This window comes from Ischnura elegans, chromosome 4, assembly GCF_921293095.1.
Source record: "Ischnura elegans chromosome 4, ioIscEleg1.1, whole genome shotgun sequence".
NCBI lineage: Eukaryota > Metazoa > Arthropoda > Insecta > Odonata > Coenagrionidae > Ischnura > Ischnura elegans.
Genome location: NC_060249.1, coordinates 58,144,995 through 58,217,083, shown reverse-complemented (window position 1 = coordinate 58,217,083; position 72,089 = coordinate 58,144,995). Strand labels below are relative to the sequence as shown.

The 72,089-nt window shown below is 37.1% G+C and overlaps 3 protein-coding genes across 8 annotated transcripts in view; all 3 read right to left on the bottom strand.

Moving 5' to 3' along the window:
• LOC124157555 (vacuolar protein sorting-associated protein 41 homolog) overlaps positions 1-10,362 on the bottom strand; it is a 22,800-nt gene extending 12,438 nt beyond the window's left edge. The window contains exons 1-11 of the mRNA XM_046532384.1: positions 10,204-10,362; positions 9,968-10,111; positions 9,729-9,887; positions 9,484-9,607; positions 8,934-9,177; positions 6,105-6,301; positions 4,205-4,468; positions 3,593-3,698; positions 3,252-3,406; positions 1,860-2,038; positions 344-594 (exon numbers count right to left, since the gene is read on the bottom strand). Coding sequence (XP_046388340.1) covers positions 344-594; positions 1,860-2,038; positions 3,252-3,406; positions 3,593-3,698; positions 4,205-4,468; positions 6,105-6,301; positions 8,934-9,177; positions 9,484-9,607; positions 9,729-9,887; positions 9,968-10,111; positions 10,204-10,257 — 1,877 coding nt within the window. The 5' untranslated portion in view covers positions 10,258-10,362. The remainder of the gene's footprint in view (positions 1-343; positions 595-1,859; positions 2,039-3,251; positions 3,407-3,592; positions 3,699-4,204; positions 4,469-6,104; positions 6,302-8,933; positions 9,178-9,483; positions 9,608-9,728; positions 9,888-9,967; positions 10,112-10,203) is intronic.
• Positions 10,363-10,649: 287 nt separating this feature from the next.
• LOC124157554 lies at positions 10,650-21,698 on the bottom strand. Of its 2 annotated transcripts, XM_046532383.1 has the most exons (7): positions 21,411-21,698; positions 20,887-21,106; positions 18,819-18,960; positions 16,672-16,791; positions 14,036-14,188; positions 12,190-13,428; positions 10,650-11,038 (listed from the first exon to the last, which is right to left on the bottom strand). In XM_046532383.1, the coding sequence occupies exons 1-7, from the start codon at positions 21,577-21,579 to the stop codon at positions 10,892-10,894; spliced, it is 2,190 nt and encodes a 729-aa protein (XP_046388339.1). In that variant the 5' UTR covers positions 21,580-21,698; the 3' UTR covers positions 10,650-10,891. The 2 variants fall into 2 exon arrangements, 1 of the variants encoding a protein (XP_046388339.1); XR_006864618.1 differs by lacking the exons at positions 10,650-11,038; positions 12,190-13,428; positions 14,036-14,188; ... (1 more) ...; positions 18,819-18,960; positions 20,887-21,106 and adding an exon at positions 19,445-19,898 and having other exon boundaries at positions 21,411-21,499.
• A 6,692-nt stretch (positions 21,699-28,390) lies between these two features.
• LOC124157553 (transmembrane ascorbate-dependent reductase CYB561) lies at positions 28,391-66,812 on the bottom strand. 5 transcript variants are annotated; one of them, XM_046532377.1, is made up of 6 exons: positions 66,649-66,812; positions 45,292-45,525; positions 38,027-38,235; positions 37,130-37,284; positions 32,844-32,995; positions 28,391-28,636 (listed from the first exon to the last, which is right to left on the bottom strand). In XM_046532377.1, exons 1-6 carry the CDS (start codon positions 66,707-66,709, stop codon positions 28,596-28,598), a joined length of 852 nt encoding a protein of 283 aa, XP_046388333.1. In that variant the 5' UTR covers positions 66,710-66,812; the 3' UTR covers positions 28,391-28,595. The 5 variants fall into 5 exon arrangements, with proteins under 5 accessions (XP_046388333.1, XP_046388336.1, XP_046388334.1 ...); XM_046532380.1 differs by lacking the exon at positions 66,649-66,812 and adding an exon at positions 52,859-53,023; XM_046532378.1 differs by lacking the exon at positions 66,649-66,812 and adding an exon at positions 47,393-47,484.
• Between the last annotated feature and the right edge of the window lie 5,277 nt (positions 66,813-72,089).

Genomic DNA, 72,089 nt, shown 5'->3' with positions numbered 1-72,089 from the left:
AAAACATATCTGTATCAAGTGATGAAACTTGTGAAAATGCAACAATGTCATGTTGAAAATATCAACAGACGTCCAATACATAATTATTTTTTCTACAATTTGGGGTAACCTTTAATTAAGAATGTATTTTAAGTTTATAAACACACATACAACTGAATTATTGGGAATCCGGGCATAAATGATTTCTATGTTTTGACTTTCTGGTGTACATTTTAAGGAAATCATTGTGAACTGAAGATGAGGACAGCCTTCATGGTAAAAATATTAAGTCCCTCAAAAGGATACAAATTTAAGCACCATAACCATGCAAGCATAGAGTGTCAGTGCATTTTGCAGTACTCACTTGAGGTACATTGCCAAGGCACGATCATACTTCTTTTCATGGGAATACAATATGGCAAGAGCTTCTAGCAGTAGCATTTTAATAGCTCCTTGACCAGTTCCATCAGTAGACAATGTTCCATTCTTCTCATTGACAATCCCACTGATTCCTCCAACACCATCAATAACAATCACATGTTCCATAACAGCATTCACAACAGCAGGCACATTGTAAAGCTTTGGAGACCATTCTTTCACCAGTGTCAGGAAACCCTATTTTTTGTTTAAGGAGAAAGGATATACAGCAATTACCTCAGCCTTATGTATGTAATAAAAAAGAAACACATAATTGAATGGTAATAACACAAATCAATATAAATGAATTCTTCTTGGGTTCTCAGCCTGTTATTTCTGTCGTATAAGCCGACATTTCGAGAGATGATTTGTCTTCCATCTTCAAGGCTGTGTTACTCTTAGAAAGTCAAATTTCACACTGAACCGATACAACCGTTTACCGAGGACAACAACAATAATAATAATAATATTTTATTGGTCACAGAAAAGATATGAATATACATACATAGGACCCGACAGGAAAACATAAAAAGCAAATCAAAAGTACAAAGAAACTCAAAATATATTATAATACATATATATATTACATTAATTGCGAGGCATCCTCAAAGAATTCATCAATTGAATAGTAGCAATGATCAAAAAGATATTTTTTAAATTTTGCTTTAAAAAGGCCAGGTCTGATTTCGTCTTTGATTGATTTAGGTAATTTATTATAAATTTTAATACTCATATTGATAGGCCCTCTACTGAAGAGAGAAAGATTTTGTTGTCTCACTGCGAGTTCATTTCTACTTCTTGTATGATAATCATGAATATCGTTATTCATGGTAAGGCATAACTTTTGTTTAAATTCTCTAATTAACATCACAGCATAATAAATATATATACAAGGATGGGGAAGGATCTGTAACCTTTTGAAAATATTACGGCAGCTAGTTTGTTTTTCGATTTTGTAATCGGACAACACAGCTCAAGTGTTGTCTGATTAGCTCTAGGTCTTTTGAAATTATGTATTCATGTTCATCCCTTAATTTTTTTATACAGCTGAATAGCATCCCTTGAAACGTTGGCTTATACGACAGAATTAACCTGGCTGAGAACCCGAGAAGAATTCATCAGTATTATTCACCAGGAGAAATTAAAATCGTTTACATACATCAATAGTTTATTTGATTTTATAAAGCCTCTCCTGTTTGTTCATATTTAAACAAAAAATTATTTTCCATTAATCAGATTGATAGTCAACCATTTCATGCTGTGAGAATTCATTTCAATGAAAAGAGAAAACTTTATGATCAAATAAAAAGTGAAGAAAATCGAAGTGATCACCTACAGAGGTGATATCAAGAATCCAGTGTCTGTATTTAGCCCACTGACACTGATGAAGAGTAGGAAAAGGGAAGCGAAAACATAGGCATAGAAATGGATTTTGACACGCAAGTCAAGACATTTACACTCACCTTAGGCTCCAACTTTAGAAACTCATAGAGAACCATTTCATAAATATGTGGGTCTAACTGACAATCCTTGTGACCACCCACACTCTCTTCTCCTCGAGGCAAATATGGACTCACTGCCCGCAAACGACATATTCGAGCAAATTTATAAACCTCTTCCTCCCAAAGAGCCTTGTCTTGTCCTGGATCAAAGAAAAAAATGATTTATTCCAATGGCCAATGAACTCCCTCCATCACCTCTAAATACCACAGGATTATGACAGATAAACTGTAAACTATCTCCCAAATTGAAAAAGATGAAAGTAAACTGACATTGACACCCTGACAAACTATTGTTCTTTACTGGATATGAAACACTAAAAACCTGAAAATTGATGTTGAATAAAAGAAATCTTCGAGGCCATACTCTCAAGTTGGCAATGAAAGTGAACAGAAAAGAATTAAAAATATGAAGAACAAAAGGTTATGAAATAGGAAAGCAAAAAGTTGACAGAACAAATCATAAACATATAAATAAAACATATAAAATTGCTGCTTCAGCAAAATCAGCAAGGTGAGAGAGTGAGTGCTTGTGTATTCTTTTGTCAACTTTCTTTTTCTTCCCTTTCTTCATAATTTTTACTTCTGGTATTTTCTTTGACTATTCCTTCCCAATCCTTTTCCATATCCATTCCTTGTCCATTAAGGAAAACACCCTAGAGTAATCATTCCATAGAGCATTCATTAATTGAATCCTGAATTAATTAACTGATAGCTGAAATCTTAAATTAGCTACTAGGATATGAAGAGTAAAATGCACTTATGAGAGGTGACAGATGACATGAGATATATAACACATTCTCAGGCTTCAATCGAGAGACATTGCAATATTTGGTATTAACTTCACATTGTAATGCCACACAAAAATCTTTTATTAATCCACCTAGGTTTCTGCTCTTTATAAGTCATTATCATGATGATACCTATTAACTTGTTTAATTATTCATTGAAGAGTTGAAACCTTAGTTGATAATTAACATATATCAAAGTAACATTGCAGTGAAGTTATTTATTTCCAAATAGTGGTTAGATATGGCATATATTTCCAATCAGCTCATATGCTGTTACTGAGGAAATTTAATGAAAGCCAAACCATCGAAAATATTTCAGCATAATGCTCAAGAGCATGTAACAAATTATGAAAATAAATGCGTCATTGAATTGGAAATAGAAATGCAATGCTCTAATTTTATGTGAATGATGATGAAATTACAGAAAATTCCCTCAATTTACCAATTCACGCGGAGAATGATTTTCATTGGCATGATAATTCAAATAAACTTGAACTAGATTGTTCATTGTGTAAACTGGCTTTCAATAAAAAAAAAAGAATTTTCACTTGAATGATGTTCCTACCAAGGATTTTGCGACAGAGCTCTCCTGCCTTCTCAAACTCGTTCTCTGAAAGCAAATGGTCCAGGTATGCACGGCCAACTTTTAAGGGAGTGTAGCGCTTCGGCATATCTTTCCCATTCTTTCCTTGGACTGCCTCCATAGCCATCTCATAACGACTGAAACCACAAAAAAGTACTGTGTATTAGCTTCAAGGTAAGTGATTCACAGATCTGGAATTTTCAGAGAAAAATTTATGTTTTCAAAAAATTAGATACATGAAACCAGCAAATTAAATTTGATAAGCTTTCATGTCAAAATTATTCAAGTACAGTAAAAAATTCTCACTATCATTTAGCACACACCTGTGCTCGATAAGCCACTGAACACGATCATCTGCATCACAAGGATTAGCGACCACTAAATCTTTAGGGTTCAGAATGAAAAATCTACTTTCTTCAATTAAACATTCTGCAATAAAAAGTTAAAATATTAATAAACAAAAAGATAATAACGACAAGAGTTATTTGAGGTAATGCTGGTCACAGTTATATTATCTTGAAAAATATATGCAGTGCACCAAACATGCCATTGTTAAAATGTTTTCAATAAATTTATTACATATAGCCATAAACCCTTGTATAATAGCAAAAGATGCTGAAAGTTTTCATTTTTTTTGTTATGAAACTGCAACTCATGATTGCTGCTCAATATTATAATAGCTATTATTTTTTTCAATCATGATCAGGCAGCATCATTTTTGCATATTTTTTTCTTCAGCCAGGATTGGTAAATTATAGCTAGTTTGAACTCAACTGAATCAAATTTGCAGTAAAGAAGATTTTTTAATAATAATCACTGCCCTATATTAAAACTCAGTAGTCCCAATATGTACAAACAATTTTAAGACTCGGACATGCATATGAAAGAAATGTATAATCCGTGGATTAAGCGTTAGACAGCATACCCAGACTTACCCAGGTGGTAGTCATTGCATTTGCATTCTGAATACTGTTGCATTGAAAGACTATCAGAGGAAACTTTCACATGTCCTTCACCTCCAGGATTTGGACCATCTTGGCAGGTTGGCCACACTGCACTCTTGGGTTCCACAACATGCACTTGTGGGCGCTGAGATTTCCCATCTTCGCCGGGCTCTTTTGGAAAACCAAGTAAGACCAGCTGATTCTCCCCTAAAGGTCCTATTCCACAGATGAAGAAGTCGGTGCGAAAGGTCCAAACTGCAAAACAGAAGCAACCCATTTATCACAAGTCATAGAAAATATAATTCTTGAAAAAATATTTCCCCAAAAATTATCAGTAGATGAAGATATACACGGTGAATAGGTATATGATGACTCTGAAGATATATACGAGGTGAATTTTTATCCCAAGAAATTTTGAAAATTTCTACCTAGGAAACGAATTCTTTTCCTAGCCCTCAGGTTTATTATGTTGTGCAAGATTTATTGTCCTATAACACTTCAATTTTTTTATCTGCAAGTTTTCCATTGCTATCTGCTCACATTTTTCGAATCTTGCTATGAACTGAGTTTACATTCACAATCAAAATGAGTATAAAGGTTACATTGGCATTGCTGCATATACTGTTGACATTGACACATTTCTGCTATAAATATGACTCATTGCCACATTGCCTGCAAGAAATATGACCAAGAACAGAAAATCTGTTTTTTAATTAACAGAGTGAGATTTCATCCCAATTAAATGGATAATCAACTTTCTAATGTATCTTTCGCCAATAAAAAAGCAATATAATGTTTAAAGTCATAATTTTAAGACACTATCCATTCATATACAACTGATTAATGGATATGTCACAAAATGAGATATGCAGGTACATATGTATGAAATATGTGTTATTTTATTTGTTATAAATATAAAAACTTAAAAGAGTCTGTTCAATAAACTTGTACTTCCCATTGTTATGATTACCTACTGATAAAACTATTCTGAATTGAATGCATGACCTAATCAGTATGAATTCCCAAGCATAATCAGCTTGCATTTGAAAATGCAAGTGATATGCTGTATGATCAAGTGTTTGAATAGTGAAGTGAAGGGAATGAAGAGGAATGAATAAGTACTCGACATAAAGGGCAAGGAAAGGAATCTCCTAGAAGAGTGTTTTAAAAAAGAGATGGAGGGTCTGAATGAATATTGAGTGGGGAAGGCAACAACACCTAAGGGCCACCAAAAATAGACAGTTTTGGTTATATGCCATCGCCGATCACACATGGGAAAGACCAAATCACAATGTGGACTTTGAAAATGCAAAAATTATCGCTAGAGAGAAGCATTACTTTCCCTGACTCATACGAGAGGCTATCGAAATAGCAAAAACATCCTCATTCAACAGGGAGGACAGCTATTCGCTCTCAAATGCCTGGAAGAGACTCCTACCCAAATGGACCAATCAGAATGCACCGAGCCAAAACCAAGGCCGATATAACATGGGCAAAAACCTGCATGAAACACTTCAAACCTGAAGACGCCAGCTGCAATGCTGGCGAAACTGTCGTCATGAAGATGAATCGACGCAGAGGTCAACCCGAAAACCTTGTTACACATGCTGCACCATTCCACTAAAGTCTCCATCAACATTCGGGGAGGGTAGGTTAACACTCATGTTGGAGGGAAGAAGTGGGAAAGCAAGAGAAAGAATTTTGGATATGATAAAATTGAATAGGCCTCATACTGAACAGAAGAGGTACGATAAAGTTCAGGATGTGGGAATATCAGAGTGATTCAAAAAATGCTTCATGTGAACTACCTAAACCAGTAAAATGTATTTACTGAAATGGATGGTTAGAACAATAAAAATTACAATTTCTGCAAGCTTATCAAGCATATTACCTGGCTCTACAGCTAATTCTGGAAGTACTTCTGCATATGAAGTCATGGCTGCTGGAGACAATGGTGAGATGGATGCACGTAACTCATCTTCTTTTCGTTTCCGAACCACACAAACACAAACAGTGTCCACCCAACCCACAAGAAGTGTATGATCATCACGCCAGCAGAGATTGCATCGGTAGTCCTCTGGAAGAGCACTGTGGCAAGAGAGAACACAAAAAAAGGTAGCATTAAAACATTTCTCTCCGGTAAAATAAACATTTTGTAAACATCCCCCTCAGAGTTAAAAAAAAACAAGAAATACAGCAAATAAGCAAGCTATTTCATCAATTTTGTAGTGATTTCAATTAGTCAGCATTCTGGGCAGGCATAACTATTAACTATAGTTGGCCAGTAAATTAGTGAAAAAATCAAAGTGGCATTAGGTGAGAAGTGCATACCCTGGGAAGCCAAGGTAAGTGAAGATGATGACAAACAAGAATGGGTAATTAGAACAGGAAATGTAGTATGGATGAAAAATAATGAAAGGATCATGAAACATACAAACAAAAAATACGGAGGGATAGCTTTTATGGTGGCTAAAATCTAGGGTGACCAACCATAGTAGTAGTTCACACATGACTTCCAATAGGGTGGTTTTCTATTATTTTTTTATAGCCTAAATCGAACGATTATTACTCCTGGAGTACGTATTTCACACTTTTAGGTTTTTGAACGTCGATATCTATTTTTCGCGATTAAATGAAAAGTGAAAATTTTCAAGCGCACGAAAATGCGACGGCTAAGTATGAATGCTGGGAAAACCCCATGTGACATCATTCTGGTTTCCACTGCCGCCAAGTGAGGTGACCTTGGGGCGGGGCTTTGAGCGCTTAATACGACGCAGGATGCTAGCAGGTAGCAGAGTACCCTGCTAGCAGGTAGCGCTTGGCTTAAATAAGGATTATTAATACCTTAGCAAACGAAGGAAACTTTCCAACCGTAGGCAGTTTTAATAGGTGATTATTAAGGCATGTTTCCCTGAGCTCTGTGCCTCATGCATGCATTAGCAATCTCAGACGATGTAAAACTCCTATCTACTCGTATAGAAACTAGGTCCCTGTGACATCACATGGAATGGCATCGCATGGGTGCCAATCTGGCCTTTATCAGATGAGGTTAAAATTGACAATTAACATTTGTCTAAACTGGGATTTCTAAAACCAAATAATTTGTATATTACAAATACACTAATGGCAATCAATGCCTTTCATTTTCTTTGATGAAGGAAACTACCCTATACAGTATTGAAGAATCAATAATGATCCAATATTAGTTATTATCTTTATTATTTATTTTAGTAGCTGGGTATGCATTGTTGCTTGTTAGCCTAGTAAATACCCATGTATTGAAGTTTGTATTGAATGTGCAACGTTGTTTTAATATTTAAAGGTAAAGGAAAAGTATTTGAAGTATAAGAAGATATTTATTAAAGAACCATACCAAATAACCAATATACAGGACTTGATTTCTCCTCTAAACGTTACACAGTGGAGTGGCATCACATGGGTGCCAATCTGGCCTTTTTCAAATGAGGTTAAAATTGACCACTGCCATTCATCTAAACTGGGATTTCTAGAACCAAACAATTTGTATATTATGAATACACTGATGGTGGGTAACGAATTCCAATCAATGCCTTTTCGTTTTCTTTGATGAAGGAAACTACCCTATTTCTTTATCATGAATGCCCGTGAAACATGATGAACATGCTGTATTCACTTCTATTTATTTTGATTTGAAATATTACAAGCTGAAGGAATATTAAAACTACCCTTGTTTCATTAATCGATGCTCAAAAAATTGTCCACTTTTAAAGATTCCACTCAAATGACACAATAAGGTACAGCAAATTGTTTTGGCAATGAGGCCAGAAAATAGCCAGATAAAGTCAAAGTACACATATCATCTAGTTATTTCTTCACTGTGCCCTTAAAAATAGAAGGATGGTATCAAAATATTGAAGATTTATTTCCATAACGATGCAAAATTACCAAGGTTTACTTTCTGAGCCAAAAATAGTCATTGAAAATAAAGAGGAAACTTAAAACTATAAATTAACTTAGGAGTTGCAAAGAATAATCATAGATAGTTTAATCTGCGTACTAATATCTATGCCAAATCCTAGAGGACCCCAGTTTTGCAGAATTTCTGCACTATTGGCATCAAGTAGAATATTTAGCTTTCAATTCAAAGTAAAAGCACAATAATTAGTTTTAAGTGATAGTGATAAAATCTTGGGCATATCTTCTATGGTGAAAAATTCTTTACTCTGAGTATTGAGATTACAAGGTTTGGCAGAAAATTAGAGGATGCAATCAACATATCAAGTAACCTAAACTATCATGGTAAAGAAGAATGAGGGGAGAGAAACCTAGTCTCAATGTTAGCTTGCTCATAATAAATAGAGCCAAGGCACTAAGCTTTCTTCAGGAAGAAAAGGTACTGTCACGGCCGTATCAAGCAGGGGTATCAGGGGTTCAAACCCCTCCAGAAATACTCAAGACATAAGTATTCCCCTCACATGAACCTCCCTAAAATGTACCCCTTTCCCTTAAAAATACTCTTTCAAAAATCTTTTTCTGGCTATGACCTTCAGTGCTGTACTTAAATTACCCTAAACATGGCACCCTAAGGTTAATTAAGATTCCTTGGGAATACAACCAAATCTGCTGGATTAGGAACACAAGCCCTCAAAGAGCAAGGTCAACTTACCAGTTACTACAACAACTTGATCCTATTAATGACAAATTTCATACAAAGCACACTAAATTATTAAATTATACTGACCCAGGTACACGACTCCACTTAATCAGGCCTAGAGAGCACCTAGCTGCTAGGTCATACACACGAATGCCCGCATACGATGACCAAGCAACAAAACGTCCTCTCCATCTTAGGTTCCCTACAAGGCCCCCATTAAAGCTGCCAGGTGTTATTGGTAAACCCCCAATTCCTCCAGCTTCACCTAAGACAGTGGGCCTCAGGCGAGCCAAAAATCCTGTCTTTTCATACAAAGTCAGTTTCTCATCACCTGTGAAATAAAAACTTTCTAAGTTGCAGGGTCTTAGCTGACCAAATAATACAAAGGAAATGCCGACACTTAATGCAGAAAATTAAAAAGGTCTCATTAAGAAAATAAGCCTGCAGTGACAAATTGTTCCACCAGATAATTATAATACAAATAATAGTCAATATGACCAAATATAATGTGTGAAAGACTACGTTTTTAAAAATTGTTTTCGCTAAATTCCACTTGAATTTTTGTTTTTATTTTAGGCTCCTCTTACAGTACTAGGTCCGCCAGCAACATAAAAGTCAACAACATGAAAGTACGTACCAGTTATAAAACGCCTTCCAGAACCGGATTTATAATAATTTGGGTCAATTCCGATAGACTTTATTAGCCTTCCAGTTGAAAAATTGTGGGTATTTTCAGTGGTGTACAGCCCAATTATCAACACCTGAAAATTAAAAAAAGAAGTATTTTGATTCAAAATGGTATCGACAGCAAAAACCAATGAACTTAGATCTAATAAAAGTTTCTCCCTAGAAAATTACCACTAAGAAATATCAATCACTAACCTTCCCATCATCTGAGCAGCTGGCTATAAAATCACCATTATGATCAATGCTGATCTGATTGACCATGACAGAATGAGAACCCAATTGTTTATCCACAACTTCATTTCCTTGATGATCTAAAATATGTATCCGACCAAACCGTGTCCCAAGGCACAAAAACTGTAAAAAGAGCCATAAGTTACAGGGGTGAAAGGGAAATCTTTGAATACTATGCGTAAGAATCGACGGTGGGCGTTCACCTTGGGATGAACAGCAATGCAATTAGCTTCATCCTTTGCAAGTATTTTCACCACGTCATTCCCAAGTCGAGTATATTTCAACTTCGGTTCAGTATCTTCCGAGGACTCACTAGCAGTATCTTCTCCATCACTACTGTAGGCATCCTTTAAGTGAACGAAAGTAGAAGGTAGGAAGGCTCAAATGACATTTGGTAAAAATTGAACTAACTAGGTACCCTCATTATCAATTAACCTACCTCTGTATCGTTGTTTGCTTCATCTTCATTTGGTTTAGCAGACGATTCTTTCATCTTTTGTTATTTAGCGTTACCTCCAGCACACAAAAACAACATTTTTGAAGGAATTGCCTTCCGTCATCGTCCCTCGGACTTGAATTTACGCTTTTATAATCCTTACTCATTTGTTTACACACAGAGTTTGAATAGCTCCTATTGGATGACGCTGGACTAAGGCTAAAAGCGCTCGGTTTAAAATGGTTCAAAGTCTACCAACGTAGAAATTTCTAAAGTTACAGGGCTCTAAAATGTATTATTAGAATTTTTATGTTTATTGCGTCATACTTGTTATTTAAATATTTCTATAATATTAAAACTGACATCTCGTGAAATACTCCAAAAGGTACCTCCCTGATAAGTAAATTGACTCCGTTTTTCTCCGAATAGAATTGACAAAATGTGTTGTATGCTCTTATATCTTCGATTTATTGAAAATTATTTTTGACGGTACAAGCTTTAACTTGGAGCAACTTAAGTCTTGAATACTTGAATGTCTCCAAAGCTTAGCCACTGAATGACAATCAAACATAAAACACATCACTGAAAACCTGTGACTTGGTCAGCTCGTTCGTTGAAGCGACCATTTTTCTTCATGCGCCTTTTATGAGACTTCATTTAGATCCTATGATTATTCTGCTGTGGGCAGAGTTCATTTGAAAGCCGCAAAATATTCTTTCGCGTATTTCACCACGTCCTCGGGCGTATCGATGAGCACATGCATGAGGAAATCTGATAAAAAATCCAATAATTCTTTTTGATCATCAGAGTAGGATCTGATATCCATTCTTCGTCTGATCTGAAAAAATAAGAAAATTAGTGTAAGAAATCGTAGCCATTTTTGATCTCTGATTCTACTACGAAATAATATACCCATAGTATTACTCGATATTTCCCAATAATTTTCGACTTGACCGTAATTATTTCTTTATTCTAAAAAAATGAAAATCTTGGAACAGAATCATTGCGCATTTCAGCAAATGGAAATCTGATATTGTCCGATATTTTAATTATTTCCCCCCGCTCTCCTTTGGCAATAATTATACGAAAACAATAATTAGGGACATCCTTATTATCTGAAATTCGCATTTACTCTGGGATTTTCTCTCTTTGGTAAAATAAACCATAGCAAAAATATATTCCTAGGTATTTCCCTCATAAAGTTTAATCTGTTTATTGAGAAAATGATGAGAACTCTCATTATTTTTCGAAAAATCGGAAAATTCTTCGTATCATAATAAAATAAAAATAAAAACCATTTCCTTTTAAGGATTTCTGACAGTACAGAACCCCTCAGTTTTTTATTATTTATTTAGTGTTATCAAATTATCGCGATGCGACTTGGCCAAGGGAAAGGCACTGACTATGCTACCTTGAATTTATAAAAATTCGCACACCTGTGGCTTAGTGAGGGGTGACCTTTACTCTCAGCCTTCTGATTGATGCAATGAGTGATGCCATTTTTAATCAGCGAAAGAGGCACATAGCCGACTTAGGGGGCCTTAGCCTTCCCGAAATATTTTCCCAATATTTTCCCAACATTTCATTGTTTTCCAATGACCAACGATGCGCACAACTTTCAGCATTATTAAAACGAATCCATATAGCTGATTCCATGAAATGTATAGTTTTCCGACGCATTTGAATTGATAACAATACATCAGAAGAGGCTGCCTGCATACCACCCAGTGGCGGATCACGAGAGGGGCCTATGGGTTACAGCCCCCTATTGGGTATTCAATTTACACTAGATAAAATGGTAATTTGTTCTAACCCCCTCTGATGCTTGGAGGTTAATATTCTGGTCCCCTACCTAGCCCCCCCCCCCTTATCCCTATTCTGGACCCACCACTGATACTACTCAAGCTTCCCCTGAAGCAAATTTCTGACTACGAGCCTTTAAGCAAAGCATATTTTTCGCGTCCTAGATCTGATATGAGTTCAGCTCACCTTGCAGGATTTGTAGGCCGCGAGGAGCTGCGGGTCTTCCCTCCATCTGTACTTCAAGGGTATCGGTCCCTGGTCAACTCTCCCGCCTGGCAAGATCCGGGCATAACGGGATATCCTCATCCGACGCTCACCCTCGAGCAGACGCCACGTCAGCGGCCCCGCCGCCTCCAGCATTGACCCCCGTAGCTTCCGTCTCCACTTCTCCTCCTCTCTCCTCTCCTGCCTGATGTCTTTCTTCAAGTGCCTACACTCCCTCTTCACTCCCTTGATGTCCCTCAAGATCTCTTCCAGCTTAATCCCATCCTCGCTCACTTCGGGGGTCAGAACGAGAGGGAAGTAGCCCTCCTGCTCGAAGGAGAAGACCCTATGGACTTTCTCCTTGGCGGCGGAGGCGGTCTCCGACCCTTCGCCGTCCTCTTCGGATGACCCTCCCTCGCCTCCCTCTCCTTCTACCTCTGAGCCCTCACCTTCTTCTTCGGCCTCGTCTTCATCGGAGGACCCTTCGCCTTTACCCTCTTCCGGTTCTTCCTCTTCCTCCTCGTCTGCTTCGCCTTCTTCCTCCTCCACTTCTATATCTTCTTCTTGTGGCTCCGCTAAGGTGTTATCTTTCTCCGTCGATTCCTCATCCTGCCCGCTCACCTCGTCGCTTTCTTCATGTACCTCATGTACCGTGCTTAAATATTCGGTGCCGAGGGCCAGCGATGCCAAATCTTCTTCAGCCTTCACTCGATCCATCTCTTCCAACTCCTCTCTGATTTCTTCCGTTCCTTTACCCTCTTCCACTACCTCCTCTTCCCCGTAAGCTTCTATCTTCTCCCCTACATCCGGTGGGAACTTCTCCGTGGTATCCTCGCCAATTTCTTCCTCGTCCCCTTGTTCCAATAGATCTTCTGTCTTGTTTTCTTCACCCTCCGCCGTGTAAGGTTTATCGCCCTCTTCACCGGCCGACACTATCCGCTCCTCCGGTTTTTCCTCGGCGTCTTCCGGCCCTCTCCCCACGGCCTCTTTCGGCTCTTCTGCTTCATCGTCCAAGAGGAAGGCTTCCAGTTCGACGCCTTCACCGGTCTCTTCCAACTCCGTGGCGCTCTCCTCTACCATTTTGTCTGATGAAATAGTCGCCTGATCGGTGGGAACTTCCGATTCTTCTGGGGTCGTGGAAACGCTTTCCTCTTCGGTGTCGCTAATGGTGACACCGATACCGCATTCAACTGGGGGATGGACGAGAGATCCTGGAGGGAACTGGCAAAAATAAGGAATAGATCGACGGGAAAATTATTAACTATCTGACTGGTTCCGTAGCACACAAAATGAGAAATGAAACTTCTACCAGTATACCAGCACAACAAATACCGTAGTCCTCACACTTAAATTTGTACACTTGACTTTTTCTATACCTATATATTTGTCCTTAGAATTAAATAAAATTTTATCAAGAGTCAGAGAGTTATAAAATGGGATATTGCAATTATTTTTACGAACAATATTCTAGTTTATAAGAAATATTTTTTATAAACGGTAATTTGATCCAATACGTTCGTAATTGGTTCGCTGGTTTCCAGAAGGTCACTACCAAAAAATCTATCGAACAAATATGAAATCCGCCAGTGCAATAAATAACAATTCCTCTCCGATCTTTACCGATCAAATCACACAGAGAAATTTATTCTAGTATATTTGGTAAAATTACTGAGATGACTGAATTGGATGACAAATATGGTGAAAGTGTGGTAGATAAACTATGCAAATATAATAGATATACGAGTATAACTGTTTTCAATATCCGATACAGCGATCGTAAAAAATATTTCAAATGATCAACATTTTCTTTCGTGGGGAATGTACTCACTTTTCTTTTATGTTTCAAGATATAGCCTCCTCCCAAGCTCAAAATCCATTTATAAACCTGAATACCTTTGGGACCATTCACTGTTTTCTTGGCTGCAACAGTTATTAATTCCTTTCTATTCCTTCCAAATCGTCCCATGCTGCGGCGGAAGTCCTGTTCATGAGTAAATGAGGCATATATTTTGTGTCTAGAAAAAAATTACTTCGGCATAGAAATAAACGATGGGTATATACTCAGAGCATATGTGACTTTTAAAAACAAAATACCTACATGTTATAATTTTTACGAAAGCTCGTAATTCACTGCCTGAAGGCTTTAGAAAAATTTCACGCGTTCATTTACGTCTACGAGGTACCGTGCAAGGCACCACCAGGGTGTGTGGCACGGGGTGATTCCACACCAGGCTTGCAACACATAATACTAGCCCTAATCAGAAATGCGCTCGCTTGCCGGTCACAAAGGACAACGACACGCGGTCAGACCAGAAACTAGAAGAGTGCTAGGGACGCGAACATGCTGCCATGCAAATAAAACTGTTATTTAGAAATGGAAAACGTAAAGTTAGCGCAGTAACTGATTCATGTATGAGTTATAACATGCCAAAAAATGTAATCGGACAGTATTGTCTGATTGACAGTGGGATATTAGCTATGAATACAGAGCCTATTCTGAGTCAACCTATCTTAAAGCTAAACTACCGCAGGTATTATGGCCCCTTATTGGTCGCGGATAAAACGATGTATTAAATCTAGCGGTTCTATGTCTATTTCCCTTGTCTTATCCTTGTAATAGTTTCCACCATAATAATTAGGCTCTCTTCTAAATTGATCTTTAACGTGAGGAAAAAATTATTCTACTAGAAATTTATGCAAAATATTTGATCTAAAAAGTTTTCCTTCGATCGGTTACACTTTGCCATTCCAAATTCCAAATTATTCGGGTACACTGCTATGTTAATCGTAGCAATTTTTAACACAACGTTTTAGCGTTCTCACGATATATTTTGATATTATGAAAAGGTACGACTTAAAAATTTTATTGGTGTATCAATATATTCTTCGAACGTATCATGTACTATCAAAGTGATATAAAATTTGGAAATGCCAACATCTGGGAAATATGGCGGTCGGCATTGAACGTTGAAACCATGAGTGACGGAATGGGAAAATCATTGAATCAATATTTGGTTGTATTTTGGGTCGCTTGGGTTGGGTATCTAGTATAGGGAACACGAATATCAAAGCTCACGGCTTTCAAAATACATCCAGACATATTTCCGATGAAAATTGAAAATATAATTTAACGATGAGTGAAGCACTGAAAATAATAGTTCTCACAGGTTTTCAATCATACATTTAGATAGCCACACTTGAAAAGTGTGTTTTGCTACGTGTTTTATTTATTAGCAAATAAAATATCGTGGAAAATGAACACACGACTATAACATAAACAGTGGTGTAAATAGGAACATACTTTGGGGGGGATGGGATGGCCAGGAGTGGCTACGGGGGTCCGGGAAAATTTTTGAAAAATGACATGCCTGGAAATATATTTTACATCATTTTGGCGCTAAAAATTCAACTTTAAGCAGATGTAGTTATTTTATGTCCAAAATAGACAATGGCTTTCAATATTTTTTAAATTTCTCTTGAGGCTTTATCTATCCCCTCATCTCCACCCCCATATAGTTACGCCACTGTTACTAAAGTTCTTACACTGAAAAACACTTTGGATATGAGAATCGTAGGTTTGGGTGTCACACCTAAAGCTGAGGCGAAGGAAAGGACTTGTCCATACATTTGGTTGTGTCACCCAAAGGGAATGGGTGATGAGGAGTTGGATGTACCAACTACTCCTTTGGTTGCTACATCCAAAGAAGATGGACGAGTACTTTGGGTGTGAGAACCAAAGTGTTGGGTGGCTCATCAGAACAACCATTGGATACTGAATGAAAACTTTAGACGAGCAGCCCAAATGAATGTGCCCCCACCCCTTTTACAACCCTACTAACCCATAATATTGTTCTTTTTCAACCCCTTTTGAAATGGGGAATAAGGACAGTGCAATTGGAAAAATGAGATGTAAACTTTCGCGGCGTTCATTTTCGCAGTAGGGCAGATTTCCGCGTTCCGTCCGCGTTGCCATTTTGAGGGCGACATTTGACCTAGTGTGCTGTAGGCATCCTCAGGCCTTCGCCCTGCCCTGAGGACGCCTACAGCACAATATGTGTAACGTCGTCATCAAAATGACAACGCAGATAGAACCTGGAAATCTGCGAAATTGAAGTTCTTTATTTCCGGTTACCACCTCGTTGCTGTCAGTTGCTGAGGCAAAGACAGCAGCTTCGTTGGCACAACTGCCAGCATCTCCAGGTCGAATAACTGTTGAAAGAAACTTGTCATCGCCACAGCAACCGACGCGGTAGTAACAGGAAATGAAAAACGCCGAACACCGCGGAAATATCCGCTATCGCAGAACCATAAAAAAGTTGTACATATAAAGGCTACTATTTGAAGCACCTTCCTTTACAGTCACCTCAAATGAGGAATTCCAAAGTAGGAAATGTAAAATGAAGAATTTTTAACGACCTAGCTCTGCTCTAATTATCTTTTATGCTCAATTAATCTGTATCTTACATATCTGCAGGAGTGTAGACTTCCGTCATTAAGAATGGCGGTGGAAGTCTTCCCTTTCATATTTCCTTCCATTGCAGACATCCTCAGAAAGAGGTAATTGGCAGCCTCTCCCATTAAATGCTGTAAATAAAAATATGGTTTAGAGGGTTTAGAGCATTGCTCAATTTAGGAGCGGAACTGCGTTCCGGCACCCTTTAGGGAAAATTGGGTCGTGTCAAAAATGTCTTCGTTTTCTTAAATTCGTAAAACTCATTGTAATTTTTATTGCAAGTTAAAAAAACGGAATTTTTAGTGGGGAAGCTAATATCTGAAAATCGTGTGAATTTAAATGTGTTAGCAAGCACTTAGGTACCTCAAATTTTGGAAATTAAGTACTAGTTCAGAGGCAGTGATGACAAAATAATCAAATTTCTCCATTCCCACTTGCCAAGTTCCAGATTATGGAAAATGTCAATGGTACGGTAGTTAGGATTCAAGGGATAAAAAGAAAAGTCTGTGAAATTGTTTTTCATACTTCCCTGTAAAAGCCTGGTTACACGATAAATTAACACGTACGAGTTAACGTCTGATTGCATGAATGATAATGTGGATTTGAACGGAAGATGTAAGTACGAACACATTAATCAAATTAGAACAGGTTATATTTTCTGTAGATGCGTTCGCTCACGTTGGGTGGTTAAACGGTGAATTTTGGCGTTCATTCTCGCGTTCATACATTTAGACATTAAATCGTACGAGTTAAGATGCCGTATAGTCAGGCCTTAACAGTTAACAATTAGCTGATGACGATGACTTTTTTAAGGAGATGAAAAATTTATGCGGGCATAATTATACATACATAATGCGCCAATAAATATGAGAAAACTACCTCAATTCAGCAAGCAATGGTCTCTTAGGGTAACATTTTAATATAAATTTGTGAATTCATCAAATGTGTTATTTAAGTCAACATCCGGCGGACAAGTCACGTAAAAATTCTTAGACTTATTCAGCGCATATTATTTTTTTAATTCCTCCAAATATTCTGCTAATAGTATCTAAGTTTTTCAGTTGGCCCATAGCAATGAAAACGACTTCTATTACAGCCTCTAATATAGTAAACAATTTTTCAGTTACGGGTTTGACTTCAATAAATTTTAGCGCAATTTTCAAATTTTTTTTCATTTATGAATAAATATAATTAAAATATATTGCTAGTCATAGCATTCATGCCTTCGTTTTTGGGGTCATGGGGTTTAAGCTTCCCGAAATGTTTCGGAGATGCGGCCTTAAGTTTCAATTTCCTTCAAATGAGCTCTGCCAAAATATAAGCCTCCTCTCCAAATCCCTTGAAATTTTGTCTGACTACGGCCCTGCCTGGCAGTTCATATGAGTCACAAAAATATTTTAAATATATTATATAATGATATCCGCCGCGGCGCATCCACTCCCATTTTGGTGGCGAAGAAGTTGAAATGTGACCCCGAAAGCACTGACCATTTCGGCTCCCGTCCAACCGCAATTTGGGTCACCCTTGAACTTCGGAAGTCACGGACTACTACTCTCTCCCTCAACCGCTGCTGGGACTTTGGGACAAAGATACAAGGCACACTCAGTGCCGTGCTTCAAAAATCTAATCTTTTCCTGGGCAAATATTTTCTCTCCTTTTGTTTCACACATAACCTAATATGCTTTACATAACATTTATGGACTTCGATTTTCGAAAGAGTGCACTTTGAGTCAGTCGTCAGAACTCTCTCTAATAGTTATGTCTAAATACAACGCGAACTTGAGTTTTATTTTGAGTATCATTGATGTGTATTTCAACCATTATCCATTAATAATCTCCTGAAAAAAATCAGAAAGAAACAACCAAATCGTCAAAAACTGTAATTTTGTAATATTGGTAGAAACTGAAGGGAAATTTGACCAGGAATTCGACTTTGCTTTGTGAGTATAACTCATGCCAGAGAGCTTCAGCAGAATACTTGAGTGCACTATAATTATATATAAGAATTTTAGTGATAACTGTCATGCTGTGTTACTATATCTTTTGCTTGTAAACTCAAAATGTAGAATTAAACCCCAACACTCAAATGAAGAGATACTGACTGGGAGAGATGGACGTTTTTCTTTGCTACTAGATGCAAAGTTTGAACTGTATTTACCGTATTCGTTTCGATAGGGAAGTTTGCTTCTGCTTTGTCCCATTTATCTCCGTCGAAAGAGGATACAGACACATGATAGTTGTCACTTTCGTTGAGTATGTACACGTGATGATCAATTTTTTTATTCCCCAGCTGCAACGAACTGGAAGAAAATCGTACTTTTTAGCAATAAAATTCTGATCAACACAAGACAAAATATCTCTTGGCTCACTTCTACAATATCTCTATGCATACATATAACAAAAGGTCTTTGCGTTACTATTCCCATTGGTGACCTGCAGGCGTGACCTCGCATTATTCCTACCTGATTGTCCTCTCAGTTTTTCTATGATCGTGGTTTCATTGAAATAAACTAAAGAAATTGGTGAAGCCAAAAGTCTTACGGTAAAAATTCCTTTTTTGAACTTCATTAAATCCATTAATTATTGCCACAGGCCCCTCTTAAATTTACCCATCCATCCCTTTCCGGCGTGGCAAATATATTCGTAGTACATAAATTTCTTTATAGTGAATTTATGAGTCTGAGCCAACATATTCTTTACCATTTTCTTACCATATTCAAATACCTTTCAATATTGCTCTCATTTAGCTAGGGCACCCAAAGTCAGAGTTCAAATAAGAATAGATTTATTGCTAAATTATTTTGACTGCTTGATTCACTGACTTCTTTATTTATTATTTACTATACATTTGTTTTTGTAAGCATTTATTTTTTACATTATGTTTTATTATTTATGAGTAGGATCACTGAAATTAATGTCATCTTCGGTGAAATTGTCAATTCAATAATTCTTCAATAGTTCTTAACACCTAATTCATTATTTACTGCTCCTCTAATTTTCGGAAACTGGGTCAGTCAGAAATTTTCTTCATTTCTTAATTTAATGTATCCATTTCGTGTATCCAGGTCAGTAAAGGTCATTACTTTCATAAGGATCTTTCCGTTTTCTTCAAAGCACGAATAATTAAGATGGCCAATTTTTTTCTATTTTTAAATCGTTGAATATCCATTCATTTAGGAATTGTGAATTTTTGGGTCATCTTTCTCAATACTGAAGCATTTCTCACTACGAAGGATCTCTGATGGAACAAAAAAGTGGGATTCTTAGATCATTCTATTTTCCGCATCATTATCATCACAAGGCGATTATTTTAATCGCCAGAAAGAGATCCTATTATCAGAAATTTATTTGACATTTTCTAGTTGAATTCTCGATAAAAACTGTGATCCAGCCAGCGGTGAAGTTCTACGGAACAAAAAAATGTAATCTTAGACAATTCTATTTCTGCATATTTAATATATCTTGAAACAGCGACTATTTTAATCGAAAAGCAGAACATTTTATTCAATCGTGAGGAAATTTGTTGAAATTTTGTATTTGAAGTCTTAAAAATTACGACGAACCAGCCAACGATGAAACTCTAAATTCGCAAAAGTACGGAGGGACGAAAATTCAACAAAGAGAAATTAACTTTGCCGTGGACTCCAGCCCATGTCTCCCTGATTCCAGACCGAGAGCTTTAATCTGCATTTATTCAGGGATGAAAGAAGCTTGGTCGTCTAACAGAGATAAATATACTCGTTAAGAACTGGATACGGACATATACTATGACGTAATTCATGTCGAAATCACAGCAAAGGATTGTCTCTGGGCAGAATTTCCCTGGAGAGTCATAAAAAGCTTAGGTTATTGCTTACCAAACAAAAGTAAATTTTCAATTGCAATAATCATAATTTTTATACCGTAATACGCAGCATAAAAAGTTTCCTTTAACGCTAAATCCGGCTATTGACAATTTTTAGTGATTTTTTAGTTATCCAGTTAAGGATTAGGTAATAGGGGGCTAAGTAGAGTCTAGAAGATCAATGAAAATTTTAAACAGCCAATGAAAGAAGAAGCTCACTGTACTTCCTTTTTCCCTATCACTTACAGTTTCACAAATTCACTTCTACAGCCATTTTTTTATAATTTTCAGCATCAAAAACTATTCTATATTTATTTTGAAACTCTTTAATTATTAAAAATTAAGAGAAATGGCATTACAGACGGAAATGTTCAAGACTTACTCAATTCTCATTTCCTCCAAAGTGGTGAACTTGGGTGTAACGCGTCCTAATAATGTGCTCTCTTGCTTGATGCCATCAACTTTATGATTTAAGGAAACGTAAACTTGATACACCTCAGGAACATCGCTTTCTTTTTCCACGCTGACGAAAAATTTCCCTGGATCATTACCATCTTCAGAGAAAACTTCAAGGGATTCTCTGAAGCAGAAATCCTTTTGATCTATATTTTATTCAATGGGAAACATTTGAATTAGTTATCGGACATTTAAAAAACCGCGCGCTTGTAATGGCATCAAACAAAAAACATACGATTGGAATAGCTGTGGAATTTAACCGTGATTTCATCGCTTAATAAATTCGAAATCTGTATAGAACGATTTTCACAAGACAATTTTAAATTTTATAAACCCCTTTTAATAATTTTTACGGTAATTTTCAATCTCTAGTCAGGTGAGATTGATTCCGGTTATTCAACCCTTCTTCGATTTCTTTTTTCATTTTCCACATTATACAGTCGTTCTTACCTTTTACAAAATTATCTTTTCCCTCAGATGGAATCCCTATTTTGATCGAAGGTTGGGAAGACTTCAGTCTCTGTTCCATAACTTCAGTTGGATCGCCTGGAATTTGGTATTTTGCAAAAGCAAAACTGTAATTGAACCTTCGGCTGGATGGTCGCTTTTGGCTTTCCATCTCACACAATTATAATGGGAAAATGTTACTCTTGATTTGAAGTGGTGCGTGTGCAGATATGCCGAAGTTCACAAAAGTAATTAAATACCAAAAACCTCTCGAAAATCAATATATGATCACCTAGGAAACACTTTTAAAAAAAACATCAATGTTTACAACTGATTATTAATATGGATTCTATTTAGACTGAGCCAAATTCCATTTTCACAACACAAGAAACAAGACACGACGAAAAGTTTTAAGTTGGAGTGTGTGTCAGTTTTTTTCCAAAAAGGAGTAGTTAAATAAATTTACAGTCCCTTAAAGATAGTAACAAACATTTTAAATATGGTTCATCGAGAAATTAACCTACATAAGAAGAGAGTTTACTCTAGTATCCAGTATCAACACATAATTCCTCTTGCTCTAGAGCTCACATTACTCATTAACTTATCTTACCCTGAGGTTGTTTTCATTGACTGTTACCTTCTGGAAACAGTAATTTTGAAATTTCCATATTGAAAAATGCTCTTTCTCAAGCCGTCCAAGATTATAAAAAAATATTGACCGAAGGAACACTTCAAAAGAGCGCAGTCCATGGATTGAGCAGTATACGCACCTTAAGGCAGTGTCGGCTGGTGGTTACATACCTAGGGTGTGCATTAGAGAAGATATACTATGATGAAAAAGGACATGAAGTTCAAATGAATGCTGCTAAATGGCACTGAATGCATTGACGGACTAGGATCCTTAACGCAGGTAGTGTAGGTGGCAGCTACACCGCTACACTACCTGCGAGTTACTCACCAAATAATATTATGTGCGTGCGCATTCGCGTCGTGTTGAGTCCTCTCCGAGCACCCATTTGAACATCGCATGCCCCCCGCTCACCTAGTCCCACCCGTGCACACTCAAGCGATCGCATAGACAGAATTTGCGCCCGGCGCGATGCCACGGGGTCGCACGTTTGTAGAGCGGTGAATTCGCCAAGGAGATAGCGGTAGCGTTTGGAGTTTCATATTTCATCCATATGTAGACAGGAGTTTTATCTATCTCGTGGTAAAGGAATAGTTTTCTTTAATAATTCATTAACGTTTGGGAGTGCACTTGCTCACATGCGTACATGCACATGCAGCCACTGCCTTAAGGGTAACCTATATTCCTTGAAAACTGAAAAAATGTCGTCTTGATTCATTGGATTTTGAGGCAATGGATTAACTTGGAGGAGCGAGGTTAGCCAAGTATAGAGAGCGCTTCGGTATACTAATCGAAGGGTACCGAGGTCAAAGTCAGGATGAAGTCTCCGGACACCCCCTAACATAAATCCTCGAAGTGCAAGGTGACCCAGAGAAGGGAACTGACCACCTTCCCCACCCTGAATATGTGAGATTCTAGGGACTTAGGGTTGAATCACACAGTGAGTGAGGGATTTATATGATCGATTGGAGGTGGACAACGAGGGCCCTTCACTTTCCATTATGATACTAGGCTATCACGCGAACCGGTATGTATTTACATGTTGCCTACTATCAAGGATGTAACAAATTGCCATACCAATTGCGCTAACAAAATGCAACGGCTCTCATTTCACGCGTACTATGAGTCATGCTTATGAAACGGCAATAATCAGGGGCTAATAGCAAATTTCAAAGAAGAATTTCGGCAACAGAGCAACAAAAAATCTGAGTCAGTTGCTTAAATAATATTTTACATCGTACGATTTTATTCAGAATTTTTAAGCGGAATGTCTGTAAGGCGACATCGAAAACCTTGAGTCTTCTCATTTTTTGGATAATGCCCGAGGACTATGCATCGGATTTTACCATTATTCCTGCTGTTTTAACGTATTTTTTTAATTTGAGATAACTTTATGTGGAGAACTCAGTGATGGAAGTAGATACTGAATTTATCCTATGTAGTTCGACACTAAAATTTTGCATTGAGAATTTTAAAAGCTTAAAAACATGAACCACGACGATTAACGAAAGCTAATTTTATATCCAGTGTATGCAGTAACTTTCAGCGCCGTAAAAAGAAAAAAAATAAGTAAATATAAACAAGGGCTATTTTTGGTATTTGCGCTTTCGGCCAAGATTGAGATAGCTGAATTAAATATCACGTAATGGGTCTGATGGGCTGACTTCGACGATAGCGTTTAGTTTAATGTTGTTTATTTCCATTAAATTCAATACTCAGAAAGTAGGGAAAGTGGCTGGATTTTAAGAGCGTATTTGTAAGTATATCATTTGCTGTTTCCATATCCCATGGTAATACCACTTTATTTTTGCTCCAGCTCTCTAAAATATACTTCCATACTCCAGATCTCTACAATATACTATAGATACATCTTTGGAGGGTTAATTTTGTGCCGTGTCTCTCAATTATTTCAAGGCGGTTTGGACTCCAGACTGGTTTCTTACATCTCGTATTCTTCTCCGCAATTTCTCTATAAGTTCTTCGCCCCACATTTTCGCTCGCAATAATTGCTCGTTCTTGAAGATATTTTGCAATGATTCCCTTCGATTTCGTGACTTTTCCTATCTCCCACTTCCCTCTCCAACCGTATAAATGTAAGTGCATAAAGAAAGGCGTTATGACGAAAAAACATCCACTGACGAAGATAAGTCGTCATGGTAAGGTTTTAAGCTTTTAAATTTGTCAATGTAAAATTTTAGTGTCGAGTAACATAGAAAATATTCATTATATACTTCCACAACTGAGTTCTCTACATAAAGCTGTCTCAGATTAAAAATTTTACATTACGACAGCAGGAAAAATGGTGAAAATCTGATGCATAGTCCTCAAGCATCAGCCAACAATTGAGAAGACTTAAGGTTTTCGATGTCACCAGATAGACATTCCGTTTAAATATTCTGAATAAAATCGTACGATGTAAAATATTATATAAACAACTGCCTTAGATTAAAAAAACTATTTAAAGCACTGAAATAAAAAGTAAATCTCGAGGGCCTTTAGAATGACCTTTCCTTTTATATTCAAAAATTACTAAAGAAGTATTTTTCTTCAATTACCATAAAATATTGAAATACCTCGAGAATAGCCTACACTGCGCTAATATCGTATCTTGAACGTACATTTGATGGCTATCGTTTTACTTGTAGAAACGCAACTCGAAGCGATAGTTTCTAATTTCCTCGCGTCAGAAAGGGTTGAACTTCAATAGCAATCCATTGCTCACTACAAATCAATTTACGTTATTATTTATCACAAAATCAAAAAAATCCCCAAATTCATTTCACCCCGGCGTCCTAAGTATGATGAGCGCGGGGAAAAACGCCACTCTGAGGGTTGAAAGACTTCTAGGCCAGCTCTGGAAAGTACCACCACAAGGTCAGAAGGAAACATTTTGAGAACTCTTTGGTTTACACCTTGAGTCATGTAAAATTTATCCGAAGGCACATCGGATCGATATTAGCGCCGAAAAGTCACTCTTACCGCTGAATACTTACGCTTACGTCCGGCAAAAGTGAGCATCAAAGCGAAATGCTAACAAAAGAGCCGGCTTAACAGAATAGGTGACGGCGATAATTTTGATAAAGCAATGCCACAAGTAGGCTATAGCATTCCTTGGATAAATCAAGGATGCCCAAAAAAGGGGTTTCCATTGTGAAGACTGCACTGTTAAAATTTGTGAAGATAGAGATAGTAGGTATATTTTACGGCGCTGGAGCAAAAATAAAATAGCATCATCATGGGAGATGGAAACAGCAAATGAAATACTAACAAAAACTATTAAGATTCTACTACTTCTCCTAATTTATGAGTATTGAATTCAATGGAAATGGAAAGCTACCTCAAATTTGGTCAAAAGCACAAATACCACAAATCACCTTTATATGAACTCCGAGCGTCAGACTTCCAGCTGAGCAAAGAAGGCAATAAAGGGAAATAAAATTTACTTCGTACGTTACACACTGAGAATTTATTATCGATCATGGTCCCCTCACTTATGTCATGATCAATGTAATTATTAATAGGGCGGAAACATTAAAGTAGCAAAGCATGCATTTGTCTATAGACCCCGTAGGAGCCGCGACAGATTCCCTTTCTTCTCTCGCCGCTCCTCACCCGTTCGGCGCTGCTTCCACTGCCTGGTGCGATAATCTGGGATTGCATGGAAGTGACGAAGCATGTTCCTGCTTTCTCCTTCATATAGGCTGTAGGGGAGGTTTGAGGTGACCATGAGTCATGATGCGGCAGTTACTCAGAGGCGGAGAATTTGCTCCTTTACCACGAAACGCCGTTTATCTCTTCTCTCCGCAGTCTAAAACCATATGATCTAATCAAATATCAAGTTTTGATTTCTCGGAAGATTTGAAATAACTCTAAAATATGCCGTCTTTTATGGTGCGTCAATGCTACTCTGAAAGGAAAACGTATGCAGTTGTACTTACTCTCTCACTCAGGGGCGCAGCTGGGATTTAAGGCTAAAGGAAGTTTTGGGAGCAACTAATGCTCCCAAAACTGGGAGATATGGAATATGGGAGGTATTGGTGCCCTCCCCAGAAAATTTTTAAGATAATTGGTACAAAATGGTGAGTTTTACGGCTTCCTGAAGGATATTTTATAAATCCTTACACTATTCTACAAGTAATATTTATCCGATTAAGTAAAATAGATAAAATTTTTCTGAGGTCTGAGGGGAGGGTTTATCCCCCAAAACCCCCCTCGCTGTACTATTGCTCTCATTCATCCCATGGACAGGATCATACTAATCTATTTTTGTTTTATTACCCCTGAAAGCTGCAAACCATTTGAGATCCACATCAGGGCCGGATTTAAAATGTGGGTGGACCAGGGCCCATTTTGGTGGGAGGTACCACTGGTTGCGTTTAGAGCTACAGTAACAACGCCAACGGATAAAGTGTTTTTTTGTACCAGCAGCGTTAACCATTTATTGACGACAACATTTTAACCAAAAACAACCCAGCTTCACTTCATATCCCCTCATACCATGGGCATACCCAGCGAGGGGCAGGAGGGGGCAACTGCCCCCCCCCCCTCCCCCCAGAAGCAAATATTGCGAATGTCTTTAAGAAAAATAATATTTTTAAAGCAAATGATTTCAAAAACTAATAAAAAGCTGTAATAGCTTCCTTAAAATGTTGATTTCATTCACCTTTTCCATGCTTAAATGTAACCCACAACTTGAAAAATCATGCCCCCCCCCCCCCCCTAGTTTTGATCCTGGGTACGCCCTTCCTCATACATGATGGTTTTTACTATTTTTTCGACTCATTTCCCACAACAACAGTATGAATCCCAGAGGATCACTCATACATGTGAGCATTTCTGATTATCTAAATTTCAATCCAAAGAAGTAGATTCAAAATGCAAGTGGAAGCTATGGCAGTTTTTAAACATCCTAGGCATTGCATCTGAAAATGGTAAGGGTGAAGAAAGAGAAAATCTTGTCACATGATATTCTGTGGCCCAAATACTATGTAGTGGACGTGGTTTCACCGGTCAGAAATTCAGTCAATCTCATCCAGAGTTCTCCATAATGTATACTTCATGAATCTCATAACTGCATTGCTGAATCAAACTATCATTTTATTCACCATGTGGATTTTATAGGTGGCTTGCATTGACCTAAGTCCGATTGTAGATGTACCCTTTATGCTTCTGAGTTCTTCGCCCCATGCCTGAATTAGCAATTAATAAGTTACTCAGTTCTACAGCTAACCTCTTGGGGTTAAAGGCTTAGGACAGTAATTCCCACCTTTTATTTATAAAAATGCCGCTCTTATGGATTTTTGTAGGGCAGCTTATGCCGGCTGGTTGTATCCTAGAGGACTCAACATTCCACCAAAACATTACAGAGATAATATCCCATCACTCCAATAATATTCTTCACATTTTTGCAATCCCAATGCCTTCTCATAAAGTTTAGTAGCAGAGCTTCTCTTTATTAGTTCCAATTCTTCTAAAGTAAGCTGATGCCTAATTTGCTCCAAAAATGCTTCTCAATGTCAGAGATAACTTTGTACCCATGGCTTTCTAGTTGGCAGGTTTTCAATCATCTGCGTCTCTCCAACATAAAAACCTCTACACGAAAATGGCACATTAATTACACCTTCTATGTCAGTAAGTCATACATACCTTGCCAATTCATACATGGTTTCACCACTTCTCCAGTCATTAATGTTTAGAGCAATTTCAAATTTTTCATCCCAAATGAACTTGATTCTAGTTAGAAAAATCAGGGCAACCTACAGGGGGGATATTCCACATTGTGCCTATGAGAAAATATACTGAGAGATTTACAAAAATTGGGGGATCTGAAAAATGTATAGGGGAAATATGAACTTAATTTCTTTTTTCCTCGGATAATTATACATGCTAATCAGATGGCTATAATAATGTAGTTGAGTACTTAAGTAACCCAGATTTTTGATGGAATTGATATATTGTAGTTGGGTGGATATAAAGAATTTAATTTTAAATGAATGTAGTTAAGGGAACTTTAATAAGGCAGGTGTTTGGTGAGAGGTAAAAAATCTTGATTTTGCTGGGAATATGCCATCATCATTAGAGAACGGACACGCCTGACTGAAAATATGTATAGATGTAGCACTAACACACCATTTTGTTCTCTTTATCAACAAGTTCCCTAATTTTGGATACTAATGCAAATATATACATAACTAAAGCTAAATCTCAGAAGTAAAAATGCACCATTATGGACTTGTTGATACCTTAAAAACATCTTTTCTGAGCCTTTGTTTTAACATGATAATTAAGAGAGAATGTCCACTACTCTATTAAGCTGATGTTTGTCAATCATGGTCAGTATTATTTTAAGGCTGACTGCAGTATATCATTTTCTTCCTCAAACAATTTTTTTACACATTCCAACAACTTCTTTTCTGTACTAACCAGGGTGATCATTTAAATTATAAATCTTGAAGAATCGATGAAATGTAACCCAATATCAGTCCATAACATTGTGACAGTTACCAAACACTTTGGTTTATAAATGATTCCCTGCGAGAACCAGGCATGGCATGTGACGTTCAGTCCCAGTGGTGAGGCAGGAGCATTTTATGTTGAGAATCTGGAAAAAATGTCACAACTTCAGCCAAGTAACTCAAGTCAGTTTGTAGGATACACTCTCACACAGAAATATCATGGATTTCGCTTCCATAAGAAGAGGGAATGTCTATTTCCTCTCAACACAACAATGATCAGTACTATAAGCTTGAAATAATAATTGAGTGCAACAGAACCAGTAATCATAAATACCTGTTATATACCTTAATGCTAAAGAATAAATCCTCTTTATTTGTGTACACTCAGTATAACTCTGATATTGACATATCAAATAGTGTTATCATGATTTTAACAGAGTTTTTAAGAACCGTCTCTGCCAACCAGAGGATTGAAAAACTTGGTAGAAAGTACATACATACTAACTTTTTCCTATCTTTTCACCTGTTTCCAACCTCTACTGGATGCTATTATGTGCCGAGTGTTGTGCATATTGAAGGGGAAGGTGCATATAATTTTCAGATGGGAGGGATGGACAGGTAGGGGAAAGCATAGAGAGGGAGAGGTTGAGACTGAAAGTATTTTAGTAAAAGCATCCATGTAGGACTTATTTGGAGATAACCATCCCCATTTCTTTTGCATCTCTACATCTTAATCTCTTTGGCCAACAAATAAAGTCTAGGTTTAATCTGTAAACCTATGTAAGAACTCATTGTTGCCAGATGTTTTTATCACCATATTCTTCTACTACTGACTTCAACTTTATTATAAATATCAATCTGTCCTAGGTTGCAGCACTATTATCTAAGAATTTGCCAGCAGGAATCACAAAAAGAGCTGTTCATGATAAACAGCTGGTAAGGCCCATTAAGTTATATGAACTCACAATGGGGAACATGCACAATTTTTTTAAAGTACTGGAATAAGAAGGCCTCTACCTCAAATGTACTCGTCGAAAATTTCGCGCATGAATAATGCTTTTTAGCTGAGTTATGAGTCTTTAAAAATTGATCTTCATCGGCTGATTGAAAACACGACGTCATCGGAGCGTGACGTCACGGAACGGCATCCACTGATGACAGACTGAGGAAGTGGATAGAAAATTGATCTACGAGGGCTCAAATGCAAATTTGGCGATAATACCTAATTGCAATTTTTACTTTAAATATCTTGCATTCGAGCCTCTAACACTCTACTCTCTTAGCGAAGTGAATGGTGTTCCGTGCGATGACGTCAGAAGGCGTTTCAGGTCACGTGACTTCAAGCGATATTCGAGCATTTTTAATTAGCATTTATTGACGTTTGTGGAGTACCAGGAGAGTTTTGGCTTATATATTTGGACTCGTGAGAAAATTTTCTATTCAATGAGACTAACTAGGATGATGAACAAATTCCATGCATGTTCCCCATTAGCTAAAGATTACCACCCCCTCACAAACACTCATGATAAATGGTTATCAAACTAAAGTTCTGTGTGTAGGAATAAAAACAGGAATTTATGGAGCCTTCTTCTTCAAAAATTTAATTACACTCCCTCTTCTTCATTGTTAATATCCGTCATAACCATCTTCAGGTAGGCCAAAACAAAAAAAATATGGGTTTGAATTCATTTTGAAATGCAGACATTTATCATATAGGCCCATGACGGCCAAAATTACATTTGGTGGTAACACGCAATATTATAATTACCCACATTACCACATTGACATTCAGCTCTTCATTTAAAAACAAACAATAAAATGCAGTAAGTACTAACATGATGAACATCTTTTATCACACTTTTATATGATTCAAAATAGCATTTTAACACGGCCATCCACAAAAATACTATTTTCTTTAGTGAAAAATCAATAAAATATCAAACCATGGTCCACACAATCCAAAACAATGATAATAAATTACTACAGATAATAATTTCTTAGTGTTAAACACACTAGGGAAAAATGATAGAAGTAGTAGTAAATTCAAAAATGTCAATCAGGAAAAATAGAATTTTACCATAAAATAAAAAGTCTTAAAATCTTTGACCGAGATCAGAAGAATACTCATTGAATAGACAATGATTAATCATTGGAAAACAAGCATCAAAATTAAGGAGAGCAATACAAGGAATATGTCCCTACAAATCAACTAGCTGCCAGCGAGGTACCAAATGACAGCCAGTTGGGTGTCACTACTGAATATGGAAGCCTAACTCATACTGAGAAATGATTTTTTTTCTCAATTATTATGCTAATTATTTGAACTGTGACACTGATGGGGCTTTATTACATCTCAGCAGGGAAGTTGATAGAAACAGCTGATCAGTTACTGTGCAAAATAGCATCGAGATTATATTAAAATGAAGGAATATTCCATTGCACCACTTAGGCTAATCCAACTTTCTTGTTTAGCTCCCAATGGAGCATAATTTTACCCCCCACAGTTATATTCCAAGCAAAACAGAAGTTCAAACGCATTCTTAGCTAGCAAAAATGTTGTAGAACAAAAAAAATTATGCCAGCCCATTAAGAAGCCTGCCATGTCATTTCATCATCTCAGAAACCTGAAGTTCTTCAATACCAATAACAAATTAACACCATCACAATATGCTGATGACCTATCATGATTCATTTATTAATGGAGTCATGACAAAATCAATGTTGTATCCCTTTACTTCTAATTATAGTCTCCAGACATGCAGTATTTGGCCAAAACAAATAAATAGCAAACACATGAAGTAGTATTTGTACTTTTCCAAAAATTTAATTAAGCTACCCAGATTCCAAAACTGCAGATGTCTCTCCTTTATATACATGACCACTGCCTCTAGTACAACCAGTTACGTCCATTGAAGACTCATGCTTGGAAAATAATGAGACTATCCCAAGTTAATTAGATGGCCTTTTAATTATTATGCATTTAATGTAGACATTTCTGACTATATCCAGTATCTATGACGAAATTGTTTTGATGAACCTAAACCACTAACATAAAATTTAGAACATCTTAAATATAATTCTTGGTCAGGAGAAGAAAAGTGACTTCACTAGATTAATAAGAAATTTCCACTCATACCTGAGTTTAAGCAAAATATAATTATTAAATGGATTTGCACATAAACTATTTATGAGTTCTCAACCAGAGTAACAAGTAATTCAACAGAAAATATGACATAGGGTGAAAATTATGCATAATAATACAATGTTTGTTCAATGGTACTCGCTACATGGACTGATACGTATTCAGACCTGTTGTGATTGGTTTCACAAAAATTAATCCTTCTTCCCATTCTTTGACATTTTTGACGTGCCACACAGGTGACATACAAGGTCAATATGCATACGAATACAAAGAATATGCACAAAGGTTAGGAGAGACAGAAATGCAGTCATCAGTGAACACAGCCCGAGGTGTCTTTTTTAAGGTGTGAGTATCACAATATGATAAGAACATTTACTTCACAGGAAGATAGAGCATGCAGCATTTGGTAAGTATGAGCCCATATACACTTTAATTGCGATACCAAGAGAATGGTGCACACTACAAGATTCAACCTTAATGGTGACTCTTAATTAGCATTTTATTAGGGTCAATAAGAAGGACAACTCATATTGTGACTAAGAAAATATGTAATTCTTGGAGAGGCATAAACAAATTGGACAGTCATTTGGTTATCTCTTAGAAGGGTAAGGACCACAATGATTGGAAAATTCAACAAAGAGGAATAAAGAAAATAAAATAAAACAAGAGATTACAAAAATATATGTTCCAGCTGTAGTGAGCAGGAAATTAATGGCAAGATATGTACCAATAGAGGGTTGATCCGAACTTCAATCAGCCCTCAAAGAATTCTCCACGTAATTCATCAAGAGTCAATCTTTATAGATACCTCAAACAGAGGGAGTATGTAAGACTAATCATTGCCAAAACAGATAAAAATCTAACAGAGAAAAAAGTAGGATAAAAATCCTCAAGATATATTTGCACACAGCATTGAAGTATACCACTGAGAATCAAGCCTTGCAATAAAAATTGCCCCAAAACAACTGAAAAAGGCTACCATTATCGCAAGAAACAATCAATTGCTAATCAAGTAAGACCAATTCAACCCTTCTTCACAGAAGTTTCATTCAAAATAGATTCCAATGGCATGAAGATCACAAAATATCACTCACATAAATAGATATTTTTACATTATTTGTCAATGGACAAAATTACGTGGAATGTAAATTCATCGAGAAATAAATTACATAATTTCACTTAATAATGCCCAATTCATTCACCAGAAATACCTTCTTGCAATAATAGATCATCTTCAGTAGTTGCAAGCCTTCTGAACCGTGGTGTTGTAACAAGGAACATGACCAGGACTGTAAAAAGGACTATTGCCATTCCTATGAAGTTGACTAGTAGTCCTTCAGTGGGGAGATCCTGATAAACTTGACTGTAAAGTTAAAAATAAACAATCATTCTAAAAGGAAGAAAAATTATAGGGCTAGGATGGAGCATATAATAATACTAAGTTCTAATATTAATGAAACACTGGACATCATATATGAGACAACAACAACATGCTAAAAACATCACTTAACTTACCTAAACCAAAACTTTCCTGAACATTAATATTTAATATGTACCTATTTATTATCGACTTCCCCGTAAACAGCGCATGATGGCCTTTTACAATGAGGGTTTCCAATATTAACAAAGAACAACAAAAATATCCATTCCCTGGATAGGGATCACATACCCACGCGGGATTCAAACCCACAACCTATGGTTTGGCAGGAAAGGACTTAACCCCACTGCCACCGCGGCCGGCGAAAATTAAAGTACTTGCATTATATACATTTAACCTTTTCCCTACCGTTCACGTATATATACGTGTGGACGTTTCCTGACCCGGGAGACCACGGCCGTATATGTACGTGTGAGATTTTCCCGGTAAAGAAAACGAAACCCGTATATATACGTTTTCTAGCTCTCCCCCTTTCAGGACGGTTGTGGGTTTAGGTCGCCTTTGTCTCGGGACCCAACGCTTCGGGGTATAGGATTAAACCTCCGAATCCAGGAGCAGGCACCCGGACCCTTCATCTTTTATAACCCCTCTCAGCGGTAAGGGACAGCGGTCAAACAATTGTTTATAGAGTCAATTTTCGAAATAAATATTTGTTCTTTTCTCAAGAAATATAAACTAAGAATTGAATTGTTTGTCTTTTGAACAGCGTTTACAATTTTTAAACGAAATTCTACGACAAATATTAACTTATATCTCGAGTTATGTATAAACATCAACATGGAAATTGTTGCTGCGTTAAATGCTTTGATAATGGCCTTAGAACTTCGTTTAAAATTTGACAATGCTCAGATAAAAATGAGGAATTATATTCTATGTCTGTAATTTACGTGCAAGCAACAATTATCCATTTGCTAAATACATATAAGCAATACATAAATTGACCGCGAACCAATGCCGCAGGTATGGTCGTAAACCCGGAAAGGAGGGAGCACAACTACTCTCGGAGTCGGAGATAATGCGGAGTCCCACCGTGGAGGGGTCGAAAAAGGTTCAGCGAGACCCTTCTTAACGAATGCCCTCCAAAAATGCTCCGTACCACGAGAAAGAAGAATCTCTTGGGGCTCGGTACAGCAGTCAAGCTAAGACGAAAACTCTGCGGTCTCGAAAGGGTTAATGTTTACTTAAATATATATTTCCATAGTGGGGTATTATCGCATATGTACCACCAAACTTAATGCATGAAATGCAATGAATTAGAAGCTTCATCGTACTTAGCTAATTAGAAATTATGCATTAACGCTATATCTATAATTTTCTCCCAAAACAATAGTTTTATGACACCATAGTTATGGTGACGGATAACTTAAATCGACAGGATTTTTGCAATTTACATCATTGCATAACAGGGAAATTTCAATTTGAGAGACAGAATTTGAGGGTGAAGCAAAGTAAGAACAAATTGCGTGTAAGAAAAATCTTATACTGAGCCCAGAGTTAAACTATGCAATAACATGTAGCAAAAAGGGCTAATATCATTGTCAGCAGAATAATTTTAGACATTATTATGTTGTTTTACCTAGTAGTTCAATTTACGTAAGGGAGGCAGAGGAAACACCTCTGAGCAAAATACAAAATATGAGGGAGGTTTTTTTAACCTCCAATAGCTCAGCAAAAACACCATACAAAGCGACAGGTGGGTACTGCAGAGGTATGGCAACTGCTCGTCCTCCGCACCACACGCTCAAGTAATTTCTGACCGTAAGTTGTTAGTTTAAGATTAGTAGCAATCTCATTAACTACACTGCCTCAATTGATTCTCCCACCAAGCATGCACAGCGTAGAGACAGACAGAAAACTCGCTGAATGGCTTCAGCATTCACATGCCTTGATCTTTAAGCCAATAAAAGAGAATTTTTCTTTAATGCAATGCGGCTAGAGTGTGAAACACAGTAAAAAAAATTATGTCCATTCCCATTCAAAACAAAAGAAGAGACACGCTGACTTCTGGAAGTGTTCTGATCCATGACAACGCCCATTTTCTCAGGGCTGATGCAGCCCAACTGCTTCTTGAGCAATTTCAATGGGACATTTACAATCACCCGCCGTGCAATGTTGGCCTAGTGCCTAGTGACTTCCATCTTTACCCTGAAATGAACATGTGGCTAGATGGCAAGCATTTCAAACGAGTGATGAGCTTCAGGACAAAGGCATAATTCATTGGAAGTCAATGGCGGCAACATTCCATGAAGAAGGTATAGTAAAGCTTGACCACAGGCACGAACAATTCCTCGGTCGCCGAGGCAATTATGCCGAAAGGACACCACAAGTGTGCTCAACATTTAGCTATAAAATAATTTTTAATCAATTATTTTGTGTTCTGATCATGACCCATGGTTGAAAAAAAAACGGCCCTCGTATGCATGTGTATATTTAAACAAATGATGAATGCTAATAGGTAAACAAGGAAAAATCAATGATCCTGGGAAGATGTAACACTAACATGACCCATAATTTGCCAACCAAACTGAGGAGGAAATTTGAATGAGAAATACCAGATTGGTATGTATAAACATATAATCAACATCAAATACGTCCCAAATCCCCAGAAGACAATGCTTAATACAAGCACAAATGTCACCAAACAGGGGTCAGCAACCCCTACTGAAGCCCATGAAACAATTTTATGCCTCCTTAACAACTATTACCAGATAAACATTTTTTTTAAATTATTTACTTCTATTATTTATGAAGTGTATGTATGGCCAAACATGTTCACATTGACTTATAATTTTTAACATACCCTATTGACTGCCACCTGGGCAAAAAATAATGTACTTGATTACCTTGAAATTCTAACCTTGAAGGAGAAAATTGTGTTTACATTATCATCTACCACTATTTTGGCATGTATAAAATGAATTTAAGGTCTTGAGGGACTCAGCATTGGTCAATCAGCCAAGAAGGAAAATACATGTATGGGGCACTGGTGAGTAATGAAGATCTGTTGTGACCAAACTGTGGCTCATGCTGACAAGGTAAAGGTTAAATTTAGTTCATTAATAATTTATTCAAGAAAATTCTCCTCGAAATTTCAATTCCCAGCATCATAACAATTGCTTAAACTTAGCCAAATTCAACGATCAAGGGCAGTGTTGACTTAAATCAAGGTGATTTTTTTTAGCGAGACACTGCTTGCTAGAAGCCCCTTTATCAAGAGAAGAAGAAAGCTATAGTTTAGCCTTTATTGGAGAGATTTTTCAACAAAGTTGACTAGATGATGCAGATCACACAGCTTCCAATAAAATTAATAAATATAAGTGCTTCTTTCTAATAGTGTTTTTCTGTTTGAGTGCTGTTTAATTCATGAACTACAACAATATTGGAAGTAAGGAAATAAAACTTATTCCAATATGGAGAGGTTTCACAAAGTAAAGCCTGAAGTTATTAGTTATACAACAATATTGCACAAAATATCATATGAATTACGAATGTTTTATGTCTTTTTTGAATAACATGTGAAAAACATATATGTGATCCTGATATATGCTGTGACGAGATGTCACCCATCCAGGAATTTTGGTGTAAAAATTTAATGGTATCAAGAGTGAGGGTTCAACAATTACATTTTGCTATGCTTCTTGATTGGTGTTTTTATTTAAAATGGCAATTATAAGTGGAATATCAACTTAAACACTGAGAGGAAGTTTCAGTTGGTACCCGCAACGGAATTTTTTTAATCAACTTTTATTTACATTTTCTGCATATTTTCGAAAGACATTGTGTAATGTGAGGAAATTGATTAATTTATTTTTTAACCTTAGTTAATTAAAATAAAATCTCAGAAAAGATAAGGTTTTTGTATGTGTATTTTGCTCTTTTGGAACGTAATCCCTAATTAGTATGGAACTCGATGGTTTGACTTTCGTACATCAGCTTTCGTGCATGTTTTCAGGAACCCATTGTGTACGAAATTTTGCGACCGCCAATAATGATAAGAGATAGATTAATCAAGGGCTTTTACCCATAATCAAGAATGTTTCAATAATTTCCACTACTTACACGCTAAAGTGTGCTTTCTCCAGAAGTCCCAATAGTGCAGCAGTGACAGAACTCAGAAATCCACCGATTCCAAAAAAGGTATGAACAGGTAGATAAGAGGCTCTTAGGGATACATGGAGGCCAGGATACAAAAAAGATACCAAACCTGAGACCCACTGTAATAAACAAGAAAACAGATGATTTAGGAAATAATATCAGAAAGATACCTATTGCCTTAATGAGAATAGTAAAGCTTTCACGATAAAATATCAAGATAAACCACAGAATAAAAATATCACCTCCCAATAAAATATTCCCAAAATATATGACATTAGATATTGATTGGAAGATACATAGTGGTGTTTATCAGATGATACATCATATTTTATTGAGATACATGTTTTAGAGGGCGTGATATTTTAATTTTTGTTGACGAGTGATACACATATCATGGTTTAATTGGATAACCTCATATTGCTAATGGCCAAAATTTAATATCCAATTCCCAATATACTAAAATATTATGTTACTTTCCGATATTTCTATGCAATGTTCAGCCCTGCCCACTGGTACCAGCCACCAAAATTAGGAATATAATTGAGATGATAACACAAGTTTTCATAAAAATTATTCATTAATGCTTTTCCCAGATGACTGTATTCATAAACTTTGGGAAACTGAATGAAACATTGAGAAGTCCTGAAACCACTAGCTATGTGCCATGCCAGTCACAAAGACATTTGAAAAGCGTAATAAATTGAGCATATTTCTAAAAAAGTATGAGACAAATTGTGTAGAATCTATGTCATAATGAAAACCATATTTACAAGGAAAAAATGCCATGTTGACACATTGGAAGCAAATTGATTGATGGGACCATAACACACAACAAGAAAAGAAAATATAGTATGTACTCACTTGGCAAGAAAAAAGGATGACAGCAATGAGGCCAATCCAACTGTGCAAGCTGTATAAATTAGGAGTAGGAGGAACTTTAAGATTGTGAGAGTCAAACACAGCTTGAAGAGCTATTACTGCAAGGACAAAAACCATCAGATGAATGAAAGCATGTCCAATCTTCAGCTTTCTCTTCCTTCTGCCCCTGAATACTCTGTAGACTAGAATACCTGCAAATAAATTATGATGACAATAATTATTTCTATATCATAAATTGTGATCATGGCAACCCTTTTGCAATTTACTTTTAGCTAACGATTGCATGATTTTATGGCACAAAACACAGGTTCCCTTCCTAGCATTAGCAGATTAATGGGGAGAGGGTGGCCACTTACCCCCATAATTTCTGGAAAAATTGAAAGGATGGTTATCTTTAACCCATTTATGCCGAAGGTTTGGAAAATGTGAATTTTAGTCTGATTGTTACATATTGTAGATAAAAATACGTATGAAAACAGCATCCGAAAGAAAAAACAATGTATCCCTTGCCAATTATTAATTACGAGGTGTTCCAAAAATGGAACACTAGGCAAATCCACTACTATAAGGAACTCAATGGTAACTGGCAAAACATTAGTTTCAGACAGTTATTAACTAACTATTAAGAGTGATATCCAGGTTAACACTTCACATGCAATTATAAATTGCATTTTTTATATAAAAAAGTGTTCTTTTTGTGACATTGGACACAACGAGTTTGCTTTCCTTGCTTTACAATCGTATGATTCATGCCGTCATGATGTGAGTCAAGTTTACAATTCATAGATGGTCTCCCTTTCCCACCAGGCTCAGCAGTATTACCATATGTCTCTATATAGTGACAGACCACACGGCAACGGAATTCAAAAAGATCCATTGGCTTCACATCGTTTATTTTATGCAATTGCCAAGCATTGTGTAAAGCCAGCTTAAAGCAGAATAACGGAAGGTTTGAGTATCATTTCTTTCCATGGATTGATGCTTGTAACTTGTCAATATTTTCATCAGCTCGGTCCACTCCTCCCATATACTGATTATAGACCATGCTTTAATTTGGCTGATTAACTTTTATCTTTTTTCTGCTTTTGAGAATAACGACTGACGACTGTTGCAAAGGTTTGACACCGGCACAACAAGATGCAACAGTCACAACACTGTTATCCTTCCATCTACAAATAATATTGTCCTTTCCATCAATTTGGTAATCAAATGTGACCCTATCTTTTTTCTTTAGGGTAGCAACAGATAGTAAAGGAGGTTTGTCAATGCAGTATTTTCACACTGTGCCTGTTGCTTGGTGTCCCATTGAATGAAGTTTATCAAGGAGTGCAATGCTTTTGAAAAAGTAGTCGAACACAAAATGGTATTTATCAGGATGCTGCGTTGTGAGTGCCTCAGTAAATTGCAAAACAACTGAAGCGCCTACACCATATTATTGCTATTGAGTGTTCGGGTTTTCTCTTTGATAAGGCTGAAACCAACAAATGTAGCCTAGAGGCATTGAACCACACCAGAATATATACCCAAACCGAATAGGCTTACCCCGAATTAACTGTTTGCACCCGTGACGACCAAAATAGGGAATCATGGCCTAATCAAAGCTGAAGTATATTTCATTTGGTACAAATTTCATACATCTGTCATTCAGTTGCTCAATGAGAGGTCCCAGCTTGGAAAACTTGTCCATGAAGTTCAAGGTAGAATTGTCAGCAACATGCAAACTTTTAACCCGGCGGTAGTCGCGCCCATTTTCCGAACATAAATGGTCGCGTGGGGTGTCTTTGACACCCCAAAAGATTTTCTTCAATTTCTGTCGAACAGTATATATTATTTAAAAATTTCACATCGCTACGCATCCTTTGTTTATTTAGAAATGGATACACTATATATTTCAAACCATAAATTCAACTTTTATTTTTTTAAGAAAATGTTTTTGAATACCCTATTTTCCAGTAGGCAGTCCCAGTTCCTCCGGAAAAAAATTGCCATTTTTTTGTTTCAGCCAAAGAGCACAGTTGAAATATTGAGTTATAAATACGTGGCATATAATTTTATAAACATCTATCACTGTATCTCATCATATTTTCAGCTTTGACCTCTATTTGCCTTACGTAAATACTAATAAATGTACTAAATTAATCTACTTATCGATATTGCATCGATTTCCCAAAATGTATTCTTGAGGAAAAATTTACGATGATATTACGGTCACTTATAACTATTGAAATACTCCTTTTACAAATTATATACAGCATTGGAAAGGTAAACTAACAAATATGTAGTCCTCAACAGAAGTTCACTTTCGTGCTATTGAAAAGTTTTATTGAATCTAAAGAATATAGAAAATAAATCATGTAAACTATTTATTTGCTTCTAATCACTTCAAAATTTTCAGGAAATGTGTACCACGCATTAGTTTCTAACACAGTTCACAGTATATTTTTGTTTTTATATCTGTTGGAAAAAACACACATCTTACTACTTTTTTCTTTATTTCTCCTCATCCTTTTCTCAGGCTCATTTTACGCATACTCCCCTATTTTTTCGAGTCTCTAGAGATCGTGTTCAATATCGATCTAATTTTACTGTATGGAAAAGTTAACGATCAAGTTATCTCACGAAGAAAACTTTTTTGCAATTCCTTTTATGAATTGGAATACCTAGGTATAACAAATGCACTGATATCAGCAGTGTTTGGCAAATGAAAGAAAATGGCCATGGACCCTCTCCCGATGTTCTTGTTCGTATGATAGGTGCTGCCTATTTTGTTTAATGTGGCTAGACCTCCTTCAGTGCAGTTATAAAAGGTCAATATTTCCGGTATTCTTTTACTATTTGTTCGTCTTGGATTCATTGATAGAAATAGCTGAGAATTGTTGGCGAAAGAATTACATTCTTTGACCATTTTACGACGCAGGAAACTAGTGCTTTTTTCTTCCTAAACCTAAATAAGCTGCTATTTTCTTCTTTCTCTTACATATACGACATTCAGTGCTAAATCTCTTTTATTTTTTGCGCACTGTTCCCGCAACCGTCAAATTATTGCTTGGAATTTCATCTGCTTGCGGAATATTATTGAACCAGTAGTTCAAATTATATTCCTCCCGTTTCTGTTTACAAAAGAAAACATTCGCTTTAACTCCTCTTTTGGACTGTTATCTACAAAAACTGGACACTCTGGTTGCCATCCTGAGTAGGTACATCTTCAAATACAATCAAATTTGCCAATGCAAAAATTTTGATGCTACTTTTTGCGGAGTTGGAAGGTAAATATTGCCTATATGAACATCTTCTTTGAGAAGGAATCAATTGCTCATCAGCTTTTTCTCATGGCCCATTTCTAAAATGTTGCCGTGATTTGCGAGCAAATATCTCAAATACATCTCTACTTAGTGCTAATTTACCGCTTTTCATTTTCTCTACTCTAGCAGTCACGTTTCCGAAACGAAAAGATAAAGGGGAAAAGAGAAATATGTTATGGCTCATGGAGGAATAACATATTTCCACTCCTAATCCATCGTGGTTCCAAAACAATAAATCATTCAGTTACTCAGTTTTATTTACCCTGATTAGCAGTAAAATACTATTCAGGAATGTTTAGTTTTTCCTGTCTGTTTCAATATCTCTTTTACGAGAATAATTTTCAGTGACTTTCTCTACCTGAATATTAGTGCAATTTACAATTTTCTCTGCCATTCTATCAATGAACATCATACGAAAACAAACCATTCGTGTTCTGAATCAAATTTTTTTTGCTAATATGTCCACTCCTCTCAGTAACACTGCTACAATTTTATGTTCTTACGTTTGGTCTTGATCCCTGCGTATTGCACGTTGCAACTCCATACTTCCCGACGTACGTAAGCTCCCTTCCCTTTTACAAAAGTTCATCATCTCTGCACTGTTGTTCAGTGTAAGTGTCATGCGCAGCTATACGACACCCATCTTATTTTTCATCAGAATCAATCTTCTTCCCTCAAAGATTCATTCAAAAGACAAAGACTCTTTCTTTTACTCTAGAGGTAGCTGACATGTAGTATGAATTGAAAACGATGAATGTAAGTGTTATAGGGCCAACCTTCAATGGTAAATTCACAGGAACATGTAAATAATGATTTTTTTGAATAACTACAGCACTAACGTAATTGAACGAAGTCTTAAAAAAATCACTTCTAAAAAATCGCATTTTCTACAACAGTTGACGTCAGAAACAAATAATTCCTCCTCCTAATTTTCAATCAAAAGTCAAAATATATTAGCTTTTTCCTTTTTTCAGAAAGACTGCATGAATCCATAGTGTACTGAATGAACGTGCTGTAAGTATCACATGATCGATTTTTCGTGGCTCACTTCGAGAAAAATCACTGTAACATTATTAGAAATTACTTTCTATTTCTTTACATAAATTGAGGCAAAAAATATACCAATACATAAATATTTATTTATGTAAACGTAAAAAGACAACATTCATGGCCAGTTTCAGAAAAAGTAGCTATAATATCTGATGAGAATGGATGAAAAACATTCAAGGCGACTATAAATACTAAGCGGTAAACCGTAACGAGAACGGTCGCGTGGGGTGTCTGGCGCACCCCACTCTGCAGAGCTTTGACAAAAGTAACTTTTCTTAAAAACTTGAATTGATTTTATAATAATCTTTCACATTTATCCTCAAAAAGCTTAAAAAATCAGCTAGACGAGGTTAGAGATCATTGCAGTCACAATTGCAAGAAAAAATGGCGCTTATATAAGGCTGGGGTGTCTGGGACACCCCACGCGACCACTGCCGGGTTAAATATTGTTTCAAATCAATCACGTCTCATTGCACCGCTAACTAGAGAATTATGCGAATTTGGTCTTTACTGCCAAAACATATGCCGTCTCGGAACAGAGATTCAACCACACCAGAATTTATACCCACTCAGGAAAATTATTCCCAAAAAATGAAACTCACCGACAGTTAGTTCAAGGTTTACGCCCTTACTTGCAGCATATAAATTGGAATATTTGACAATCATATCAATCACTTCAATACCCAGAAAGAGTTCTAAATATTCCTAAGGGGGTTTCGTTTTCTTGATTTTTTTCTTCTAAAACTCTACCTCCTACTGGATGGGCAGTCAGATCGGCTTTCTTCTATTTTCGCACCATTGGTGCAGCGAGGGGGGGATTTTGGGGGATAAAACTCCCCCAGAGCTTAGAAAATTTTTTAAATTCAATCCATTTTACTTAATTGGATAAATATTATTTGTACTATAGTGCAAGGATTAATAAAATAACCCTCAAAAGCCGTAAAACTCACAATTTTGAACCATTTATCATAAAAACTTTCTCGGGGAGGTCACCCAAACCTCCCGTATTCCATACCCCCCAGAATTAGTTGCACCAAAACCCCCCACTGAACTTTAGTCCTAACTGCATGCCTGTTGTGCAGAACTTTGGTTACCTTTTTCTTTGAGCAAGAAGAGGCTGAGGCGAATCAGAAGCTGATACACCGTAATTTTCAGTAGTATCACCATCCGGTAGCAGCTAAAGGTCAGCATGGTCAAAGTTCTCATCATAAGAACCATGAATGAGATAAACGTAGCGCGCAGCAATGAACCGGGAAGATTATTAATTGTTCCAAATCTAATTGCTTATTTGATTCAAAATTAAAGCGAATATTTCAGAGCGCCAGAATGCATGCATAATAGTAGTGGATTTGCCTAGTGTTCCAAAAATGGAACACTGTTAAATAAACGCTTATAACTAAAACAAAATACATTGTTTAAAAATTATCTTCTTTAAGCACAATAGGTTAACTATTACTGAGCACGCAGGGAAAAATTTACAACATTCGGGCGTAATGGTAAATAGTTATTAGTATAACATTTGATATGGTCTCAGAAAAACTTCCTTGAAAAAAAAAGACTGATATTTCTCAACACACTGGCTGCAATGGGTTGGCAAAACTGACTAATTCTTTGCGCCCCGTAGTGCAATATACCTTTATAAAGAGGTAGAGAAAGAAAAACCATAACATATCGGTGTGTAATGAGTCGTAGTCATTAAATTAGAAAGTCGCGTCAGGTGTTCCAAAAGTGGAACACTAGGCATAAATGGGTTGAGATGGCTCTCCGATGAAATTTTTTATTTTACCAGCTTAAAACAACAAAGTTTAAAAATAATTTTTAAAATACCTGAAAGCCACTAGTCTATGCTAACCAGAACTTAGACATACTATCACACATAAGCACCTATTGCGTGCACTGTGGAAAGTAATGAACACCCCCCAAAACAACATTGCATGTGGTGTTACATGCAACATCATACTGGTGTAGTGTGTTACATTTTAATCAACTACATTTGAATAAATACTGTTAAAAGGCTTTTTTGTGTAAAAGCAGAAATAACATGAAAGGATAAATTATGGAAATATTTCAACTGATGTATCTTCAAAGAGCTGATGATGAGTGACTAAATTTTCTCCTGATTTATTCCCACGAATATGATTTCTCAGTACTATAACATGCTGAACTCTCACTCAGTCAATGTGACCGGCAATGGAAGTTCCCCTGCTCACTATTTCATTTAATCACATTGACCAGCCACCGAGCAACTTAATCCCAGTAGATTTCTGACGCCATGGGAGACTGGGTCCTTTTGTTTAGGAATGGATTTGACCAGAGTTGTCATTAAGACTGCAGTACTTAAAAACACAGTAAAATTCATAGCTATACTCATTTGAAATGAATTGGCTCTGTGGGTTAACATGCATACATTAACATGCAGGTAAAGAGTGATTAATCCTAATAGGAGAAAAATAGCACATCTTACAAACATTTGTAAGAATCTCTCCGTGATGATGGGAGAAAAACAATGGATTCAAACAATAATGGACAACAATTCTTGTTGACAAAGCGGTACAAAGAATATGAGAGTATTGTATTGAAAATGGTGGTGTTCGGGTGAACGTGTAGTCTCTCCCCAGTTTAGCAGGAAGTACTTGTAAATTGTGTTGGCAATCTGCGTGTATATTAAATTTGTGAACTTATGGAGAAAAAATAATGTTATACATTACATTACAAATGATAACAGTAAATACAGTCAGCAATGATATATCTATGTGCCATGAGCCAATAATAAGCAACAGAAAAAAGACAGGGATGGCATCACGGAGAATATCTGCTAAAAACAATGACAGTCAATGATCTGAAAAGCGATTCCCCAAGAAAGAAATAATAATTAGCATGCAGCTGTTAACTTACCATTTCCATACATAAATATCATTCCAATGGTCATGAGGAGAGGATGCCAGTTGAATTCTAAATCTGGACTGGATGTCCAGGCATAACCTCCTCGATATACAGATATCCATATCGCCATGAGAAGCACAGCAGTGATACCAACAGTCTCAGTCAAAAACAGGGTTACATTGAAGCCTTCCAGATTTTGATTGACATCTTGATCCATGGCGGGATACATCAGTTTCCCAGCGCTTCCTATATTGGGTTAAAGCAAATACAGAACTCAGTACATGACTGCGCATCCTCTAACACAGCATATAATCAACACATGTTGTCTAAACAGAAAATAATATGAAAAATGAGAATACTGTTCAATAACAAACATGATGAGGTACAAAGAAGATGAAGTAATCATAATATTTGCAGGAGTAAAATTTTTGGTAACATTAAAATATAACCCATACATTACTCAAAAAATTCTTACTGCAGTTATACACAGCATTATGTGATAAAATAGTTATGGCACAATTCCAAATACCTTTCAGCATTGAATGCATCAAAAGGCTGTTTTAACTACATATTATATGCTAAGCCGAATTCACCTCCAATCACTTGCATAAACATGACTTCTCTTATAAGAGCTAGCATGCTCCGAAGAATGAGAGAAATGTTGGCAGACAGGTGAAAACAGATAAAAATATGAATTACAATGTAACCTGTATGTACATTGAAGGCAAGGGCTGCAGATTAGACTAAAAGAGCAGCTACAAAACTCAAAATTTAACCTAATCTTTTATCCTAATAAAATCGGACAAATCAGAGAAATGTTTCTTTCATTGTCTATAGTCACGTGATCTTTTGAAAAAAGAGGGCAAACACTTCCCAATTAAAATAAAAATTTTCATGGCATTGACAACAAACGAGATTTTATTGACAGGAGGATTAGTTGCAAATTCTCTAAAGACTTAAAAATACTCCGAAAATGCAAAGTCAGCGGTCCCTTCCACGGACAAACAAATATAAACAGACTTGAAGGGTTTATGCAACGTCACAAGCAACAGCATAAATTGATAAATGTGAGGGTTCATAACTAAGCCCGGCTCTCCATAGTCTAAGGCCTTTCCAATCAATTTCAGCCTACGCTAACTACAGCCTCGAAATGAATCCTTTCATATATGATTTGACACTAGTAACGACCATTCTTAGTTAACTACTGCAAAGGAAAATTTTCCCACAACTCTCATTACTGAGATTATTTCCTTGAAATAACGAGAGATACCTCGCAACTTCCAAAATCTCACAATGAAAATAAATATCACTCACTCTATAGCCCAAAAACAACCTCACAGGTGTAATCTAGAGTAACACGGTGAAATTTGAATACATATAATCACATTTAGCAATTGACAATCCTTATTAGCTTACTATTCTAATAATAGGAATACTTTTAATTGACGAGATTAATTTTTATAGACAGCCTACGACACTGACAAGTTAAACTTGACACGTAAACAATTAGGTGGGACTTTTTAATTGTATCAATGGATGTTGACAACATCATAAAATGCGAGTTTGCAAAGACGACCATACAAAATAGGATTGGAATGTTGTCAAGAACTCATGTAATTTCGATGAAGGTACAGACTAAATCTCAATTATCCACTCGTAGACATAAGGTTGAAAATGATGAAAGCAACTCGAATACTTGACAAAGCTGTGCCAAGGTGGCAGTAACGATCATTCATAGACAGCCGCATCAAGAGTGATAAAAGAAACTACGACACAAGTTTCTCAGTGACTATCCTTATTAACTGAAACCAAAAATATTAATAAAATCGGCCAGTTAGGAGAAAACTATTCATTAATCACCTCCCAAAGCATGGATTAAAATAAGTCAATAGTCAAAGCCTTCAAAGCAGAAAACTCTTGATGCGCGGTATCACGTACCAACGACAGATAAGCTGCAGTAGGGGAAGCAGACAAATGTTTACCAACACGAAACACATGGCACATGATAATGTCTTTGAAATTGGAAAGGCTACTCCAAGATATGCGGAGTATTTCATATTAAATATAACATTGCATCTTGATGATTCGATGATGGAAAATCTGATAAACTGACCTTAAATAGGAAGCTCACGAGAAATTCAAACTGGATCCACCATTTTCCCTGATCGACCTCTCGAACCAAATGAAGGAATCGATAGACTGTGGATTCTATCGATCCATCATTCATTCTCATATAATTTACCATGAACATACATATGTATGTTCATGTAATTTACCATCATGAGTACATAAATGACATTCTAATAACTCTTAAAATAAATTAGTTTTAAAAATAACTTCTATATCGAATAAATATTTTTCCCTTTCTTTAGAATGTGCGTTCGATCTCTGGTTCGATCTACCAACCACAAGAAGACGGCGGGAGCTATGAAATACGCAGTTAATGACTACTGGTGAGCTGACTATTAAAGGAGCAAAATATACTAATACAATCACGAAAAGTAATAAATTAATTTAAAAAATCTCGTATATAAACTAAGCAATAAATATACCAACTCCAATAACAATTTTTATCAACTAAGCAAAAAATTTATTAACATAAATACCTAATAGAAATTTAAAAAATCCTAAACCCATTCTGTATAAGTGCCGGTAGGGTAATGCTAGCATTGGCGTAGCCAAGAGACCCCCCCAAATCATCATCAAAAACAATCATTTTCGTTCATAAAAGAAAACAAAATATTGAAAAAGCACGAATTTACAAAATATATCTTTAACAAATGAAGCTTTTTTTCTTATATAAGAGGTGTTAAAATTAGTATAAAACCCTCTACTTAGTACCTTGTTTTAAAAAAATTTCCCCCTGGTTTTGGACCTGCCCGGACAAAATTTCTGGCGACGCCACTGAGTGCAAGGTGTTTTTAGGGCCATAACCACGCTCACCTAGTTGAATATTCTACCCTCTAACTGTCATAAACGGAATATTGACGGCTGTTTTCTTTAACTTAACAATCGTTAACTCTTTTCTCTGGACCAGACAAAAACGATTGTAAAAAAAAGTGTCCTCTCTCGCAAATATTGAATCTCCTCCACCAATTATAGTAAAAGCTTTCAGTATGATGTACTGACAAATAAAATTCTTCAATAAAATTCATAATAATCCTCTGACCAGTGATATTTATTATTCTCAAATGTAGAAATACATTAGTCACACTCATTGATCGATTGAAAATATACCACTAACGTCATGCATAGTCCCCTACCACCACAAAGGATAAGTAGAGGAATTTATTTCGGCAGGAGACCCACCATCATATTATAACTTTAAAACCGTTACAATAGAATAATTTACCATTTCACACAAAATTTGAGATGATAATTGAATTCATAAAAAAATTATATCGCCGCACTTACATGCTATTTTAGTGCATTATATTCATTTTACATCTTTCCTTGAGTAGCAATCGACGCACATCCGGGCATTTTTATTCCGTATTTATGTTAATAAATTTTTTGCTTAGTTGATTCCACTAGTTAAAACATTCATACGTCAATGGTTACTATTCCCACCAGTTTCTCTATGGTGGGTGCTTTCTATTCATGCGACTCACGTGTCGACTAGTGTCGACTCGCGGTAACTGTTTATAACTCTCCAATTTCCGTGCGTTACCGTTTGTTGACTTGTGTCACAACAGTCGCCGACACTCAGAGAATGGAACACGAAAACCGTGACGCAAGTCGACTTGTGTTGACGTGTGTCGGTGAATGGAAAGCACCCGGTGGTGCCATGGAACGTTTAAGTTTTTCCATCTTGGTGATTAAAAACATTTTTACACCCACCAGCACCCGCGAAACTTTTTAATGAAGAATCCTTCCACCTTGTTAAGTTTGTCTATCATGTGAAGGAATCTTTTTGGTGTATATTCTTGCATCAATATGCAAAAAAATGACATTAACATCCGGAAGGGGATATCCTATGGATATCGGATTTTGGGACATATGGATATCCGTGGCCCATCCGTAACGTCCGCCTTGGATATCCGTCGGACATCCGTTGGATGTTCATGTGTTGTTAGGGTTACCACGAAAAAAAGACTCATTAAGGACCTATTCTTTACCATATATTCCTAAACAAATCTATTAAATTATATACCGATAGTTGCAATAGCAACCAATCGATGAAAGAGTTTCTCCCATCTAAATTATCAGCTTTTGACGAATGAAGAAAAACTAATTTCTGGCACTTTTTTACGAGAAGAAATGGGTTTAAATGTGAGGCAATGTTGATTAAAAGAAAACAAATACTAACATTCATCGGGGTCAGTATGTTACCTGTGTCACAATATTGATTAGGATAATTTTGCTAAACTCTTACGCGTCAATATGGATACACAATCGGCATCTTGTATTCATGCATAAATGATGTCTCACGGTACATCTGAAATATGCTTCACAAATGACACCGTTGTGTTTAAATGGACGTAATGTACCGTGGAATATTATTATTTAAAATAAATGATATTTTAAACGCCATAACAACACCTTATTTTCTTAATACTTCAACTCCCTCCCTTCCTTTCATCGGAAATGAAAAAGCGGTAAGCTTAAATAATAGTAAGATGTAAAACATATCCGACCAAATTAGGGTAATTAGGGCGAATGAAGTGCGAAGTTTTTGCTTAGTCTCCAAAAACCTTCAATCACACAAACCCTTGAGTCACTACCATTCGTTTGCGTTATCGGCATTCATAATTCGTAATTGCATACCTTGTCTTTTCCACACACCAACTTATAAGCTAAATGAAATGAAATACTGGGTTAATAGTGCTTCATCCAATTAAATTTCAGTACGAGTGACTTCCGCATATTACTAATACACGAGTGACAACGGGTAATTGATGACGAAAGCACGATGTCATCTCCACGGAGAACAATGAGACGGGCACTTCACCCGTCATCTCCAGCGGTAAGGCCGCCAGTGTTCCAACGGCGGCGTAATACACCATTGAATATACGTCTATTAAGCTGTCAGCAAGTTTCGATTGTTTTATCAAATCATGGCTAATAATTTTCTTGGATATTTTACATAAATTGAAACGTTAAAACCAGCCAAAATAAATTTCGTAAAATTTACCAATGAGGGCAGAATACATTATTACTGTCGCGAGCAGGATAGAGGCATTTTGCAGTTCATCTAATAAGATAACAGGTGCCTGGAAATACTGAGAATATTATTGTACTGTCTATAAGACAAATCTTACGGTAATAATGCGGGAAAAATTTCATTAACTACGTTAATTTCACTGTCATTTCACGTTTTAGTCATGACCCTGGTTTCAGTTTGTTTTGTCATCTTCACTTAAAAAAATATATTATAGATATTTTCCTGCGTAGTATTGTTAAATATAAGAATACTAGATAAATATAAACAGGGGCGGATCCAGGATTTCTTTCTGGGGGGGGCACAAGCAATGCCGATTCCAAGATTTTGTTCTGGGGTGGCACACGGATACCTCGTAATACAAAACGAACGCAATGATAATACGACCGTATTACAAATCTTGCATATTTTTTAGGGTCTGGGGGGGGGGGCACGTGCCCCCGTGCCCTCCCCCTAGATCCGCCTATGAATATAAATAGTATTGAGCTGAAAATTTTCATTAATTGCTATTGAATTTATCGTAACTCTAGCGCATCTCTAAGTGGATGAATAGGCCCTACAAACATCCCGTTGAAAATAAATATTTTGATACTAAACGCTAAGATCGCTAGGAATGCTAACTCTTAGGGTTTCTTGGCCTTCGTAAACTCCACTTATATAGCTGGTAGGGTCACCTGTTGATGACGAGACACAGAAGGAACGTAGCCAGAAACTTTTATTTTTCATTAACAGGAAAATTATCAGACAATTCATCAAGGTGTATCGATGTGCAAGAGGGAAGTAAGCATTCACGTAACACTACAAGTACTGGCGACTTCCACTCAAACGGTCGGGTGTTTTCCTTTTCCCTTACGCATTACTTGTTTAAATATTACGCTATTACATTAAAATTTTAATAGCATATAAACTTAACACAATATTATAAAGTAGACCCTTGTGAGCATTTTCCTGCATTTCAAACACAAACATTTTACTTGTGAGTGAATAATGAGAAAAAAATTGAAATTGGAGATAAAAATTCAATCAATACAGAATCAGAATCAGAATACTATCAAAACATTCAAGACAATAGCGTAATTTTGATGAAAGTAATAAGCCACGAATAAAAGGCCAGTACAGCGTGAGTGGTATGACCTCTCACAAAAAGAATAGTTTGCGAGGTTTACAGACAGAATTGGAAAAATGCTCTTGGATGTGTCATTTGAGTTATTTATATGGGTGATCTAGGTGTCTTTCTCGTATTTAGAATGTGAAACTGCTGACGAAGGGATATCGAAAACTTACCTGAAAATCAAGACAGAAAGAGGAGAGGAATAATTGTTAAGCGGCAACTTTTTTTAAAAGCTGATCGTGAAATTTGAGTATCTTTCAGATATCGACACACGTTACTGTCGTCAATAGATGGCATTAGAATTCATTCAACAAATATTACGATGCCAAAAACTTTTATCACACTAATCTACAAGCATGTAGGTTCCGTCAGTTTCGTGGTGAGAAATGGAACGATAATGTTTGTCCGCTTAAGCCCATTACGAGGCAACATATTGATAAAGGAATGCATCAAAATTTTCCGAAAAAATTAATTATTTGGCATGGCTACTATTTTCTACTCTTCAAATTAGTTTCAAATGATATCAAGTTATGCATGCAATTTTAGGAAAAGATATTAATGAAAAAATTCCTTTTCTAACCAATGTAAATAAAGTTGGCCAATATTGAGCCTTCGTAATTAAAGAAATCGTGAATGTGCATTTGCGAACATTTGGCTTTATTTCGGTCATCCTTGCAAAATATTAAAAATATGAATAAGAATTAAGCCGTATAAAAATTAGCGTAATCGAGAGAAAACCCTTTTTTACTTATTTACAATTAACACATCACTGAAAGGAGAATTACCGGCAGTGAAAGAATCATTGTTCGCCATTTCTATAAAAAAACAGGTCACAAATATATATTTAGTCCCTTCAACATAAAACCTCCATCGATAACATTTAAAAGCGATATTTATCTCATTTCGTGCAAAACTGCGTTCCTATGCTAATAATAAGCGAGACCATATGTTTGGCGATAATGATATTCGAGGCAATCCGCAAATGGAAATTTTCGTGAGATATGGTGCTTTAGTTGGCACTAACTACTACTAGCAAGAGAAATTATACAATGACCTAAATATTTACGTAAAAAATAAATTTGAACGATGCGCGGCTGTATGTCTTTACATGACAGCATAAGTGGAACGGTAATATACGTGATAGTTAATGTGAAATCATTGATAAATCAATCGCAACCTTGTAACATATTTACTAGGGTTTTAACGGAAACTCGGCCTCTTTGATTGAGAAGCCAGATACTCTAGACGAAACCCGGTGTGCAAGCTCAATGGGAGAGGTGGTGAATAAATGAATGGAAGTCGCCTACCTGTTGATACTGTCCGCCTCCCTCCCTTCAATTCCGGGACAGGGCTTTCCTTACACACTTGAATCCAGTTAGTATTCTCTTGTCACCCAGAACCGCACAAGAAGTGGTGTAACTCCCGCGCCTGATGGGCTATGTGCCCCGGCTCGCGCCCGGCTGCGAGTCACAACAAATGTGAGGACGACCTTTCTTGCTACTCATCTCCCACGCCCCTCTCCTCCTCCCCCACCCAGACGCGTCATACCCCCCACCGCACTTCCCCTCCGCCCTCTCCGACGTAAACATCGAGAGACCCTCTCCACTAGACATCGCTCGTCAAGATAATTATATCGATCGATAATATTTATCGATGTTATTGCTCTCCCATATTACCCCTACCCCGATCGTAACGTAAATATGGCACGAGCAATAACCGACCATTTTCGACAGGAATATACATCGATACTGAAGGATCGATGTTTATCCTGTTTAATTTCCTCGAGTTTACTATCGATGCTTTCAACTTATCACGTTCTTGTTTACACTCTTAGGAAATCTTTTCAAAGTTAACTCTCTAACCAATTTTGCTCTGAGAATGTGATATTGCTAGCATATGTTTTCGGAAGATTTTATCACTCAAAATACGGTGAGCAACTTGTTGATGGAATCGAAAGCAAAAGCAGATGCTTTGCGGTATCCAAGTACAATGAAAGCAATCGAAATAAATTAAGCTAGTTAAACGAGGGACTTACAATTATCACGGTACAGCACATGTGCGTATTTAAAAATTTACATTCTGTACGTATTTCTCCGGAATTTTATAAGTTTTCAAGGGAGTTACAATAAATGAAAAAAGAACTCTCGAAAGCTCAACAGGAAGGGTTTCTGCGTAGATTGCAATTCCTAGTTCAATAGTTCCTAGTCCTATAAACATATAAAATGTGTGTGAAAAATTCGCACCACATAACTAACTCTGTTCGAAAAAAATCTCTAGACCTTCAACTCGTAAACAGTAGACTTTCAACATTTAATTGTACCTTATATTTGAAAAAAAAAGAAATGCCTCAGAACTGTCCCAGATGTAAAAATGTTAAGATATGAGATATAGGTAAACGTTGGAAAATGTCTAATCTCTATATCCTGTAATTTTCGAGATGACAACGGAACCTTTAAATGAGTAAGTGGTGATGAAAAAATACTAAATACTTCCGTGACGTATGGCTCTTTTAAAGTTATGCATTCATCTCTGAATTTTCTGTATACTTAACATAATACCGTGACATCATTAGGATGTATCTAACTTTTAAAATTTTTACTTCCGCAGCTTCTCATATGTAAAATCATAATAGTTGAGACACAGAAATAAAGTCGAAAAAGCTCCACTCAACATATCCTAAAAGTTCAATTTGATAAACTAATTTTAAATCGAGTACTTGGTCGCAAAAAATGACACAAGGCAACCACGATAGATTGAGTGAAGCATTCAGTTAAAGTTTGTTTTTACATCAAGTCAGCCTATTATCAATAAAAGACACTTTGTCACTTCCACAACATATTTTATTTAATCCGACCGGTTTCGGCTGTTATGCCATTATCAAGTACATAATTTTTTTCTGTACTTGACAATAGCGTAACAGCCGAAACCGGTCGGAACTTTTTAAATATATATTGTGGAAGTAGCAAAGTATCTTTCATTGATAATATGAACCCCTTCCACCACGTACAAGCTTCAAGTTTCGATCTAATCAAGTCAGCCGTCGATACGATTCGATTCCTGTTCCTGCCTCTCCTAATAATTGCAACTGCGCACTCTGTGGGCTGACGCCCGCACTTGTGCCTCATCCCGCATCCCTTCGGGTCCGTATTGATCGGCCGGCAAGAGAGAGAGAGGCAAAGAGAGAGAGAGAGAGCGCTGCGCTCCACGCGGTGATGAAGACGAGGCGAGGGACATAAAATTAAAATAAGGTTAGAGGGGTCTATCCGAGCGTGCCTCAAGGCTCATACCGAGCGCGCGTGTGGGTGGCCGTGGATGATTGAGCCGCATACCGCGGATTCTCCACGCCCATGGAATTGAGAGGACCCTAAACCGACGGGACGGTGCGGCGCCTTCGGTGATAACTCAATTCGGAAGTGAATAAAGGGGAGAGTTCCCTACGTCGCGACCATCCTGGCATCCCTTACACTAGTGATGGAGAATTCGATTTCGATTTAAATCGAAAGTAGTATTTTAATCATGATGCTCGAGTTTCGATCCAAACTCGATTTTTTAACTTCGATCCTGGCCATTTCGCTTGATCTCAGCGGCGTCACTACCAGCATATGATAACGTCATATGTCCCTTGAGAAAGACTTTCCTCTGAGGCCGTTGAAATTGGAAAGACACGCCCTCGACCATCAAGAAACCATCTCATTCAGTTGATCTTTCATGAGAAATTTAGTGAAGCCGAATGAAAGCGAATGGTTCCAGGCGGTTATCCATTTTTGATCGAAATAAAAAGCTCGACTTCGGCAGGTGATCCAAAAAATTAAATGTGCGTGAATTTGTAAATGTTTACCAATAATGATTCAAGCATATATTCTAAGTAGATTTTTTCAACTACTCAAATGTGTATTACAAGTGCTTTTTGAATGAATAATAGACATGTATTATTTATGTTTTACATACCTTTTTATAGTGCAGTCGATTTCTTTTCGATCAATAGATCTTTTGGTTCAATTTACGATTTTTTCTGCCGGTCGAGCTTCGCATTTCGATTAAAAATGGATTGCATGAAAAATCTACTTCGAATGGCATTTTTCCATCATTACCGTACGCTCTACGCTATCGTCTCATCGCGTCAACCATAACTTTTGCCCGTTTTATAGATATTCATTCCCTGCATTCAAATTCTTAGCGAACAGACCAGCAACAGAGGAGATCTCTTTTTCTCGGTATTCATAACCCAACCAGAAGGATTACACATGTTTTCTGGCACTAAATAGGGCACTTTTTAGTACAATTAAACCATATGTCAATCAATGCATAATTATATATGGCTACGATGGCGGACACAAGTTAACAGAACGTACCCACTGTTATTTTTTCGGCATTTTTCGCACAGTAATTCAACCAGAATGATGTTTGGATAGGTGATGATAGACTTAGTTACATCCTAAGCCACTGACAAGTAAATACAACATATTCCTATTAGGTTGATAGGTCTAAAGAGAATTTGAAATATATGCCGGGAAGCACGATCCATTGATCAAAAATCAAGAGTCAAAAGTTGGTATAACAATTCAGTGTAACTTAATTCAGCGGCCCCTTCAATCTCAAATGTCGCACCTCTTCGCTTCCCGTGTCTTCGCACATATTATCTCTAGGTCACTTCTTATCAGGTCGCGTCAACCACAACTTTTTCATCCTAAGGCCCAGTAATTTCCTCATTCTTTGCCGTCTCATGTCCGTTAAGAAGCGCATTACCGCCGCTCGACCAGTCGTGTTTTGTCTCCACATTTCCTCTCGTATCAATTGCTTGAAACTTACGCTATTTAAGGCCGTCTCAAGCGGGAGAAGTCTTGAGATTTAACCCCGTTCCCCGTCCCTGTTTGTTTGAGAAATACGAAGTACATATATCCCCCCAAACTAACTACTCCCGAAGAGTTCCTCCTCCCCGAGTGAACGCCTCAAAATGTACACCCTCCAAAAATGTACCACCACACTAAGCGCTCCTCCCATCATTATAGGTTATATTCGGAATACTTCCCAAATCGGGTAAATAATCACACTTTCTTGCAACAGGGGCGCGGCAGCCTCGATATGTATCTAGTGTGTATTATTAAATTATCAATATCAATGGTAATTCAATATAGTACCACAATGACTACCATAAATCTTTATAAGCAGTGCAATATTTTCAAATTCTGTCTTTTTTTGTCATAGAATTGGCATTAAATGGCCGTTTTTGAGTCTAGGAAATCAAAATTTCTGCGGTGCCCCACGGATCCTCCCTCGGCTGGGAGGGGGTGAGGTAATCCAAATACCCACAGTTTGTCTCCTCCCTTTGTCGAAACCTAAATCTGCCACTGCATAGGTGGAATTTTAGAGCACAATCTGGTGCATTTGCTGTGGCGCAGCGAAAGTTGCTTCGTGTGAATTGAAATAAGCGAAAACGAATGAGAGGAGGAATAATAGTTTCTATTCTAATTTATTTCATGCACTGCGGACAGCAAAAATTACTGCATGCGCCAAAAGTTTTCATTTAAATGCCTCAAGTTATACGGCCAAAACATTCTCCGCTATCGCCTCATATTGCGTCAGCCACGTCCGTCTAATCACAATGCCCCGCAATTTCCTTATTTTTTGCCGTCTCATTTCCCTTAAAGCAGTTTATCAGTACGATGTGGGTCATTTCAAATGGCGAATAAAGCTAATTTACTTTTTATGATTAAAAAATACCATTTTCATTAATAAAGAGGCTTTTGATGCATGCAGGACCTAAAGGAATCACATTTTTGTCATGCATATTTTTGACTTTGACAACGAGCTCTATGGAAGAGTCGCATTTTTGACTGTTAGGAATTCTCCTAATATTGATAAACTATCTACATCTCAGTTTCTAAGAAACTAATGAGCTTTCAGCACAGCCATTGTAGTAAATCACTCATTTGTTCAATATATTATATGGTGGAAAAGCCCTCGAGTTGCACATCACTCATATAAATTTTCTCTTACACCTGGATAAAAGCTGTCAGTAATGATCAACCTTAACACGGGGTACATGATTATTTAGCGGGTTGAGTCTTTGTCATTTAGCCGCTAAAAATTCATATCCAAGGAGAAACTTAAAGGCTCTCTCAATAGGAATCCTATGGTAGCGAAGTGGCTTTGGAAAGTAATTGGCCTCCCTATCATGAGTTCGTACTTCAGGAGTCTGTGGTGATCTCACACTCACCTACCTAACAAACCTTGGGATTGAAGTATTTCAGGAATGATGCCTTCATTACTGAAAGTAAGTTTAAATATCCAATTATACAGTTTTCCGCTATAGTATTTTGAATAATGGCTAAATGGCAGATAAATAAACTGCAATACATGGAAAAGGCATTAAAAAAAATTATCGCGGCGAATCGATTATAAACCACTGTAATGCTTGGAGGTCAAGAACCAAAAAATTTTCACACTCATATTCTTTGCAATGATAAGCTTTTAATGGACATTTTTTTGCAAAGTTTCATCCACACTGGTTACAGACATCGGCTTATAATTTTCCAGAAAGCAAATAGTATTTAAACTATATGTGCTCGCTTTTAACACCATGTAGTTGCACTTTTCATTTGGAGGCCAAGTTCTCAAATAATTTCCCATTAATGTAAGAACTGACTTCATATTCTTTTTGCCATGTTCCTGCAGTGCTTTGGAATTACACTATTGACAGAAATGCGAATGATGCGGATTTCTGTCAATAGTGTAATGCGATAATAGTGTAGCGAGATTTCTAAATGTTAGAAAACCGATTTAAAACATACTAAGAAAAATATATTTGGTACTTTTCCACTGTAAATTTTATTCACCGACTTTTTTCAGCACTTCTGTGCACATTTCACGGGACTCGGAAGGGTACAAGGCACAGGAGAAAGAGCGCAGAAGGCCTTTTCAAGAGCACCGCAGTGCGGAAACTGGTTCGAAAATAAATCTCTTTTGTTGAGAAGTATGAAGTATATTTTTTCATAGCAAGATGGACTTTCACGAAGTGCTACTTAAATGTCTATCTGGTTTGACCCGCAGAAAAAGGATATGAAATGACACAGGTGTGACACTGATATCATACGAGTAATATACCTAAAAGTAAGATTTCATGTTTTATCCGTAGCTCCCAGTATTATTAAACAACCTTTTCTAAAACATGCGGAGTAAATTTAATACCTCCGTTAAAAAAACCGCTCACCGCTGAACACGAAAAATCAGTCGCAAAGATTCTCCCGTTTCGAACCACACCTTCTGGATTGAAAGAACGTGATTGAATCCGTAGCGTATGCTTATATAACACAGCGTACCCGAGCGCTTATATAACCAACGAGGATAAGGTTTTGATTATGTGAAAAAAAATCTTCAAAAAAAATTTCATGGGGTTCATTGTCCGGAGCCGAGGGATTTCAGTTCGTGGTGGGAATTAATAAGGGGTCCAGCCTTTCTCATTCTTTCTCGTAAATTGAAGTTTTCCTGTTTTTCGATAACACTCCGGCGATACTGAAAAAATCTACCTATGGTCAGCAACGCTATTTAACACGCTGCCTCATTCCTCTCAGCCGATCGTAGCTTATTTTTCTTAATGCCGCATCATTCGTTAAAAACTTAAGATTTTTATCAAGCCAGTTTTATAGAGAAGGTATCTTTCAACATTTAATTCTATCTCGAATATAAAAAATTGCATCAGAGAAAAGAAGGAGGTGAAATTTTCAAATTTGAGACACAGATAGTATAGACAATGATGAGGTGATGGCGCAAGTTTTGAATGATTACTTCTGCGCCTAGTGATTGAACCAATAATTCCTTGATAACTTCTTTGGTGAAGGCGGTTGTTCAAAATTCCGGAGAATCCTCGTTCGAATCCAGCGGGAGGCAAATGATTTATCTGACCGCAAGAAAGTGATGCGTCTTTTTTCAAGGTTAAAGTGCAACAAATAGCTGAAATTTCACGTACCTACTTCGATTTTATTCAATGTTATTACTTGTCATGATTGCGACTCACTATATACAACATTTATATCCCTCGGGATCAAGAGCTCATTTGGACGCGAGTTCAAGCATTGGAGAAAGGTCAGGTAATGGAGGAAAAAAACTAGTTCTTACTTATGCACGGATGAATGACTCCTCTCGACCTCGAGAAAATAGAACCGATCACTCAGATGAAAACCAGAAAGTAGTTAAGTGATCAAATGCGATTGGAAAGCATCGGATGCTTTTCAGGGTGTATAACCACAGAAGGGATCCAGGGAAACTATATTATAAAAAATACTCGTGGGCAGTGGCGCCGACTCCATGGACGTGAGGGGGCCCGAGCCCCCCCAAAAATTCGTTACAGATGTGAGGAAAAAATGTGTCAGGCTTTTCAATTTTCCCCGGAGTGTCCAGATATCGAGATTCGAGTGATCAGGGTTCTAATGTTGATCATATGACTCTTCTAAAATGCTTAAAAACCTTAAAATTCACTACTTATAAAATTTACCGGGGCAAGGTCCCCGGTTTGGGCCCCCCAATATTTTTTGTAAGTCGACACCCCTGCTCGTGGGTCACATAAATGTATCATTGGCATAAAAATGGAGATATTAAATGGTTTGTTTTTCTTAGCGACGAATCAATTGTTTAAAAATTACATTTTCTTATCTTGAAAGTTTAGTATTTCATTGAGAAGATATTTTTTGACATTTTTTCAATTAAGATTTGTTATTTTTTGTACGATATATTTTTCAACACGGGAGAATCTTTGCTATTGATTTTTTGTGTTCATCGGTGAGCGGTTTTTTTTGGAGGTGTTAAATTTACTCCGCATGTTTTCGAAGTATGCCGAAAGGTAATAATACCAGGAGCTACGGATAAAGCATAAACTCTAATGAGTTGGAATATTATGATATCAGTTTCGCTTCGTGTGATTCCATATCCTTTAACTGCGTTTCAAACCAGAAAGATAACTTGAGGCGTCATTTTGTGGAAGTCCATCATGCTAAGATAAAAAAGAGGAAAAAGGATATTTAGAAGATGGGCTCTAAAACCAAGACAGTAGGTATTCTTGCAAATGAGTTTGATATATGTATATATGAAATAGAAATCCTACAAAGCCTAATTCCACCAAAGGGAGAGAGCATGAAGTCAAAAGCTGAGTTGAGGAGAGTGGATCTGCAAACACCATGGATTGGGGAATATTATTCTACTGGACACATCCTTATTATCAAATTATTACCCTAATTATCAAAATTTTTTACAAGATCTACTAGAAAACTTCTTTGTATATTTACTGGCAGTCTTCAAAGAAAATTTCAGAAACATGACTAACGTTCGCATAGGAAGACTTAAGCCAAGTCACGCGCAGTAATGGTAGGTACCGATAATGACGGACAATAACGGAACAACGGCGGTAGAAAGCAACTGGAATTGACGATATTTCTGCCGATCTTATTAAAATTACAGGGGAGAAGACATCATTCAGCTCTAAAAAAATCATCTGTGACATGTACAAAACAGGAAAGATACCAAGGGACTTCGAGAAGAACATCATTATTCCTATTCCCAATAAGAAAAGAGCCATTAAATGATAAGACTTTAGTGCCATTAGTCTACAGACTTTTGCGCCGATGATGGTAAAAATAATTATCTACAGGATAATAGAACAGAAAACAGAAGCGTTCCTGGATGAAATTGTATGAATCAATGGATCAGTTCGGTGTAGGGAAAACAAGGGCACAAGAGATGTGATATTGGCCGTAAGGTCGCTCGCAGGGAAGAGAATGAAGAAGAACAAATCTACATTCATCGCGTTTGTGGACTTAGAAAATACCTTTGATAATGCGGATTGTAATTCAATTCTCGTAATCCTGAAATAAATTATAATATTTTATTATGACTAGAGTGTCATACCTATAATTTATATAAGAACCAAGTAGCTGTGATAATATGATGTAAGGTTCAATGCAGTATTACGTAATTTTGGAAATTTTCTGTTTCATTGAGTAGTAGTTTCACAAATTACAGCGACGAGGTTCAATTTTCCTGAAAATTAAATTTATATTCTAAATTCTCGGATAATTTTAGCATTTCAAGATAAAGTTCAACAGATTCAGGCTTCAATAGGTGGAAGTTAGACATGTTTAAATAAATAAAATATCGTAGCACGTAGCAGAATTTTGAATGCGCACGTACGCATTAAAAATTCTTGTGGAAAAGTGCTATGATCTTTTAGTTATTTAAATATTTCAAGATAAATCAAGGAAAAAAGAAAGAAGAAAATACAATTAAGTTTAGTGGCGTAACTATGGGGGGATGAGGGAATAGACCCTTCCCCCCCCCCCCCCCCAACCCTCAGGGAAATAAAAAAATTATTGAAAACTATTGTCTAGTTTTGACATATAATAACAGCATCTGCTTAAAGTTAAATTTTTAGTGCCAACATGATGTAAAATGTATTTCCAGGTATGTCATTTTTCAAAAATTTTCCCGGACCCCCGTTGCCTGGAAAGGGGAGTCGCCACGCCAAGCCATCCCATCCCCCCCAAAGCACATTCCTGGTTACGCCACTGATTAAGTTACAAATGCCTGCTGGAAATACAGATTCAGATGAGAGGTGAAAAAGGACGAAAGACGGAGAGGGTGATGTTCCACATGATGGAAGAGGAGAAGAAACTGTTTGTGAGGATCAGTGTAGCTGTTGATGGAGGCAGTGTGGGTGGCTGGAGAGGAAGAACAAAGTGTGTGCCCAAGTTGGATGTGGAGGAAAAGGTGTGATGTAAGGCAAGCGAAGGAGGAGAACGAAGGGTATTGTTGGAAGAGGTGACACAAATAAAACGGAAACTCAGATATTGTGGAACAGAAGTCGGAAACGGTTCCGAAACACAATTCAGAGTAAGCGCATGAGACGCAAATAGGAGTACACCAATACTTGCGTAAAATTTAAAAAAATAAAAAAAATTAGTAATGAATTAAATGCAATCTGTTAATACTCTCATTTACATCAATTATATCTCACGAATTCAAATAATTAACGACAAAATTTAATGAGGATCACATAAAACTGCTTAGTGGATTGTGGGTTGCCGACTCCCAAGTAGAAGCATCGGAAGTAAATGAGAAAAGAGCATGTGATAATAAGTTTCTGCTACCATTTAATATGAAATTTCAAAACGGAACTAAATGCAAGAGTGACCTTAAAACGAATATACATTGCATAATCATATAGATGCGTACAATCACGGTAAGAGAGCTCAAGAAAGGCACAAGCTTTATGTACACACAGAGGTACTTACAAGTACCTGACAATTAAGACATAGGGATTTTTAGGGTGTTATGTGACTAGAATAATGGAAAAGGGGTATTATAAATCTTCAGGAATACGATACAGCTTAACAACAGATAATTAGAAAATAATTTTATAGCGTCATTATCGAAGAGCCAACACCGAATGAATCCGAAAATAAGTATATTATATTCACTGAAATCCTCGTTCGGCAGAACGAAAAATATGCTATAAAATCCAGCCTTGAATGCGAGGTTATTATCTTGAAAGCCTCCTTGATATCCAAGATTTGCGATGGTCTAAGTATTAACGTGACCGCCTTATTTCATTTGTAATTTATCGGTATTGAGTGCGTAATTCTTAATACTACCTTACTCATTTTTTCCATTTTGATGATACACCAAACTATCCGAAGTCAGAGGATATTTTTGTGACATTACAATAAAATAATTTATGTCTCAAATACATTAAATTCCTCATCGTTCCGCAATTCACACGAGTATCTACTATTATAATTGAAAAACTTATGTTTTTTTCCAATGCTATGGCTACATTTGAGACGCATGTCAACGGACAGTGCCGTAACTATGGGGAGGTTAGATCCTCCCCAAAACCTCAGAGAAATAAAAATAATATTCAAAAGTATTGTCTAGTCTGGACGTATAGTAAATTTTAGCGTAACCTATTAACGAAACCCAAATTTTAAGTGCCAAAATTATGTAAAATGTAAATGCAGGCATGCCATTTTTACAATATTTCCCAAACTGGGAGAGGGAGGTGGGAGGTCGCCCTTCCCCATCCCCCCTAACCCCCCAAAGCATATTCCAAGTACGCCACTGTCAACGGATATTAAAAAAAAAAATTCAGACTCTTCCAGGGATTTGAATTTCCAACGCAAAATACATTGATATTATTTTTATTATTGAAATTATTTTTTTTTGTAGAAATGAAAGTACTTCATCAAAACTCCACCATTTATTAACTGATTAAAATTATAAATTGTTTCCTAAAACTGCCACATTCGTCGCACTCCTCACATTAGTCACGCACTCTTTGAATGCGGATAGCGCACATTCTAAGTCCACCAAGGCAACTTCATTAGAAACATCATATTTTACCTTATCGACACTATTCTCGAAAGTAAATGCAGCACTGAGGTCATGCAAATGTAGGGGTTGAGACAATGCTATTTGTAGATGAATCACCCGAGATAAGCGATGTACCGTTAACCAATATCCGCAGTGCAAAACCACAGAAGAACTCCACAAATGGGAAAGCCCGGTGGCATGAGTCGCAAGATAGGCGCAAGAGGGGGTAAAAACGATCGCGTAAATAGTCAGCCAGACGTAGCCAACCATGCTAGCCAACTTGGGGACACCCACACCTTGCAACGCAAAGGATCAAGTGTCATAATAGAAGTAACTTTGTCTTAGGTTTGTGGCTTTCGCGGCGTTGATTGATGCCAAAACAGGCCCTCTGTGTTCCTTCGCGTTTGTCTTGACGAGAAAAATAGTAAGGAGGTACGCAATTTCAATAAGATCAATGAATAATTTAGTTAATTATTTAGAAAACATCGCTAGAAGTGTCGAAAAGCCTAAGTCAACATTGAAACCCCAAATTCAGCATTACTGTGGGAAATGGAAAAAATTGCAAATTCAATACTTGAAAATAGATTTGACAAAATCCTGATACTTAGTCTTTTTTTATTATTCAATTTGATGCAAATAAATTTCCAATGGAAATGAACGACACAAAGACACAAACTATCGCCGTAATCAGACACATTACGTGATCTCGAATTTTAATGTTTCAGTGTTGGGCCCATTCGCTGTAGCCGATTGTCCTTCCCGTATACATTTACTCTGAGATCTCAACACCGTAATCAAATATCTAACAACATCGCATTTGCCTTAACGAAATGAGCGGATAAATTTCCCATCATATTTCAATGTATGACCTAATCTCTGGCAAGAACAGTTGAATTACACCGTAGCCGATGCAACCTTAAAATATTTAATGTAAAAATTTACTTCACATGAATTCTCAGAAATTCCGCCATATGCCCTCGTTTAAACTCGTGAGGCATAATTACTTAGAACAATGGTTTTCTCCAAGTGATAGGTCCCCTGGCAGCAGCCTATTTCGTGCTTACCGGGGCATGGGCGTACCCAGCGAGGGCAGGATCAGGGTAAAAATGTCTTCTCATATTTGGGATTAAAAACTACATGCAAAAATTACTATATGCTAAATTTTAAAATAAAAGGCATTAACATGTAAATATTTAAAACTTTTATATTAAAATATAAAATTCATAGATATTTTTATTAAAAAATTCGTCTATTTTTTAAGCGTCCTCCTAAATCCGCCTATGGCTAGGATTATTTGGCTCAGGGTTTGCCGGCCTCGGTGGCGGTGGGGTAAAGTCATCGCCTGTCAAACCGTTGGTCGTGGGTTCGAATCCTGCCTGGGTAGGTGATCCCTATCCAGGGTATGTATGTTTGTGTTGTACTTTGTTAATATTGAAAAACCCTCGTTGTGAAAGGCCGTCATGTGCTGTTTACGGGGAATTTGATTCTAAATAAATAAATAAATTATTCCAAGGCTTTCCAATCGAGTTTGAGAGACTGAGACTTTCAGCAGTCACGCGCATATGTGCCGACAGAATAACCAAAAAAGAATTCACCGGATTCGCATCGCGTGATGTTTACTAATAACACCGAAATTTCGAGAGATGACCAGTCTACAGGTATCATCTTAAAGGCGTGTTCTCATTGCTGTGTCAGAACATGCCCAGAAGATCGTAGACAAGACGTCGATCGAAATGTTGGCATCTTTGAAAATAACACCTAGTGTGAATCCTCAAGAACGCTTTCTCATTCAATTCACCCGAAAAATCAGCTTAGTCATTTATTGAGCATTCCCAAGGTTTAGAATTTAACTTGAGCTTAGTCTTTCGGTAATACTTAGAGAGAACTATCGCAGATTAGCCTGACTCTCAGTCGAGGCCTTGAGCGCAAACGATGGAATAGATCACAGCATAAAGAGGTTGCCTCTCCGAGTGCACCGCTACTCACGATTCCTTTCCCATACACACCCGCTTTACGTAACCACCGCGGCCGAAACGATGAGCGGTCATGCAGCTCACCGAAGGAATTAACAGCGAAATAGCTAAGGCCGGTGGAGGGCGAACTCACTTATAATCAAAGCAAAACATCAAATTTAAAAGAAATGACATTTATTTGGAGAGTCCAATTTGTAAACAAACCACATATTCAAGGCCATATTTTTTATTATTACCCGACTTTCACTTTAATGCGCTACTTCTAAGCTGACTTTAACTAAAATCGTCTTTGAATCATATAAAGATTCATATGATCAAGATCATATGACCAACCAAGTCCGACCCTCCCCAGTGCACTCGTCTTGCACAGATACTTTTATAGCCATCATATTTCGGTCATTCTCTACAGTATATATCCCCATCAACATAGCTTTCTCAAACATCGGCACTGCATCGTCTTTCACTCTACAACGCTCCTTAAAATTTAGTTGCACTTACATAAACTGTAAATAAATACATTAATATCGTTGCCCATCAAAGGAAATCATGGTCATTAGCAATTAAGTTCGTTAACATACAGCCAAGTAGCAAGTTCTACAGATGCTCTAACAATGAAGAATTTCCACCAAGTCACGCCCGGTACTATTGATTCACTCAAAAGTATTGCACGTCGTACCTACTCATTGGAAGAGCCTACTCAGCGAGACAGCGAGCCGCGATTCAGCGCACATGGTCAGCTATAGCCTATAGATGTAGGTAGTACTCACCAGTATTGGGCAAGGGGCGCGTCGGGGACGGACCCCTGGGCTCCGTGTAAGATCTAATCATCGCTGGACCACTCGCATGAAAAATCCGATTTCACCGGCAGACGTCCGTACTCGCGGCACGGAAAGCAGCGAGCGCTTTGAGGCCTCGAAACAATCTCTCCGGGTCTCCGGCTTGTTGAGGAGATAGTTTCTGCAGAGAATGGAGGGAGAACTGAGGGGTAAGGGCAGCGGGGAGGGGAGGAGGGGAGGAGGCAAACCCGTCTGGAAAGGCGGCCGTCGAGGGTATGAGCGAGATGAGTGAGGTAGTTGGAAGTTATAATTGCGCTCAGAGAGAGTTTGGATGTTGTACGAGGCACAAAGGTCGCTTACCGAGAGGACACGCACCTCTCCCATGGATTGCTAGACAAAGAGCTCGTTCCCTGGTAGGATGGCAGCGATATCAACTTTGTTGACGGCTGCCGGGCCACGGAGACGCTTGGGCTGAGGAAGGGGAAGTGACGCAGGGCATTCGAGAGGGAAATAGGTGGTTATATAACAAGTGAACGTGGGTTCACAGAGGACGCGGCCAAATTCTACCCTTTTTTATTTTGCTCCTCGACCGTTCCCTTTGGTCCGTAAGTACCTGGAATCTCAGAAGGCGTGGTCGGTGTTTAGATTTTCCATGGGGCTAATCGCAGCACTTCCGATCGGTTTTCCTTAAGTGCTCAACACTAATCGGAATGATTCCAATGGGTATTCCATACGAGCGGTTGATTACGACTGGTTAGCAACGCGATCGGAATTTTATTTTGAATTTGAAATCATTCATTCTGATGATGAAGACCGCTCGTGAAGACAACCGATCTGCCGGCCTCGGTGGCGGCGGGGTAAAGTCCTCGCCTGCCAATCATGAGGTCGCGGGTTCGAATCCTGCCTGGGTAAATTTCCCTTATCTAGGGCATGGTTGTTCGTGTACGTTTCATTGTTGAATTTGTTGAATACCCCGATTTCAAATGGCCTATGAGAGCTGTATTCGGAGGTTTGGGAATAAAGAAATAAATAAAAATCAAACTGTGAAAACCTCTCCCTAGGGACCGAACCAACAGAGCTTTACAAACCCCCATGACCATAAGAATGAAAATCGCGCTCGAGCGGGACTCGAACCCATGACTCCAGGTTTAGCAGGCGAGGGCTGGACCTCGATATATCGTGGGAGAGATTCTTAAGAAGCATCCGGACATGGCCAACCTGAGGCAAAGAGATAGTTGTACAGGGGAGTGGGGGCAGTATCTGGGTCCCCGTTCGGAGAATGAACCTATTAGTTTAATTAAGTGATCTTTTCATATCTTTCAGAATTTATGTCTGATATTGTTTTATATTATAGGAGCATATTAATACTGCGGGGAATTATAAAGGTAAACACATAAACTGATTTATAGCTCTCATTAAAAAATACAATCGCTGACCGCCGGCATCGAAAGCTGCATCGAATTATATCACCGCTCCACCACACAGACCAAAATCAGGAGGGTCAATCATTTTGACCCTAACAACACTATGCGGCCATTGGCGGATTTAGTGGGTGCACAGGGGCACTTCCCCCCCCAGACTCATAAAAATTATGCAAAATTTTTAATGGGGTCAACATTACGTTCGTGTTATTTTGTGTATTACGGAATCTCAATAATTTAATTTATTTAAATTAATTTCAATATTAAGAACTTTCATATTAAACTAAAGAGTATATTTCGTAAAGTAATTGTTGTATCGTGTAATTAATCTCAAGTATAAGATGATCGTTTACGTGTCAGACCCTTGTGCTCCCCCCCAGAAAAATCCTGGATCCACCTCTGTCTGCGGCCATCAAATATTCCCAGAATTTCTGAGGTTTGAGGAAGAGTGCGGGGAATAGAACATGTTCTCGCCCCCTGAGGTCTTCGGGCAGCTAAGTAAAACAGTGCATTATGCATATGGAACAAAAGAATCACTCGAATTATCAATTGAGTTTCACTCAACTAGGTTTTTATTTATGATAAGATGTCAGTAAGAATGCATTACAAAAGTTAAGAAATTTTTTAATATTTGAAACAATCCGCAAGTCAAGAGAGTTCATCAAGCTTATGAAATGTTAATCTAACATAAAGGTTCATTGCTCTCGTGATCATACAAGCAATCACCAAGAAATGACATTAAAGTGACCTCGCGCAGAGTTTTAAAATTGGCAGTATAAAGCGGCCAACAACGTCGAAATATTGGATTCATAAGGAAGTTAAAATTTTTGTATTTAAGCTCAATTAGAAGATGTGAGAAATTTCCCTATTTTTGTAATTCATACTCCTTCTTTTCGTATATTACAAACTATGGAAAATTGAATTAGATTTGTGCAGCTGCACAACGTAATTTTCACATTATGCGATTTTGTACTCCCGTTTGATAGAATTCTTCGATAAATATAATCATACTGAAATTGTTTAGAAACAAACACAGTATGACACCCAGATAACTCATTACTCTCCCATTCTTCTTTCTCTACAAATATGAGTGAATAATTATTTTATTTTCCCTTAATTTTATGAAAAAATTGGGAAATTGAGAAACCTAAATACATACGATCATTGAAGGGAATTCTAATTTTATTTAAACAAATGAGTGAGTATTAACTTCAATGGCCCATCATCATAAAAAAATGGAAAATTGATAAATGCGAATTTTTAATCCCAGCATGCGACTATTGTGCTGAAAAGGAATATATCGATGGATAATTCCAGCAACAAGAATCTCAAAATTAGCATCCTTTCAGGAGAGCAAAAAAACGAATAATTTTTATTACTTGTACACCGAAATTAAACACCAAAAGTTCATAAACCTGAAAAAGAAGCATTCATTTGCAAACAAAGAGTTGTTTTTTGCTTGTATTTTATTTTTTAATGCTATTACACTTTTTTTATGATACTTGTCTCAAACCGGCCGAATTTGAGATACGTGTTGATAGAACTTAGCCATCGATATGTCCCGCCTAAATCCTAAACTATTAAACTTTGCGGAAGAAGACAAAGTTAGACGTGACTCGGCAAAATATGGATGACTTCATAATGTCTAGGATTGATTCAAGGGAAGCAATACAGGAAGAATAATTATCGAGCGCCTACTGCCGGAATTTTCTCACATCAGCTGTATGAGTGAATCATAGCTAGAGGTCCACATTAGAGGAAATATCATTAATATTACTCCACAAGGAAATATTATTTAATACACAATCAGTCTCACAGAAACGAAGTTCTGGGATCAAATGAGCGGTCTTCAAGGATCGCAAGCCAAAAATACTTTGCCGATCATGAGGTGATTATGCACGGAACCGGTCAAAAAAATAGTGCTCTTTTTACACTGAGCCAGTTTGAGGGTCGAATGGTACTTGACTTTGGAAGGCAGAGTTTTGCGCGGGGATACCAAAGTCAACGAGTGTCAAGAGCTGCAAAAGTTCTGCCAAAAATGTTCACAGTAGCGCGTTTATCTCATGTAGACCACCACAAAACGAGTAGAGACATCGTTCAATTATAGGGATGGTATCATACGCTAGCCATATTTTCGTATTAATTACTATGGTGACGAATTTCGACGTCATCAATACAGCAAAACTCAATAAACAATTGTTATTTGTACATCGCCGAATTTCATTTGCTCAAATTTAATACTATGAATTCATGATGATTAGATAATTGAAAAAGGATAAAATTTAACAATGACCAAAATAGGTCACTAAAAATCTAATACTAAAAATAAATTTTATGCCCATAATGAGCATGCAAGTGTATATTTTATGGAATACGATGAAAATAACTTCATGTAAGAATATTTAAAGAAAATCTATCAAGCACATCACAGGAATCCCAGACTCATGCGAATGAAAACTTATAAAAATGTGGAATTTGGGGGAGTGAAAACTATGTAAAAGTTGGCGTTGAGCCAGGCATTTAAAAATAAGGCAAAAAACCTACTAAACTAAAATTTAACTAACCAAGGGCCAAATATTATTTTGTAAATTCGCGATCACTGCGCAAAATGATCGTCGGCGGCAATTGCTTTTCGCGATCGCGATCGGGATGAGGATTCCCATCGCTATTTTTCATCACTCGTCCGGTCGCTTTTTCCATCCCTAAAACCGTCACTAAAACCTCATATCAGCCAATCGGAACGCATTCCCCTATGGAGCGATTGCAGCGCAACGTTTGACAATTGTGGGAACGACATAAATAAACAAACACGCTATTTAATTTCGTGATGTGGGTCCTATGACAACGAGCTGTGTTATTGGAAATGATGCGAAAAGCGACGGCGGGAGTGACCGTGTGATTCAGAAAAATGATCACTAGAGCGATTGCTTTTCGCGACGGGAAAAGTGATCTCGATAGTGATCACTTTCGCGACGAAAAAAAAAATGATCATGTGATTCAGGCTTAAGATAAAAAGGAATGTCATGAATGTGCTCCATAAACCCCAACGAGGATACAATTTCGTCCTCAAGATCTATAGAAAGACGACCTCATAAATGAATATATATATATATATATATATTGTAGATATAATAACCGAAGATATAATAATAAACGAAGTAGAAATATTGTAGATATAATAAGAATATAGAAATAATAAGGACGAGAACATAACACTTTATAACAAGTTTACTATCACAAGTGGTGTGGGGGTCTCATAAAACTGTTCATTATGATATGGGCTTCCATTTTTAATGAATAATAAAATATTATATACTGCATAGCAGCACGGAAACGAAGTCTTTGGTACGCTGGAATATGCATAGATTTAACTTAAATGAGAGGGATACGAGTACCTAAAAAAGGTCTGCAATAGTAGGTACATAGACGAAAAGAGTTGAGCATGAAGGGGTAGGAAACGAAAAGAAAAATACAGGAAGATAGGCTAGAGGATCCATTCTAGTCCTGGAACTCGCGTGGTAGCCAGAGCAAAAAGCCAGTTTCTCGTGAACTCTTATTTTCACAAAAAAATAAATGAGAACACCTACGAAACACAATCTCGGTTACGTTGCTAGGAAGATGATGCGAAATTACTTTCTACAAGTTCTGCCTTCTATTTAACATATTTTCGCGAATATTGGACCTAACACCATTCCATTTCTCAAACTGGGTAACCGTGATAAAACCTTGGCTATATCGAAAAAAAAATGGATCATTTTCCATAATGTAATTTGTATTCTTAAAAAATTCACAAAATTAATCCCGCCTAAAATACCTACTCACCATTGTATATATTTATGAATGGACACCAATATAGTGATACTTACAATAATATGTAGTTATTAGGGCACTCACGCTTGAATTTGAAAATTTGACACTATTGAAGTTGTCCCCGTCGGGAATCAATGAAGAAAGTAATTGTTCTCAGAAGTATTAGGAGGGGAAAAGGGGGCATTTTGGTTTGGAATGGAG

What these genes read in the sequence shown, in the direction of transcription:
- LOC124157553 (XM_046532377.1), bottom strand. Translation starts at nt 66,709, where the DNA reads ATGATTAGATCTTACACGGAGCCCAGGGGTCCGTCCCCGACGCGCCCC. An exon ending in GAGAAAGCACACTTTAGCGT is followed by an intron (nt 32,996 to 37,129) that starts GTAAGTAGTGGA and finishes TTAACTTTACAG; the next exon opens with TCAAGTTTATCAGGATCTCC. An exon ending in TGATCTATTATTGCAAGAAG is followed by an intron (nt 28,637 to 32,843) that starts GTATTTCTGGTG and finishes CATTTTTTCCAG; the next exon opens with ATTCTCAACATAAAATGCTC.
- LOC124157554 (XM_046532383.1), bottom strand. Translation starts at nt 21,579, where the DNA reads ATGGAAAGCCAAAAGCGACCATCCAGCCGAAGGTTCAATTACAGTTTT. An exon ending in TCCCTATCGAAACGAATACG is followed by an intron (nt 16,792 to 18,818) that starts GTAAATACAGTT and finishes TTTTATTTACAG; the next exon opens with CATTTAATGGGAGAGGCTGC. An exon ending in GTCTACACTCCTGCAGATAT is followed by an intron (nt 14,189 to 16,671) that starts GTAAGATACAGA and finishes ACTCATGAACAG; the next exon opens with GACTTCCGCCGCAGCATGGG.